The 66463-nt window shown below is 38.5% G+C and overlaps 1 protein-coding gene and 1 long non-coding RNA gene across 2 annotated transcripts; both read right to left on the reverse strand.

Annotated features, from left to right (window-relative positions):
• Positions 1-31080: 31080 nt before the first annotated feature.
• On the reverse strand, positions 31081-40980 carry LOC140504993 (uncharacterized). The gene is made up of 3 exons (XR_011967306.1): positions 40694-40980; positions 32184-32442; positions 31081-31480 (listed from the first exon to the last, which is right to left on the reverse strand). It is a non-coding gene; the product is annotated as an uncharacterized lncRNA (long non-coding RNA).
• A 3818-nt stretch (positions 40981-44798) lies between these two features.
• On the reverse strand, positions 44799-50147 carry LOC140523458 (low molecular weight phosphotyrosine protein phosphatase-like). Its single transcript, XM_072638324.1, has 2 exons — positions 50136-50147; positions 44799-45258 (listed from the first exon to the last, which is right to left on the reverse strand). Exons 1-2 carry the CDS (start codon positions 50145-50147, stop codon positions 44836-44838), a joined length of 435 nt encoding a protein of 144 aa, XP_072494425.1. The 3' UTR covers positions 44799-44835.
• Positions 50148-66463: the final 16316 nt, after the last annotated feature.

The following is a 66463-nucleotide window of genomic DNA, read 5'->3' on the forward strand; positions in this document are numbered from 1 at the left end:
TTGCTCATCTCCTCCTGTTTTTAGTGATAATATATCCGTTCAAAATGGAGAACTTATGTGAACAAATAAGGTTAACTGTGTGCTGTCTTAGAATTATAGAGAACTGGAAAGAAATCTTTCAGTTCATTTTGTCCATTCTTATTATTTTATAGATGAATAAGCTAGAATCTGGAAAGGTGAAGTGACTTGCCTAAGGTCTCTGCTTATAAGTTACATAACTAGGATTTGAACAGAGGTCTTCCATCTCTAAATGCAGCTTTCTTTCCACTGTTCTAAGTTGTTTGTTGTAATAATGGCTTATGGTACTGAGAGAGTATAAGGAAGTATAATAGTGTGCTTCAGTCTGCATTCAGACTACATAGTTCTTTCTCTGGATGTTGGGTAGCATTTACCATCATGAGTCTCTTGGAATTGTCTTAGATCATTGTATTGCTGAGAAGAGCTAAGTCTAACAAAGTTTATCATTGCACAATGTTGCTGTTTCTGTGTACAATGTTTTCATGGTTCTGTTCACTCTACTCGGCATCAGTTCATGTAAGTCTTTCCAGGTTTTTCTGAAAACATCCTGCTCATCATTTTCTTATAGCACAACGTATTCTATCACAATCGTATATTACAACTTATTCGGCCATTCCCCAATTGATGAAAATGCCCTCAATCTCCAATTCTTTGACATCACAAAGAGAGCTGCTATAAATATTTTTGTGCAAATAATTCCTTTTCTTTCAATCTCTTTGGAATATAGACTTAGTAGTGATATTACTGGGTCAATGGGTACGCATGGTTTTATGACCTTTTGAGCATAGTTCCAAATTGGTCTCCAGAATGGCTGAATCAGTTTACAACTCTGCCAACAGTGCTTTAGTGTCCCAATGTTCCATATTCTCTACGCCATTTATCATTTTCCTTTTCTGTCATATTAGCCAGTCTGATAGTTGTGAAATGGTATCTCAGAATTGTTTTAATTTGCATTTGTCTAATCAATAGTGATTTAGAATATTTTTTCATATGAGTATAGACAGCTTTGATTTTTTCATCTGAAAACTGTCTTTTCATATGTTTTGACATTTATCAATTGTGGAACGATTTGTATTCTTATAAATTTGACTCAGTTCTCTATATAGTTTGAGAAATGAGGCCTTTGTCAGAGAAACTTGCTGTAAATTTTTTTACAGTTCCTAGAGTCAGAGGGTAAAACAATTTTGACAGTTAAAATTACTGTATACTTCCCTCCATCCTATTTCTCCTCCATTTGTCCTTCTCTCTTTCTTTTTTCCCTTTCCTTCCTCAATAATGTTTTGAGTGCCACCTTCCCCAATTTTCTGTCCTTTCTGTCAGCCCTTCTCTTTTTTCTTATCCCCTTCCCATCCTATTTTCCTGTAGAGTAAGATAGATTTCTATATCCAATTGAGTGTGTATGTTATTTTCTCTTTGAGCCTCCTCTGATGAGAGTAAGGTTTGAGCATTGTCTGACACTCCCCATCTTGCCCTCCACTGTAAAGGAAGCTCTTTTGTGCCTCTTTTATGTGAAATAATTTACTTCATTCTACTTCTGCCTTTCCTTTATCCCAGGGAGTTCCTCTTTCTCACCCCTAATTTTATTTTTTAGATATCATCCCATCACAGTCAACTCACATCCATGCCCTCTGTCTATGTATACTCCTAACTTCCATAATAATGATAAAGTTCTTATTATTTATAAGTATTATCTTCCCATGTAGGAATGTAAACAATTTAACCTTATTGAATTCTTATGATTTCTGTTTCTGGTTTACCTTTTCTATGCTTCTCTTGAATCTTGTATTTGAAAATCTAATATCCTATTCGGCTTCTAGTCTTTTTATCAAGAAAGCTTGAAAGTTTTCTGTTTCATTAAATATCCATGCCCTCTGTCCCCCTACCCCCCAGCAAGGATTATACTCAATTTTTCTGACTCTAGGTTATAACCATAGCTACTTTGTCCTTCAGAATATCATATTCCATGCTCTCTGATCCTTTAATGTAAAAGCTGCTAAATCTTGTATTATTCTGACTGTGGCTCCACAATACTAGTATTGTTTCTTTCTGATTGCTTGTAATATTTTCTCCTTGACCTGGGGAGCCAAGAGCTCCAGAAGCTGCCATCACTGATTCAGTCACTCCTAAAGCCTTCTTCTGACTTGCCAGACTCAGCCTGCACTGATCTGAGCATCATTCTCAGCCTGTGAGACAGGACTTTCATGACAATTTTCTAAGTTTTCTTGGCCTGGAAGACTGTTTCACTCTGTCCTTTTGTTGGTACTGCCACTCCAGAATTCATTTTGAGGTATTATTTTAAAGTTGTTTAGAGGAAGGTTTAGGAGAGCTCAGGGGATTCCCTGCTTTTACTCCACCATCTTGACTCTGCCTGTACTGGGTCTTGAACAGCAGTTCTCAAACTTCTAGGTCTCAGAACCCCTTTACATTCTTAAACATTATTGAGAACCCCAAATAGATTTTCTTCATAAGGGTTATATCTATCAATATTCATAGTATTAGAAATAAAAACTTCTAAGATTTAAGATATTTATTTGTAAATTTAAAAATAATGATAGTAATCAATTATTAATAATAATACTATTAGTAATAAACATGTAACAAAAACATTTTTTGAAAGGGGATTATATTTAAAAAAAAATTAGTGAGAAGAGTGGCAGTGTTTTACATATGTGCAAATGTCCTTAAACTCTGGTATAATAGAAAACAACATTCATAAGTATTTCTTCATTCATAAGTATGTTCTGATGTATTTTGTTTAAAGTAGATGGAAAAATCTGGCCTCACACAATAAATAGTTGGGAAAGGGAGGAATATTTTGATAGGCAAATAACATCTTAGTATTTTTATGAAAATATTTATAGTCTTGTGGGTACCCTGAAAGGGTCTCAGGGATCCCTAGGGGTCTGAGGACCACATTTTGAGAACTGTTGGCCTTAAGGCCACAAAAACAAAAACAAGCAGGGAAGAATAAAAGCTCTCGTGTGAATCAGAGAAGGTAAGCTACCTCCTTACCAGTGGGTGCCATCATGGGTCTGTGTTGCTAAGAACGTTAGAATTCAGAGTCATTCTAGTTCAACATTTCTTGCATTGTGGAAATTCTTCCTCTAACATCCTAGGCAGATGGTCAAGGTCTTTACTTGAATATCTCTAGTGATGGGGAACTCACTGTCTTATGATGTAGCCTTTTCTAGTATTGGACAGCTATATTTTTTGAAAGAAAAGTCTTTCTTATGTTGAGAAAATCTAGTTCCTTATGACATTAGTTGATGGATCTTAGTTTTGACATCTGGTACCATGATAGATTATTTCATCTCTTGTGCAAAATAGCTCTTCAAATATCTGAAGATAGCTTCATATTTTTCTGTAGATTTCCCCTTTCCAGGTTGAATAACTTTATTTCCTTCAACTGATTTCTCATATGACATAGTCTGTAGACTCTCTACAATCTTATTCACTATGCTCTAGATACATTCTTGTTTGTTAACATAGCAATACATTGGAACTTCTTATTTCATTGATCAGGTAGTCACTCCATCAATGCAGAGTCTAACTGAACTGATAGTATAACTTATTAGATCAAGAGTTGTCTGAGTTTGCTCACTCAGCTGTAAGTAGCAGGCAGTGTATGTCAACTTAGGTCATTCTGACTCCAGTTCCAGCATTCTCCCATATGGCTTCTCTGTTTATGAATATACTTCTTAATTGAACATAGTTCTCCAGATGTAGTTTTAACAGTATGGAGTACAAAAACATACAACTTTTATATAGAAGAGGCTGTCCCTCAAAGTAGTAAGCCCCCACCATTAAGTCTTTAAGTGAAAGCTGTGTAATCATCTGTTGACACTGTTTTAGGGGGATTCCATTGTAAGTACACATTAGACTAACTAGTTACATGTATAATCTTGAGCAAGTCATTTAATCTCTTGGATCTTAGTTTCCTCAAGAGTCAAAGGAGGGGATTAGGTTAGATAGAATTCTTAACCAGAATCTGTAGACCCCAAAGGGGTCCATGTATAGATTTCAGGGTGTCTGTGATCTAGGATGGGAAAAAGAATTAAGAAAAGTGCCGAGGACTACCGTGTCCTCATTCTTCTCAGGGCTCTACTCTTGACTCTCTGGGCTTTCTCTAATATGTCACAGTAGAGCTGCTGGGAGGACACTCTGACCTTGGCCTTCTATTTCCAGGACAGGCCATCCTTATGTCTGCCCTCTCTGATTAGTCAGTTCCTCCCAGAACCTCCAGTATAAAGAAGGTTCTGAAGCCAGCCATGTCTTCATATCTTTCTATCCTGACTCTTTGGACTTTCTCCACCATGGTCCCCCTCCCCACCTGCTTCTCCCTCTACCCTCACCCACACTTTTCAGCTTCTTTTTGCACGTTTTCTTCCCCTATTAGAAAGTAAGCCCCTTGAGGCTAAGGACCTTTTATCTTTCTGCATGTATTCTGTTCCCAATGCCTGGTACATAGCAAGGCTTAATAAAAACTTATTGACTTGCCTTGAATATAATTAGTTTTCTTTATACTCCCATCTATTTTATTTTGTGCATTTAAAAGCATTATTCTTGAAGAGGTCTATAGGGTTCATCAGATTGCTAAAGGGGTACATGATACATAAAAAAAAGTTAAGAACCTCTGCAAAAGATTAAGTATAAGGTAATTTCTATCTTTAGGTACTCTTCTAATGTTGAGATTCTGTAACTTGGTGATTCTTTGAATATTATACTTTTATTAATTCAATCTATGGTTTTAAAATAATTTTTGACTAAATATATACCATTGATAGATATTGTTTGTAGGGCCATAGTAGTCAACGAAAACTTTTTTCTAAATCGTTTTTACTTGAAGGCTAATGATAATGACTTCCATTTGTTAGCATGTTAAAACTTCAAGGGTACTTTACAAAATCTCATCTGATCCTCACAACGACCCTGTGAGGTGGGTGCTACTATTGTCATCCCTTCCTATGAGAACTTTCATGATTTCCCTACCCACCCTACTGGTACCTTCCCCTACAAAAATGCCTCAGATTTGTTTTATTTACTCTTCTGTGTATACATGCTGACTCTCCTGATAGAATGTAAGTGAACTCTGAGAGGACAGGGATTGTTTCAGTTAGGGTCTTTGTATTTCCATTATGAGAGGAACAGAATTGAATTCTTTTTTATTGGAAGAGTTGTGGATGGATTTTAAAATCATTGTGTGTGTGTGTGTGTGTGTGTGTGTGTGTTTGATACAAAAAGCTTGCTGATACATTACATGTATGGAGGATATTTCCACAAAACTTCACAAAAGATCAAGTGAGAGTTTCTTCATCTTTTTGTTTTATATATAATATACGATATTTCTATATTTTAATACATCTGCATGCATATGTGTGTACATGTGTGTATATATATGTGGGTGTATGCATGTATTCAAACAATACTTCCGAGTACCTTTTGTGTTCAAGGCACCACAGAGTACGCAAAGATGAATAAGACATGTCCCAGCCCCCAAGGAACTCATGGCTTATAGAGGATATGACAAATACATTGATATCTGTACTACACAGAACAGCACGAAGGAGTCATTAGAGGGGTAATAATAATAATAATAATGGGAAAGCAAGAAATATTGTGACACTATCCTACCAAGGGTACAAGACTGAGAGAAGTCAAGTGACTTGCCTAGTGTGGCAAAGCTAGTACTTATCTGAGGGAAGATTTGAAAGAAGGTCTTTCTGATTCTTAAGTCTGGCACTCTATTTAGTATGACACCTATATAGTTTTTCCTATCTTGAACATGCACAATTGATTCTCATTGCCTAAATTCAGAATTGACATCAATTGATTCATGCAGATTTCCTTATTGTGGCTGCTGTCCATTCTGTACATCTGGGGAGGGGGGAGCATTATTCTCACTCCCAGTTCACCCCTTAGATTCTCCCACACAGTGGGAAGGTTACAGATCCATAGCAGGTAGGGCAGACTTACAATGGCTACATCTGCAATGGATACGTAACCTTCCCCCCAAGCCTGTCTCATGGCTTGCAGATCATTGTTCTGTTCTCATTGCATCCATCCATCTCTCTCTCTCTTTCTCTCTCTCTTCTTCTCTCTCTCTCCCCCCCTCCTCTCTCTCTCCTTCTCTCTCTCTCTTTTCTCTCCTCTCTCTCTCCTTCTCTCTCTCTTTTTCTCTCTCCTCTCTCTTTATCCTTTCTCTCTCTCTCTTTTCTCTCCTTTCTCTTTTCTCTCCTCTCTCTCTCCTTCTCTCCCTCTTTCTCTCTCTTCTTCTTCTCTCTCTCCCTCTCTCTCCTCTCTCTCTCTCTCTCTCTCTCTCTCTCTCTCTCTCTCTCTCTCTCTCTCTCTCTCTCTCTCTCTCTCTCTCTCTCCCCTTCCCCTCTCTGTCTTTCTCTGTCTCTTTTCTCCCTCTCTGGCACTTTAGTGTTGCTCCCTAATCTGCACGGTTCCTTTTGGACTCTTGAGCCTAAGTTGCCATAAAATGAAATTTATGGGATTCTTTTTCTGATACTTCAGATTGCAAGTACGTGGGGATTAGCTCTCAAGAGGCAGCTAGGATTAAGGGAAAGGAAAGGAATAAACATTTATGCAGCATCTACTGCCTTGTGCTAAGTGCTTTTCCAAATATCTCATCTGATCCCCACTGAGGCGTAGATGATCTATTGTCGCCATTTTAACGTTGAGGAGATTGAGGCAAATAGAGGTTTAGCGACTTACCCAGGAGTCTTAGTCACTGTGAAACACTGGGCAAGTTACTGAACTTCTCTTAACCTTAGTTTCTTCTTCTGTAAAATCTGGGTGATAATACCTGCTGAACAGGGTTGTTGTGAGGATCAAATGAGATGTAGCCAATGTAAAATACTTTACAAACTTTGTTATACAAATGCTAGCTATTATGGTTATTGTTCCCAGATCAGAGCACAAAATGCTTCCAAGGGGCTCTGTGTCTCAAGGGATTCCTCCCTTATTTCTTTTTCTTATGTGAGTACCACCCAGAGCCACTTCACATACTTTTGTAAGCCGTAACTCTTATTTCTACTACATTGAAGGAGACTTTTTGCCAGAGACATTGATATCAGTAACTGCATGAATTTTATGAACAAGATGAATTTGTGCATGTGTAGAACTGGTAAGGAAACTGGTAAGGATCTGCTGAATGATAGTGTGTGTGTTATGGGAGAGTGCTGCTAAAGTTAGGTCTGCTGATTTGGCGTCAAAGCCAGGGTTCCGTTTGCTTTCCATATACAGAGATTTACTGTCAAAACAACTTCTCATTGGACTTTTCTGGATTTGAGAAAGTGCAAAATACAATTTGCAGGACTAAGGAAAAAAACCAGGAAGTAGAATATTCTCTCTTTATAGACTTGATAATAAGATCAAAGAGTTCCATATACATTGAGGCTACATTGAGTTCTGCATCAGAGCCGTAACCAGAATAGGGCAGATGGAGTTTAACCCCACGTACTGACATTGGGGTGTAGGGTAAGAGTGGGCATTCTTCTTTCTCACACCTATCCCTGAACTTCTTGGTGGAAAAGACAATCATGTATATAGTACCAAAACTTGAAGAAGAGAAAGAGGACTGAACCATGTTATAGGGGAGCAAAAAGCCTGAACTCTACTTCTGTGAGTTATTTGTATAGCGCAGGTCAGATGGATAGTGGCTTTCCTCTTTAGCAGCCTCAAGTTCATTTCTCTTTCAAGGGCATTGCAAGCCATAGGATGTTGCTATGACTCTAGGGGACCTTATAGAGCCCTGGGGGAGGAGGTAGGACTCATCGGAAAGGGAAGAAAGTAGTAATAATTGGCTATTATGAGTCATATATACACAAACATACATACATATATACATACACAATACATTATCTATGAATAAAGACTGTCCCTACACAATATACATTGCTACCCTAAGTGCTTACGTAAGAACTGGGGACACTTTAATCTATTTCCAAGGAGACTTAAAAGTGAACTCTATTTAAGCTATATTCTGAAATTACCAGAGGAAACTGAGTGGGAGAAAACCAAGCTAATTGTGTTGCTTTCATACTTGAGCTAGTTCATGTAAGTCTAGAGCCTGGGATACTGGGCCATGGGTCATATTCACAATTATTAATCATGTGCTATATGCTAGACCCTGGGGATATAAAAGATAAAACTGGAACAGTCTCTGTTCATTACTGTTAATATTTTACCTTTCTCTGAATATGCTAGAGGAACTTGTTAAATCTCAGTAGTTCATCTCTGAATATATCCATTAATTTTGAAGTTTTATTGGTTCATTATTCTCTAAAATAGTAATATTCTATCTTTTTTTGTACTGCACTCCCCCTCGTTTGATCCTGTGCCTCCCATCCATTGGTTCTCTAAAGAATTACAAAACGTTTAATTTTGCTCCACCTGCTGGGAGATTCTTATTGTCCAGACCGGATTAAGTGTCTATGATATCTATGGTGAATCTCTCCCATGTAGCTACATTTTAATCAAGGAAACATGCCTTGGCTATTCTATAACAGGGGCTGGTGATTATTTCTTTGACCACAGTATGACAACAGCAGATGTAGTAGAGACTTCTAAAGGAAGCTCATCCCTTGTACAAAAACCCCATTTGATAGCAGCTCTTTGGTTACTACTTAAGAGCTGTGGTAGGGCAAACTATCACCGTTACTCCCCCATCAACATCTTAAGAAATTTAATAAAATGTTGTGCAACCAAAAAAATGCCATCACCCAGATTCTGAAGGATAGATAGTGCCAGTACATGAGAATCAGATAAGGAACTTGTAGGTTAAAAAAATGAACCAAACTTCCTCTTTGCCAATTTGAATAGATGTCAGAGGTTGAGTAGAATGACATCTGCAATGAGGTTCTTATAAACTTAATTCTCATGGTAAAGTCCCTTTTTTTATTTCAGTTCAATTAAAAAATTGCAAAACACCATTTTAGAAAGAATCATATATATTTATTTTTTTCAATCAACAAAAATCTTTTTCTTTTTCTTCCTCTTCTCCATTGAGAACAAAAGAAAAACAAAACCCTTGTTACAAACATGTGTAGCTAAACAAAGCAAATTTCTGCATTGGCCATGTCCAAAAGAAAACCATGTATGTGTATATGTGTTTACCTTTATATATGTGTGTTTATGTAAATACACATATACATACATATATAGCCATTCTCTCTCTCTGTATGTCTGTACGTAGTCGACATATGCATGCATATATGTCTCATTCCGTACTAAATCTTTAATCTTTCTATCGGGATGTGGATAGCACATTTTTATCATTGTTCCTCTAAAATGGTAGTTCTTTTGAAGTCATATGTCTTAATTTATCTTTGCAATATTGTTGTTATTGCATACTCCCCTCCCTATCCCCTGATTCTGTTCACTTCTTTCTGTATCTGCTCATATAAATTTTCCCAAGTTTCTCTAAACCTATCCCCTTCATTATTTCTTTTAGCACAATAGTATTCACCGCATTTATATATCATGACTTGTTTATCACTTTGCTAATTGATGGGGGTCTCTTCTAATTCAATTCTTTTCTGGTTCAAAAAGAGTTATACTTATTTTTGTTTATTCTTAGAGTTTATTTGGCTTAGTGCCAATCCCCTCCTTAATCTACTCTCCGGTTCCCTCTTCTCTCTTTTCCTTCTTAATTCCTTGTTAAATGAAATGTATTTCTTTACCCAAGACTATGTATTCTTTCCTCCTTTGAAGAGTTCATATGCGAGTTAAATGTTATCTGCTCTCCCTACTCTTTTTCCTTGTTTGCACAGATTTCTTCTCCTAACATTCCTTTCTTTTACCACCCTTGTAAATTATTCCCCTCTATTTTCATTTTTCTTTTAAGGTCATCATCATATAGCATAACCACTACTAGGTCTTTTGTCTGGTCTTAGACTATGACTGCTAATGACAATAAGGTTTAGAAGGGACACATGTTATCATTTCCTGAAATTAGAATGTAAGCAACTTATCCTTGTTCAGTCCCTTATGATTGTTTACCTGTATTTATCTTTTTAATGTTTCTCTTCATTCTTCTGTTTGAACTTCAGCTCTGGTCTTTTCATTAGGAATGCTTGGAAGTCATCTTTTCTTAAAATTGCCCCCCCCCCCCATAGGATTATACTTAATTTTGCTTAGTTATTCTTGACTATAAGCCTGTATTGTTTATTTTCTGTAGTATCATCTTCCAAGCTTTCTGGTACTTTCTGGTGGTGGCTACTAAGTTGGATGTGATTCTGACTAGTACCTTGATAACTTGCACTAAAATCTTTTCACTAATTTATTCTTTGACCTGGAAGCTCTGAATTTTGACTATGAGGTTTCTATTGGTAGAGTCTAAGAGAATCACTGGTGATTCTAAGAGATTCTAAGAGAACAATTTTCTTTTAAGATTTCTTGAAATATGATCTCTCTAAGCTTTTATTTTTGCTCATGGCTTTTAGGTAGTCTAATGATTTTTAAATATTTTCCCCCTTGATCTGTTTTCCATGTCAGTCACTTTTGCTATGAGATACCTTACATTTCATTCTAATTTTTCAGTTTTTTGACTTTGTTTTTTTAAAAAATATTTCTTGTCTCATAGAGTCATGGTTTCTATTTATTCTATTCTAATTTTCAGAGACTTTGTTACTTGGGCAAGTTTTTGTACCTCTTGTGTGAAACTGTTGATTCTCTCAACAGTTCTTTCTCCTATAGTTTTGATTTCTTTTCCATTTCCTCTAGCATTTTTATTTCATTTGTAAAAAACTTCAAAAAATTTTTTTAAACTCATGCTTCATCTTTTTCAGGAATTCTAGTTGAATTTGTGCCCAATCTGTGTTTTCCTTCGAGGTTATGCTTGTAGATGTCTTGAAACAATTCTCTTTTTCTGAGATGGTGTTTTTAGTATCCCTGTCACAATAACAGCTTTGTATGATGGGAGTCTTTTCTTGTTCGATTATTTTTCCAGTCACTTTCTTTCCTTCCTCCAAAAGAAATTGAGTCTTTTTCACAATATGGAGGAGGCACAACTAGGTCATCCCCAGCTTTTTCAGTATCACCTTTTACTTGTCTTTATGGCTTCTTCCTACTGCAGAGATTTAAAGCCATTGTTGGGGGGCAAGTTTGGTGCTTTTTCTCTTTGTTGAAACCTGACATGACAATGATGATGGTGGTCCAGTTGAGGACTGATTCACAATAAAGTGAATCATCTGTTCAAAAAAAAATCTGTCTGGAGAGAGGCTTCAAAGCTCTGTCACTACATCAGCTTGAGAAGGAGAAACTGCTTATAGTTCCAGAGCAACTCTGAGAAGTTTGGAAGTGAATTACTTGTCACTGAAAATGCATGACCTTTCCATTATGTGCTGATAAGGGTGGTTGCGTGCTAAAGAGCTTGTTACTACTTCAGAAAGCCAAGAGTAGCAGAAAATCCAATTTCTACAGCAGAATTTGTGAGGACCAGAAGAGGAACAGATAGCTGAAAAATGGTTTTTGCTCTGCAGGTAATGTATGGTGCAGGTTTTTTTTTTTTTTTTTGGAAAGAAACCAAGAACAGTTTGCCATCCAGAGTTGTGAATGGTACATGGGTTTTCCTATTTATATCCCTCCTTGGAAGGTTTCTGTGAGTGTGTGTGTCTGCTCTGCTTCATGCATACTGTCTGCATTGATGGGAGAATATGACTTGGGTTTGTGGTTGGACTGTCATATTTGATTATTCCTACCTTTACCTTCTATTGAATAAATGCTGATTATTCTGATTTTGGCCTTATTGTTTAGTAAATGTTTCATGTTTAAAACATAAAGGTGTCATTGTGATGGATTAGGTAGAAATAAGAAGCCTACCAGTGGGGGCTCAGGAAAATTAGTGGTGAGAGGAAGGAGTATAGTCTTTCTGCACAGAGTAACCTCTAGGACTCTGAAAGAATTAGAGTTGTAGTCACATGACCTTTCCTCAAGGGATGCCATTATGACTTACCAAAATGAGTTCAGGAAGGGTAAGTGAGCTAGTCCCAGCTCAGGGAAACAGAATGAGAAAGGAGAGATTTGCAGGTTGGCACCACTTCCAGGCTACATATTTTTCTTAAATCACAGGTCCAGAACATTTTCCAACCTCCCTTTCTTCTAGATAATTTTAGGATTTTGCTAGGGACAAAAATAACAGTCTCTGCTCTCAAAGAGTTCTATTCAACTGAGGTATTAGGGAAACGAGAAGGGAAAGGTATATATCTAGGCGGGTGATTTCATCAAACCCCCTTGCTTGCACAGATAGATAATTTGTTTACAACATATAGTCTTAGTTTCCCAGGGAACAGAGAAGATAAATGACTTGCTTGTGGTCTTACGTGAGAGGCCAGATATGAACACAAGTGTTCCTGGCTTCTAGTCTGGCTTGCCTTCTATTATATCTACATTGATTCTGTATTGGGAGATACAATATGTAAGAAAAAATGAACCCAATTCAGCCCATTTTCTTCTGCACGCTTTCTCTCTCCCTCTCTATAGCCTCATTTCTTTTCTAAGGTCTTGTCAGTATTCATAGCATTGTTCCGAGGTTCCAGCTGAATCCAACTGTATTCCTCAGTTTCATAAACAAGGATGAAAGACACTGCTTTTTTTCATTTTGTGAGAGATAGTATCAAACTCATAAAATTTGTCAGAGCTGGAAGGCTTAACTCTCCTTTAACAGAGAGGGAAATAGGCCTAGAGAAATTTAACTGTTTGTCGAAAGTCATGTAACCATTTAGTGGCAGAAACAGGATGAGAATCCAGCCCAAATTAGTGAGGGTGTAGCCTATGCACTTTCTCCCAGTGGTTTTCTGTTCCAATAATTACATAAAACTTGATGACACCATAACAGGGAGGAGTAGCCTGATGGTTTTTTTTTCCCCAGGATGTGATGGGCTTTTTTTTTTTTTTTGGAGGAGGGGGAGTGAATTATTTTTGTGGGTTAGTTTGTACTTTTTCCTTCTATGGCTTCAGAAGTACTAATGTTCAGTATAGAAACTCACCCTTTATAAGTGTTGTATTGGAATTGTATTGAAGTATCTATAGTGGCACAAAAAAGAATCACTGAATCAAACAGTTTTCAAGATTGTCCTACTCAGTCATCCCTTCCCTTTTATTTCCCTAGCTGACTCACATCTGTCTAGCCTTTGGATCACCTCACACACCACATCTCTTCCAGATTTTCTGGAACAAGGAGTGAGTTCATTTCACAACCCTGCCCTCTCTTCTAGAGAGTTTTGCCTTACTTTTGCTCATTCCTCCTTAGGGATGACATAGACGGGTCATTGCTGCCTTCTCTTCCCTCAATGATTCATGTCATACTCTGGATAAGATAGACAAAGAGTGGGGGAATAAGAAGTTAAAGGAGAAAAGGACAGGAGAATAGGAAGGAAAGTGAGGAAAAGAAAAAAGGAAAGGAAGAAGAACTGAAGGATTTTGAATATTTCCCTTTCCATGCCATGTATTCATTAAAGAGATCTTTGTTTTCTTTTATTAAAGAATGTTTTTATTTTTTCTTAGTTACATGTAGTAACAATTTTTAACATTCATTCAAATTTCTTTTTGAGTTTTAAATTTCCTCCATCACTTCTCTCCTCTCTCATTGAGAAGACAAGCACTTTGATATAGATTATACATGAACAGTCATACAAAACATATTTCCATATTAGTCATGTTGTGAAAGAGAACATAGACTTAAAAAAAGAAAAAGAAAATTAAAAAAGTATGCTTCGATTTACATTTAGACTCCATCAGTTCTTTGGTTGGAGGTGAATAGCATTTTTTCATCTTAAGTCCTCTGAAATTGTCTTGGATCATTTTATTGCTGAGAATAGCTGTCTTTCACAGTTGATCATTGTACAATATTGCTGTTATAGTGTACAATGCTCTCCTGGTTCTTTTCAGTTCACTTTCCATTGCTTCATTTAAGTCTTCCCAGGTTTTTCTGTAACCATCCTGCTCATCATTTCTTAGAACACATAACACAACTTGTTCATCCATTCCCCAATTGATGGGCATCCCTTCAAGTTCCAGTTCTTTGCAAAATCTTTGTTTTTAGTCAATCAACCAAGAAAGATTTAAGTGCCTACTATGTGCTGAGCACGATGATAAATGTTAAGGATACAAAGAAAAAGAGAAGTGTCCCTGTTCTCAAAAAGCAGACATTCTAATGGGGGAGACAATATATCCATACATAGATAAGTGTGAGATGCATGCAGAGTAGCAGATAACCTTAAACAGAAATGAGCTACTGTCTGGGAGAGGAGGGGAACAGAGAAACTCTTAGAGAATCTGGTGGGTGAATGGAGGGATTCTAGAGTCAGGGGTTAGGAGAGAGAGAATCTTAGGCATGGGGTGTAGTTCCAAAGGCATGGAGATGGAAGAGGGAGTGTTACATGACAGCAACAGCAAGTAAGCCAGTATAGTAGGAGCACACTCTAAGTGGAATAGGAGTAATGTATAATGGTTAAAATGGAAATATTTGCATGACTGCACATGCATAAACAATATCAGATGCTTGCCTTCTCAAGTAGGGCGGAGGGAGGGAATTGGGAACTCAAAATTTAAAACAAGAAACGTTAAAAATTGTTTTTCCATGTAATTGAGAAATTTTTAAAAAAGGAGTGATGTGTAAGAATACTGGAAAGGAGGAGAAGGCTAGGTTATGAGGAGCTTTAAATGCTAGAGGAGTCTGTATTTAGACCTAAGTAGTAGAGTGGACAGAGCATTGAACCTGGAGTCAGAAAGCTTGCATTCAGTCCCACCTCAAACACTTTCTAGCTGTCTGACCCCTGGGGAAGTCACTTGCCCTTCGTTTGTCTCAGTTCCCTCATCCTTAAAATGGGGATAGAAATAGCACCAACCTCCTGGAATTATTATGAGAAGAAATGAACTATCTTTGCCAACCTTAAAGTGCTATAAAAGTAGAAGTTACCACCACTGTTACTACCAATGACTACTTCTACTGCCGTTGTTCAGGCATATCTAACTCTTCTGGATCCCCTGGACCACATCACGTCAGACCTTTGTCCTCCATAATACCGTCCAAGAGATTTTTTTTGGCAAAGATACTGGAGTGGCTGGCCATTCCCTTCTCCAGCCTACTCACCTTTTGTCAGAACTCTCCACTATGACCTATCCATCTTGTGTAACCGTATACAGCATAGCTCATAGCTCATACACAAGCCCCTCTGCCTTGACACAGCAGGGATTCCAGAAGTGCTATTACCACTACTACCACCACCACCACCACCACCACCACCACCACCACTACTACTACTACTACTACTACTACTACTACTACTACTACTACTACTGCTGCTACTACTACTACTAATTTATTAGTAATAGAGAGACACTGGAGTTTATTGAGTGTGTGTTTGTGGGGGGTAGAATGGGTAGGATCCGATCCATGCTTCAGGAAAATCACTTTGGTAGTTGTGAAAATGGATAGAGTATGGAGGCATTTGAATCAGAGAGATCAATTAGGGTGGGGTTAGGGGGAGGAAACAGATCATTGTTTGAGTACATTGTCTGCCAAATTGGAGACAGGAGAAAGGAAGAAATACAGCTTACATTGAAAATAAAAATTGTATAATTAAAAAGACCAACTACATTTCCTTTATGTGATCATATTTTCTGGGGCATAAACAAATCAAACTGACTAAAAGCTCATGTAATTGCAATTTGACTGGAAATATTGGAAAATCCTACATTTTCTTCTTTCCCTTTCTCTTTGCTTCTCTCTCTCTCTCTCTCTCTCTCTCTCTCTCTGTCTGTCTGTCTGTCTCTCTCTGTGTCTCTATCTCTCACTGTTGTCTCTCTAGTTTTTCCCTCTTTCCCTCCTTTACTCCCAGCCTCCCTTGTTTTAGGTGTGGTGGTGCACAAATATACTGTGGTCTTTTCTATTGGGCAGGATGAGGCTTTGAGGATTTCTTGAGCTTCAGAGTTCTGAACTGCAGTAGACTAAGGGATCAAGATCCCTCACTAAGTCTGGTGCTAATATGGTTACCTCCAGGAATGTACCTCTAGGCTGCCTAAGGAGGTACAAATAGGCCATAGCTGGAAGCAGAGCAGGTAAAAGTTCTTATATAGATCAATAGTGGGATTGGACCCATAAGTTGCCTTTGTGTTTCTGGGTAAGAATAGGAGGGCCAGTCAAAAAATTAAATTATCAAATGAAATTGGACTTTTTGGTTAAGTTCTTTGTGCAGCCAAATGTACCACTTTAGGAAGCTCTTCCTTTTCTGGTACATAGTAAGCACCTAATAAGTGCTTATTGATTGATTTAATTTTCCTCTTCATCAAAGTCTTTTCCGCTTTTATCCTGAGAATTTCATTCTTGAACTCTTTTCATTCTGCATGGGCCAACTTTTTTTCAATCTCTTTGAAATCTACTTTCCCAAAATCTAGGGTGCCTGTCAAACTGTATCTCACTTTCATTTCCTTCTCTGTCACAACCTCTCTTATGGAGTAGGCACTTACCTGTGGTTTTCATCATCTCTGCTTTAGCAATCAGTTCATCTTGATTTATCAGAATGGTATCATATTTTGAAGTTCAGTCTTTTTCTTTCTTCATGTTTTGAAGGATGAAATGATCAGTAAGGCAAATCTAGTCTCTATCAACTGCTCTACTTTGGGCAGAGAATTCAGGTTAAGTGGCCAACTAGTTAAAGTTCCCAATTATTATACTGTCATACCTTCATGACATGCTTGTAATAATGTAGTGTATACCACTTTCTCCTCCCCTCCCTCTGTCTAGGTTTACTTTCTTAACTTGTGCTTATGCTAGCAGATTGAGTCTTCAGAGAGGATGTTCCTAATATTCTCAGAGTTCAAAGGATGATACTTATGGGTGGCTGTACTCCTGACATATCGTAGTTCTTGAGCCCCCGCTGGCATATCTTACATGAACTATTAGACTCAATTAACTTAACAAAAAGCATTTACGTCAAAAGCATAACACAACTGATAATTATACAGCATTCCACCCATAAACCTGGAATTCACTCTCCCTGGTCGCACACAGCATCATTAGAGACAGTGGGTACAAACTTAAAGTACTGTGTAGGATGTGGTAAAATTATTTACAACTTCAAAACTGTACACCTTGATGTGGCACAGTAAAATAAGATTATAGCCTTCAGGAAACAACTCTTCCAAGCAACTCATGGCAATTTAGATAGATTTAGCCTCTGTCTTCTCCCATACTTCTCCCTGTAAGCATCTTTTCCCTTACTTAGAGTGATCATCCAGTACATTTACGAAATCCTCCTCTCAACAATCTAGGTGATAAAATGATTATTGATCCAATAATTAGAAAAGGCTCTGGAATTGTGTTCCCTTTTTCCCCCTGCTAGTCCTATACAAATAAGCCCCTGGGAAATGAGGCATTGAGGCAATCTTGCTTCTGGAAAGTTCATTGTCTCTATTGGCTGCTTTCTTAGATTTTCAATAATTGAGTCTCATATTTGTTTTGTCTTTGCTCCTTTCCTCCAGGCAAATTGCCAAAGGCTGAAAGGAATATTCTTTCACAGTCTGTTCTCTAAACTCTTTACCCTATTCCTGTTTGTCCTATAGGTAGTCTATGGTATATAGTATATCCTCACAACAATATTGATTTGTTTTCTTGCTTTGTTTATTTTCACCCAATTGTTCTCCAATCTGTTCCCCTATCCTAGGTTCCTAGATTTTCTCATGTAAAAGGGGGTAGTCAGTCTCATGTAGGAAGGGGATGAGTGTAGCCAGGTACAGGAAATCTTACTCTATACTGTTACACCTGTTCCCTACACGAAAGAAAGATAAATGTGTGAGAACCAGTGCCCTGTGTGCCTCCCAAATGAGCCTGTCTGGACATCGCTACCCAGTGACTTGGTCCAAGTTCATTTCTTAGTTCAGTCTAGGGTTTAAAATGAAAAATCATTATTGTACAGTATTTAGTAAGTATGTCATGATTGACTTTTCCCCCCCATTTCCCATTAAAGTTCTCATTTCCTTCCCAACTTTGTATTATCCAAATGAAAAGTCATTCACATTACTGTGTAAAATACATTTACTGTATGATATTAGAATAAAAAAGATGCAGCATTGGAACTCCCAAGATGTTGAAAACCCACCGCTAGTGCTGAGGCCTGAACTCTGAACTCAGTTCACAGCTTCCCTTTTGCCAAGAGAGTGAATGCTTCCAGAGGAAGCTTTAGCAGAGGAGAGGAATCAGTTATTTTTCTGTGACATTACAGTCATAAGATAGGTACAAGGCCAGGAACTGTGATTTCACTGGTGTAAGAAACTTCCAAGTGAGGCACTGTCTTTCCTAATAAAGGCTAGCAATTTCTTTACAACTTACATATATAGAGACTTTCCTAAGACTCTAAAAATTTAAGTGACTTGTCAAGGTCCTTCCAGTTTGTGGCAAAGGCAGTACTGGTTCTTAGGCTGATCTTTTCTCTACTACTATGCCACACTGCCCCTTATATCATAGAATGTGCACAGTCTCACTCGCAGGCATGCTATATATATTTAGCAATTGGCTCCCTCCCCTTTTTTCCTCCCCCTAAATGTACCCATGACACATTTTAAATTTAGGCTACGTACTGACATTTTCACCATTACTTGAGTCTAGAAATCTAGAGTCCTGGTTTATAGTCTTTGCCAATTTCTGGGGTGTAAACGCTCATACTGAAAATTTAACAATTGGCTTTTCTGAGTCAGTACCAGCTGTCTCCAGCTTATCCTTGGTCTCACTGTACCATGAATGATGACCCCACTTTGAATTCTGTAGTTGTAGATGTTGTTTCCTGGTTGATTTTCAGGAAAACCCAGGAGCCAAAGATCATTAAAGATCCTCTTGGAAGTCTCTAACATTGATACGTATGAGGTCAAATTTGCCTCCTTTCCCATTGTCTGGAGGACCAAAAGCTCATGCTGTGAGCTTACCATCTGTGCTATGTCTCAGAAGTTTCCATATGCCCTGTTAGTCATGACTTTTATAGCTCAGACCTTGCTGGTCCCAAACTTCACTCACTAAATAGAGGGGTGCCCCAACTCCTGCCAGAATGTCTCTATAGACTTCAAGGACATAGGTTGCTAAGATAGCCTTAGTGAAAAGTCTCTACCAACTTCTCTGTCTGAGACAGTTGGTGGTACAATGGATAGAGCACTGGGCATGGAGTCAGAAAGGCCTGAGTAAAAATCTGACCTCAGATGCTTACTAGCTATATGTGACCCGGGGCAAATCACTTACTTCTGATTGTCTCAGTTTCCTCAACTGGGGACAATAATACCATCTACCTCGCAGGGTTGTTGTAAAGATTAAATGAAATAATTTTTGCAAAAGTACTTAGCACATAGCCTAGTACATGATAAGCACTATATGAACACTCATTCCCTGTCCTTTACTTTTTCTATCTCATAAGCAGAGCAATCTCCAATGCTCTGATATATGGTTCCTCTCTTATATGCCTTCTTGGTATGGCTGCCCAGAGTAGGACATAGTTATACCCTTCTAACATGGTGCTAAAAGGCAGTCCTAGCCCCTTGATTTTAAGTCTTACTAAAAATGACAATTAAAGATCTTTGTGACAGTCTGACCTGGTCATTGACTATATTCAACTCATTTTACTCCCCTCCTGAGGTGCCTTAATAAATATGGAGGGGAAAACACTTGTGGCTGTATTGCCAAAGCAATTTTCACAGCAGCGATGGCTACTATGAATATGCCGACATAGTTCTGAATTGCAAAGTATAACAGACTCTTCATATAGAAGGCAGAAGAAGAACATTTTTTCAGACAATAGAAATCAGATACCAACTCCAGAAAGCTGACTCCATCATAGTAACAAAGAAGTCCATCATTGTAATCAAGAAGTCTATACACATTATCAGGCCTTCCCACAAACATACACACTCAAGCAAAATGCCCTTCTCTTACCCACAGCTAGCTGCCTGCTTTCTTTCTCTCACACAGATCTTATTAGTCTCACTCACTTTCTGCTACAACCCCTTCCTGCTCTACCTATTCAGCAAATTCCTCCCACCATAGACTCCATGTGACTCAGACTTCCATGTGACCCAAGTCAGTCACATGGGCCTATTAAGGAATGGGAAAGATCTTCCCATTTAAATTACCAGTACAGAGGCTTGCAGCATCTTTTGAACATGGTTCTTCCTTGCAGAGTCATATTTCATTCATGAATCCACTAAAACTCATTGATACGAATGAGGTCAAATTTGCCTCCTAGCATTAGGATCTCTAGGTCCTCCTATTAAACAAAATCATACTTGGTGCATTTGTATGCAGAATCTGAGAACATGGGTATTATTTCTGACTCTCTTCTGGAATATTGTCTCCTATGTATTCCTAGTTCTTCCCTACTTGTTGTATTTGATTTATCAGATTCATAAGATGCCAGTTTTTGATTGTTATGCTTACTAATGGCCATATTTTAAGTCATGGTCTAGAATTCCCAGTCTCATTCTCAGACTCCTTAACTAGCCTTTCCCTTTGTAATACTCTTTCTTCAATGGATGGTAATCATTAAAATGCCACCTGTGTTCCTAAGGTCTTTAGGTGGTAGAGCCATAGACAAAATCTACCTCATCTACTACCCCTTTTCCTGACTCAGCAGCAGAAAAAAACATCTTGGACTCAGGCAGCATTTCCTCTCTCAGAATGTCTCTGTAGACCTTGAGGCATAGCTTGGTGATATAGCCTTGTTGGAAAATCTCTACCAATTTCAGAGTGTGCTTGTTTTCTGGTTCTGGTTCTTCTTTTTGGCCTATATATTTGCCAGCTTACTAAGTTTTCAAGGCAATGATGCCACTTCTATGATCCAGGGATTTTTTTCATCAGTCAGTCAATCAATATTAAGTGCCTACACTAGGGATACACGTAAGAAAAACAAAGACAGTCCTTGCTCCCAAGGAGTTCACAATCTAATGGAGGAAGGTAACACGTAAAAGTTGAAAAGGGCAAAGAGGGGATAACTGGTGTGGAGAGTGCATTTTGTTCACTGTTGAAACCAAGCAGAACTAAAGATGGAAAGTGAAGTCAGCTGAAATTCTATTTCTGCCCTCTTCAAAGGCTTTGGGAAGAATCTGGTACTCCACCCTCTAACTTTCCAATCAGAGAGAAGAGGAGGCTGAGGGAGGTGGGAAAGGGTTGCCTTTCCAAGTCTTGAGTTAGCAGTTTGGTGGTGAAATTAGAAGTGATCAGTTTTTGTGTATACCCTTAGATCCAACAATACCACTTCTAGATCTGTATCCCAAAGAGATCATAAAAACAGGAAAAGGACCCATATGTACAAAAATATTTACAGCAGCTCTTTTTGTGGTGGCCAAGAATTGGACATTGAAGGGATGTTCATCAATTGAGGAATGGCTGAACAAGGTGTGGTATATGAATGTATTGGAATACTGTTGCTCCATAAGAAATGATGAGCAGGCAGACTTCAGAAAAACCTGAAAAGACTTACATGAATTGATGCTGAGTGAAGTGAGCAGAACCAGGAGAATATTTTACATAGTAATAGCAACATTGTGGAATGACTAACTTTAATAGACTTATCTCTGCTTAGCAATGCAAGAGTCTAAGACAACCCCAAATGACTCATGACGGAAAATGCTATGCACATTCAGAAAAAGTTTAAATGGAGATTAAATGCAGATTGAAGAATGCTGTTTGCGCGCTCTCTCTCTCTCTCGTTTCCTATTTCTTGTGGTTTCTCCCATTGGTTCTAATTCTTCTTTACAACATGACCAATATGAAAATATGTTAAATATGAATGTATGTATAAAATCTATGTCAGATTGCACACTGTCTTGGGGTACGGGGAGAGGAGGCATGGGGAGAAAATTTGGAACTCAAAATTTTATGGAATTGTGAAAACTGAAAACTAAAAATAAATAAATGAATGAATGAGTGAATGAATAAATAAATTTTAACAAAGTGATCAGTTTATCCTGGGAGGGGCACCGTGTTCTATGAAGTCAAAACCAAGCAGAGCTGTAGATGGAAAGTGGAGAACAATTCCGAACAGTTTATTCTTTGTATCTTTCCCTAGTCATTAGTGATGGATGGGAGAGAACCTCTTAGATATTCTTTGAGGTTGAGATCAGAGTGTTTGAGTTTGAGGTTGAGGTCAGTATGTTGACCAGTGTTGTATACAGAAAGGAGACAACCCTAAGTGTAAGCTATAGAGCTCTAGGTGAGGAAGAAGGGCTCTGTCACCTGTCTAGTAGTTTCTGGGAAGGTCTACTGGTATAGAGGCTCTCTTTTGGTCAAGGACCATTCAGATTATAACAACAGTTGGTCTCCTGTTTGTGTGCCCTTCTAGATATTCCTAGGATACCCTCCAGGTTAGTCTGGTTAGCCTATGCCTCTCACTGATTGTCATCAATTATGGGAATTAAAATATGTGGAATGATCACAGCAAAAAAATCTTGAAGTGAAACCCATAATGTCTATAGAAGGGCATGTCTGGTGAATGTGTGTACCAAGTTATTATAGTACAATTCCTTGGTGAGCTCTAGGGAAGCCCAGTCATCCAGATGATAGTGGAAGGGGCAGGCTTTGAACTCAGGGGCAGCTAGGTGGTGCAGTGGACAGAATGCTGGGCCTGAGGTCAGGAAGACTCACTTTACTGAGTTCAAATCTGAGTTCAAATCTCAGAATCTTACTAGCTGTATGACCCCAAGGCAAGGCACTTGACCATTTTTGCCTCAGTTTCCTTTTCTGTAAAATGATTTGGAGAAGGAAACAGCAAACCACTACCAGTATCTCTGTCAAGAAAACCTCAGATGAGGTCATGGAGAGTCAGACATAACTGAAAATCGATTTAACAACTTCTGACTCCAGATTCAGGGCTCTTCCCACTGCATCATTCATTAACTTCCAGATTTGAGTATGGTTAGTTTTATGTCCTATGACATCCTTCTCCAAACAGTTATATTTCTTAACTGGAGGGAACATATTATAGTGGAAAGAACTTTGGACTAAGAATCAGAAAACCTGGGTGTACTTCCTGGCTCTATTACTTGCAGTGCAGCATATGGGGACAGAGAGCTGGTCTCAGAGACAGGAAGACATGACTTCAAGATCCACTTCTGATGCATAATATTCTGTCTGTGTGAACTCGAGCAAATTATTTAATCTTTCTATGCTTCCAGCAACTCCTCTAAGTTTTGGAGACTGTGCCAACTCACTTTAATGGAGAATTTCCTCATTCAGGACTTTCCCATTTTAATGAAATCATAGGTTCAATCCCTGTTCTCCCTCCCCCAATACTTAGTAATTATGTGACCTTTGGCAAATCCTTTTACATCTCTGGTTCTCATTTTCTATTCTGTAAAATGAAAGGGGTTGGGCTAGACGACTTTGTAAGGTCCCTTTCAGCTCTGACATCCTGTGAATTTTAGAAAAATCCCAATTTGTGCTTTCCTAAGCGTCTTTCTTCTGAATTTTATTTGAATGTTGCTTTGGCTCTCAATCAAGCATTGTGGGGTCTCTAAATCTGCAGGAGGGCATTTTCCTTTCCTTGGTTCAAGTGCTCCAGTGTCTTTCTTTGCTGCAACATTTAATTGCTTTCCATCTCTGCGTGTTGTGCATGTTCTGAATGCCTTCCTGGTATTTTTGGCCTCTCCAGTACTTTAAGTGGCTTTTTCCTGTTCCTTCTCTGTCACAATGGTCACAGCAGACTCACAGTAGCTTTACAGCTGTAAGAAGGTCAGAGAATGCTAATGTGACATTTAGCAACAAGCTTCATAGGCTCCCAGAATGTCAGGGCTGAGAGGGACCTTAGGAACTATCCAGCCCAATCCCCTCACTTTTATAGATGATGACCAGAAAAGTTCCCTTTGGGTCTCAGCCAGCACTTATCATGTAATAAGTGCATTATAACTATCAAATGGTTATTAATAGTTTGATGATAAATTGTAAGGAGTTGTCTCTAGCAGAATGCCCCAGGGATCTGGTTTGACCCTGTGCTATTTAACATTTTTATTTAATGACATGAACATGCTATCTCCGGTTGGACCATTATTTCCTCCTCCTTCAAACAGGAATCTTGGACCCTCCCCGTGGAAGCACCCTGGGCTCTGAAAAGCCAGCCTTGGCTTTATCTTGTCTAGGTCTTGGCTTCTATTGCATTTATAAGTCTTTTCCATGCCACCTTCTCCCCAATCCCCAGTAACTTTCTTTTCCTGCTTTCTAATTGCCCTTCATATGTTGTTTCCCTCCATTAGAATACAAGCTTCTTGAAGGAAGGGATTATTTTGCTTGAGAGTCTGCATGAATGGTTTCTAAAAGTAAAGTGGGTTTCCCTAGCAGGTAGTGGGTTTTCCCTAATTGTCAGTCTTCAGTCAAAGGCTGGATGACCATTTGTTCAGTAAGGTATGGGAGGATTCTTGTGCAGTTACTGGTTAGACCATATGGCATCTGAGCCCAAATACTGAGATTATGTCACTCTAGACTTATACCTTTATGCCTCTATTGGACTGTAAAGTGCGTGAGGGCAAGGGCTATGTCTTATCTAGACTTGGTATGTTTCCTATTGTCTTAATAGTGCTATGTATACATTAGAGATTTTAAAAGTATTTGTAGAGTAGAATAAGTTAACTCCAGTTAATTTCACCTGTAGATTTAGGACTAAAATCCAGTTCTCCTGATTTTAATTTATTTCTTTTCCCACAGCACCATTTTGTCTTTTTTTTCTGTTTGATTTTTTTTTTTTGTGAAAGCAGATCTCTTTGGTTTGGTACCAATGATTACTCAGGGATATCTTGTCTGTCATTTATAGCCAATTCGATTTGGAGCAAGCCACTTATCTGCTTGAGGCCTTGTTATTTTCATCTGTAGAATGAAGCATTTGGATCAGTGGATAAGGCATTGGATTTAGAATCAGCATGACATCATCATCATGATCATCATAGCTAGCATTTATATAATGCTTACTAAGCGCCAGGCTCTGTGCTAAGTACCTTACAATAATTATTTGATGCCCCCCTCAAATGCTGGGAGATAAGTACCATTATTATCCCCATTTTACATCTAAGAAAACTGAGGCAAAATAAGTAACTTGTCCAGGATTATACAAGTGTCTTGAGACTGAGACTGAGAACTTTGATCTCCCTGGCTCCAGTCCTGGTACTCTACCCATTGTGCTCCTGAACTTCTAAGACCAGGGTTCAAATCCTTTCTCAGGTACTTACTACCTTGTGTCCCTAAAATAGTCTTGAAGAGTCACTTAATCTCCTTCAGTCTGGGTTTCCCCATCGATTGAATTCCATGGTCTTTAAGGTTATTTCACTATAGGATCTATGATCCTGACTAGATGACCTGTAAAGCTTCTTATAGTTCTAAATGATCCCAATATCCTTTGTCCTGAACTGCTAGAAGGCACAGATTTCTGACTCCAGCACCTTCCTTTCTTGCTACTTCAGGCAGTCAATAAACAATTAATTTTTTTTCTTTTCTTTTAAAAAATAATTAATTAATTAGTTTTTAGCTGTCAGCATTGACCTCCATAAACATGAGTTTTAAATTTTCTCTACCTCCCTCCCCTCCAATGTCCCTAAGATGGCATGCAATCTAATTTAGGCTCTTATTAAATATATTTTCACATTAGTCAGGTTGTAAAGAAGAATTAGAACCAATGAGAGGAACCGCGAGAAAGAAAAAACAAAATAAAACAACAACAAAAAAAGAGAGAGCAGATAGTGTGCTTTGATTGGCATTCAGACTCCATAGTTCTTTCTCTGGGTGTGGACAGCATTGTCCATCCTGAGTCATGTGAAGCTGTCTTATGTCCGTGCATTGCTGAGAAGAGCCAAGTCTATCAAAGTTAGCCATTGAATGTGGCTGTTACCATGTACAACGTTCTCCTGGTTCTGCTCATTTCACTCAGCATCGGTTCATATAAGTTTTTCCGGGTAATAAACATTTATGAAATAGTTAGGTGGTACCATGGATATGGCACCAGACCTAGAGTCAGGAAGACTCCTTTTTCTTAGTTCAAATCTGGCCTCAGACATTTACTAGCCATGTGATCCTGGGCAAGTCACTTAACCCTGCTTGCCTCAATTTGCTCATCTGTAAAATGAACTGGAGAAGGAAATGGCAAAGAATCCCAATAACTTTGTTAAGAAAACCCCAAATAGGATCACAGAGTCAGACATGACTGAAACAACTAAAAAGCAACAATAATCCTTTTCACAGGGGTCACCTGTAATCATTTGCTTTAGGATGGTTTTCTAGAGTAGTATTGCTAATTTTACTATTAAGCTTCAGATCATATAATTTTCAAGACCCCAGAATTAAGTTGGGTTTGAACTCATCTAGTCCACCCTACCAGCTGCTCCCAGGAAAACATTGCCTCAAATATATTCCAAATATATTTGGAAAAAAAGCATTTGCTGCACCCCTGGGACTTTGCCCCTTATCACTCACTGGTGGATCTCTTTGTCTCAGTTACTTGGTACTTATATCATTGGGTTAAGTGAAACACCAGTCCTGGTGACCCTTCTGGCTATGCCTTGGGAGAATAATGTCTCTAGCTGGTATTTTCTTGATCAGTCGTAGAACTTTCTTGCCTTCCCCAGTGCTCTCTGAGTTTGTACACACTGATGCTAAAGACCTTGGTGATCAGGGTTACCCCAGACTTAGTCCTGCTGTTCCTTAGTACACTGCAGTCTCTGATTCTTCCCAAGTTACATGGTTTCAGAATCAATCCTGCTGTCTCAGTGGTTCAACGTATTCTTTCTGGCCGTGTCTAACTCCCTTTCATCTGGATGGTCATTCAGTTGCCAAATCCTATCAATCATGGGTGCCAAATCTCCAGGCATGAGATACCCTAATGAGCACTTAATTCCTTCTGAAACATTAATAAGAGATGCTCACATTTATATAATGCTGATACAACATTGTGAAGTGAATACTACAGTTATAATTACCCCCATTTTATAGATGAGGAAACTGAGGTTCAGAGAAGTTGCTTATGGTCATGCAATTAGTAAGTGTCAGAGACAGAATTTGATCCTTCTCTCTCTCCTGACTCTGTGTCCAGCAGACTTTCCACTTCCTCACCAAGTACAATCCATATTGCTTCTTTCCAGCCTACAGTGTCTCTCAGCTGTCAGAACTCATTAAGAGAAGTTAGCAATGAGCATCTTTCCTCCTTCCTCCTCCCCTAACAGCTAGAATTGCCATCTGATTTGGATGACAGCACCCCAAAATAGTCAGCAACCCTGTCACAAGTTGCAGATAGCTCTTCAGTGGACTTCTAGAATGGCACCTCCTAATTCAAAGGTCACTTGTGCCTGGTCTTTTGCAAAGACATAAGATTGCATCGTGAAAACCATTGTACCTCTGCTAAGAAAGACCAAAGCCTGCTCCCACTTTCCTTTAAAAATGGGCAGAAATCTACTGTGGGTTACGTGGAGGGATTGACTGTGACAAAAAGTGAAATATTAGTCTGGTGGTCAGGGTGCTGTTCTTAAACTTGCTCTGTAAGTCTGTGGACTACTTAGACCAGGACCTACAGAGTGCAGGAAAAGAAAGGACAATTTTTCATGCAGAACGTTTAAGACTTGATTCTTTCAGAGCCGCTTTAAGGTAATGGGATAGAGTCTCAGAACTAATGTTGTGTCAGAAGTTCACACAAAAGCTGTTTCTGGAAAACCTCATCACAGCCTTTAGATACTGAACTCTTACCATGCAGGAATGGTTTGAAGTGATGCTGTAAGGCAATAGATTTCTTTCCATAAACACACTGGCTGCTTCCCTGGTTGCTTACCTTTGCTGCTTTTCCACCGTTCAGAATGCAGGGGGGATACACAAAGACATAGCAGTACTAGAGATGCTTTTCCTAGGGAAACTCAGCTAATACCTCTCTCAGTGTCCTAGAGACTCATTCAGAGCTTACTCTCACTCTGAACCAATCACATAATCAAAAGACCTAACTATGAAGCAGTGTAATTAAGGTACTGAGACTGGTTAATAAGCCTTCTTTCTTAAATACCCTTTGTTGCGCTCCTGCATGCCCCCAGGGGCAGCTAGGTGGTGCAGTGGATAGAGCACCAGTGCAGGAGTCAGGAGGACCTGAGTTCAAATTTCACCTCAGACACGACACTCGCTAGCTGTGTGACCTTGGGCAAGTCACTTAACCCCAATTGCTTCATCCTGGGTCATCTCCAGTCATCCTGATGAATATCTGGTCACTGGATTCAGATGGCTCTGGAGGAGAAGTAAGGTTGGTGACCTGCACAGCCCTCCCTCAGTCAAAACAAAATCAAGTGCAAGTCATGTCATCATTTCTCTGATGACATGGTCCTCTTTGGCAATGAAGGACGAACACACACACACATGCCCCCAGAATTAGCAGAAGAAGGACATTTAGCTGCAAGTGACTAGGCACTGTCCTCCTCTTGGTGCCTAGTCAGTTGGGGACACTCAACTTCACTACAACCTTAGGTCTTGGGGCTGAAGTTTTGCTGATCACAATAGTGTTGTAAGGCAGTGAGATGGGAGAGGAAAGTAGTTGGAAGAATCAACAGGATTTACTTGCAAGCCTGATTTAAAAAAAAAAATTGGACATGTGATAATCACTGTATAGGAACCTCCCAATGACGAAAACTCCCTCTTCCAATGTAGATCAATGTTGTCATTTTGTTTCCACGATTTCTGATTCTTCATGACCCCATTTGGAGTTTTCTTGGCAGAGATACTGGAGTAGTTGGCCATTTCCTTCTCCAGTTCATTTTTACAGATGAGGAAACTGAGGCAAACATGGTTAAGTGACTTGCCCAGGATCACATAGCTAGTAAGAATCTAAGGCCAGATTTGAACTCAAGAAGATGAATCTTCTTGACTCTAGGCTTGGCACTCTATCCACTGTGCCACCTAGCTGCCCAGGTAGCTCAATACCCTCTCTGTGATTTAGTTTTACAAAATTGTCTGGGAACACTTAGAGGTTAAGTGACTTGCTTAGAGCCACACAGCCAGTGTGTACAAGAAGTGATTTGAACCAAAGTCTTAGGACCTGGTTCTGTATGTATTACACCATATTGCTTCTCACTGGCTAGCTATAAGTTATAAAAGATGGATGAGATTACAAAATTATGATTTTTGAGCTTGACAAAATGGAAAAAACTTGGTATCACTGACAGAACCAAAAGAACCAGTGAAATTGGTTTTTTGGGGGGGTAAGAGATGTCCTATTTTTGACATGAGTAATTGAAAAAATATTTTGAACTTGATAAATGCTTAAAAAAATGAGTATTTCCATATTAAAAAAACAAAAAAGCAAGTTATATTTAAACTCATAAGTATCCATTATGTATACTTTACCTTTTAAAGTTCATAGTAAAGTTAACATGTTAGTTTCAAAACTGTCCCACTTAGACATATTTCCTTTTGAAACTCAATTTTCCTCTGTGAATTGAAAAAAATGTTTCCTTATTTTTCTTCCCCTTCCCCTTCCTCCTGTCTCTTTCTCTTTTCACCTTTCCCATTGCCATCTCCCTTAATTCTCCACTTCCCCATCATTAAAAAACTCAATAGAAAGATATCCAAGTGAAGTTATATAGCCATTTGCAGATATAAGAATGGACAATGAGTGAGAGAGAAACCTAGGATCTCTCTCTGAGAGTCATCAGTGTAGGTGTGATGAATTAAGCCCTGAGACACTAACTGTTCATGGTGGGAAAGAACATAGAGAGAGACAGAAGAGAAGAGGGCCAAGAATTGAGCCTTGGGGAATGAACAACCCACTGCGAATGGGTAAGAGGAATATTGCACTTGGAAATTCAATAAAAACTGACAATTCAAATGGGCATCTGCTTCCAAGAGTGACTTAGGCATCCAGTGGGAATACTATACTCCAAACTCAGTATGAATATGTGGGAGGGCTGTCTAGGGCAGGAAAGTGGCACAACATTTTAGTTCACACCACAATCCTCCTAAGAGCCATTACAACACGGCTGGGATGAAGGGAGAACATTGTTTTCTTGTTAAAATACAAACCCACAATCATTCTATACATGCACAGAGAAGACAGAAAACAAGGAATTTCCCCTAGTTAAAGGCTTGCTTCCCCTTCGCCAATTTATAGGGTGAGAAGATGGTCCCTTGTAGTAAAAACCACTCCATGGGATATAGCTCTTAAATGCCTTTCTCACTTCCTCCTTGGTGTTTCAGACCAACCATCAGTGTCCTAAATCAGGGGGAAAGGGCTTTGGTGGGCACAGAGGGTACCATGTACTCTCAGGCAACAGTACATAAATGGTCCTTAAGAGACAGGCATGGAGAAGCAGAAAGAGTCTAATTAAGAGGGAAGGATGCAATTTATTTGACAAGAAAATGCTTTCAGGAGAACGGCAGTAAAAGACTAAGAAAGGAAATGAGAAACACCCTGCTTCTGGACAGATGAAAAGGAAGCAGGATCTGCTTTACTTTATGTCTCAGCTGGAAGGAAAGAGATTTAGAAAAGTGTTATCAGCACTTCTCCCCCCCCCCCCCCCCCATTAGCCTTTCTGTTCAACCCCTGAGAGGAGAAGAAAGTGAGGAGTGTCAATTAAACAGTCACCTAATTAAGGCAACCCTGGTGGACAAAGGTTTGGGATTGCTTTGGGCAGCTGTGGGCAACTTTCCCAGTGGGCACTAGAAAAATTATCTAGTCTTTTCCAGACAAACATAGGCTATGAGAAGTCAGCTCTGCCCTGGGCTGCTGAAGGAGCAAGTATACTGACTTGAACGCAGGCCTGGAGAGGGGTCTGGGACGTGTTAAAACGACATCGTGCTCCATCCAGACCACTTTCCATCTGTGAAAGGCCAGAGGTGGCTAAGACACAAGGCAGCTGCTTTTTTTTTTAATTTTAAAACAGTGCCCATCTTTCCATCATAATGACTCCTCAGGTGCAAAGAGAAGCCACAATGATTTTTTAAAAATAGATTTGGATATATTTTGTTTTTATATTACCTCGATTTCTCTTTATATCCTTCCATATAGAGTCTCATCTTCTATAACAAAGAATTTTTTAAGAAAAAAAAATAAAAGGAGAAAGAGAAAAAAGTCCAACAAAATGATGAGTTTATAAACAAATCTGACATTATCTGCAATATCCTATATCTGTGGACCCTCCGCCTCTGCAGAGGAGTTGGGGGGTGTGCAGAGGGGAGGCGTCATCTCATATCTCTGCTTGGGGCCATGCTTATTCTTGTAATTTTCGATTGCTTTGTGGTTGCTGTTTTTCCTGTTCCACTGTTGCTGCCTTCACTGTTGATATATTTTCTTGTCTCTGCTTGCTTCGCTTCTGGTAAGTTTGGCCGCGTTTCTCTGAATTCTTCATATTCATTGTGTCTTACAGCATGGTAATATTGTTATAATAATGTATGCACAATTTGCATTGCCATCCTTTGATAGCTGTGACAAGCCACTTTCAGGGGTACCACAGGTTGTCTTAGTGAAAAGTTGTTTGATTCCTTAAAGAAAAAGGGGAGAGAAGAATGTAAGAAATAATGCTGCTTTGTTAGTACAAGCACCCGGCTTTGAATTCCTGCTACTTGTGTGACTTTAGACATAGAACTTAATTTCCTTGGTTCTCAATTTCATCATCTTTAAAATGAATATTTGGATTAAATGGCTTCTAACCTCCTTTTCAGCTTGACACCTATTGAAATCCTTCCCGTGCTTCAAGGCACTGCTCAAGCACCACTCATTCTATTTCTTTTTAAATCCCTCAGCCAGAATTAATCTCTCCATCCTTGGACACATACATGACTATTATACTTTATCTTGGCAACTTTGTACGCTTATAACATAGTTGCCTGCACTAGAGGAGTTTCCTCACCTAGGCGTGCCTTACGTCAAGAAAATACCAAGTTCAATCCTCATCCCATTCATAAAAATGTCTTATCTTTGCAGACATACTCTGAGATCTTTGAACATCAGCTCTATCTGAATTTTACCCATCACTATATTCCCAGTACTCCACAGACATAAAAGGCATAGTGTATACTATATTGAATTGAACTTTCCATAGAATCCATTCTGTCTTTTTGTCTCAGCGTCTTAGAAGCACGTAGGTATTGTAGGCTGCTGTGTCCTTCCTCCACTCTCACTCTGTCCTTTCAAATTCTCTTGAAAGCTACTTGAAGGGAGGTCACCAGCTGATCTACTACTTACCATTTGCTTCCACTCCCGGGGAATTAATTTCCTTCCTTCCTGTTACTGCCACCAGTTAGTCCCCAGATGGTTTGCCAGCTTTTCAGAATCACACTCTGCTCCTCTGCTGTGATAATTTGAAGACTTGGGGATGTCTGAAATCCCATTTGGCTTCAGTGCCTTGAGGACAGAGGGAATGTGTCACAATTTGCTTTCTTGTTTTCTCTTTGGCCAATATGTTCAAATTATCATATGGGTGGCTGCCATTGTTGTGTATTTACTGTAAGGAGAATAGAAAATAAGAAATGGTCACTTATCTACTATAAAAATCCCCCTATTCCCGCCCCCCAACTTTCCCATGGCTTTGTAGTACTTTAGCCTTAGATAGAGTGTATCCTTGATAAATGGGAAAATTAAATAGCAACCATGATCTGCTCATCTGTTGATCTCACCACCATATTTCCTTGGTGTCTTTTACTGCCTCCTCAGTCTTGTGAGAAAGAGATTTTTGGTGAAGGGATTTTTAAAAAAGGAATGCACCACAATATTATCTCATCCTTTGTTATTTATCTACAGTCTTGGAACATACTCTTCTGCATCAATGCCCATCTTTTGGCATTTTTGTACAATTATTATATCCTTTTACATGCTATATATTCTAGTCAAACTAGCTTCCTTGTCTCCTCTTCCACAACATTCCAATTCCTATCTCTATGCTTGTGCTCAGGTAGATCCTCCCATGCCTGGAATTCATCCTCTCCATGCCAATACTCCTTGGACTCCTTCAAAGACTAGCTCAAGCACTCTTACATGAAGTCTTTTTTTATTCCACTCCTCCTACTGCCCCTTAAAATTACTTTGAATTTATTTAATATCTCTTTGATGTTTACTTTTAAGTGTAAGCATTCTATCCCTTGATAGAATGTAACCTCCTTCAGAATAGAGTCTGCTTCATTTTTTGTCTTTTTAACCCCTTTATCAATAAATGTAGATTGAATTGAATGTTCACAATATACTAGATACTGAGCACTGGGGATACAGAGAGAAAGAAAATGAAGCAATCTTTGCCTTCAAAATAGGTTACAGTTTATTAGTGGTGGTGGTACAGAGAATAACACATACATAGACAAACACATACAACATATATAGAGAATAATTACAAATTAATTTGGGAGTGAGCGAATTGGGAAAGATCCATCAGAAGAAGCCAGGAGAAAGAGCATTTCAAATATGATGGACAGTGGCCTCTGTCAAAGGCACAGAGATAAAAGATGAACCATCGTATAAAGGGGATGGTAAGGTGGCTGATTTGGCTGTAATGCAGGGAGTGAGGAAATATAATGGGAGATCCATCTGGAAAGACAGGTTGGGACCAAAGACTTTAAATAACATTTAAAAAATGTTTTTTTTTGTATTCTGTCTTAGAGACAATAGTTACTGCAGTTTTTTAGTGACGTGATCAGATTTGTACTTTGACAGCTGTGCAGAGGATAGATTAGTGAGGGCTTTGAGTGGGGAGGTAGAGAAGATATTCAGTTCTTCATTTTGTCGATTCTACTGCATATTACCTCTCGCACTTGTCTGCTTCTCTCCACTCACATGATCGACACCTCAGCGTCCTACCTCATTATCACCTCATTCTTCTACTATTGTTGTAGCCTAATTGACCTTCTAGCTTCCAATTTCTACCATTTCTGATCCATCCTCCACACAACTGTCAAATTGATATTTCTAAAGCTCCAGTCTGGTCATGTCCGCTTCCTTCTCAAAAACCTCGGTGACTTCCATATTACTTGTAAGATAAAATACAAAACAGGATTAAAAAAAAATCCTTTGTTAGTTAAAGTCTTCCACAAATTGGCACCAACCTCTCTTTCTTAATTGATTTCCAATTTTATTTCCTCACTCACCCTGCCTACTGGAAGTGTTAAATATATTTGGCCCACAACTCTCCAGAGTATGACCAGAACCAGATTAAAATGTAAATGGGAAATATGGAACAAAACAAATAAAAATATAGGTAATTTTATATTCTAAAATTAAGTCAATCTGCGGCCTTCAGGGAGCCTTTTGTATGGTTTAATGGCCCCTATTTCTACTTGAGTTTGATATCGCTGGTGTTCACAATAGTTCATCTCATATCTTCATGTCTTTGCAGACTCTGCTGTCCACCATATCTGGATCCTTATCTTCTTCCTTCCTGATTTTACATTACTTCCACCTTTGTTGTTGTTGTTCAGTAGTTTTAGTTATGTCTAACTCTTTGTGACCCCATTTGGGGTTTTTTGGCAAAGATACTGGAGTGGTTTCACTATTTCCTTCTCCAGGTAATTTTACAGATGTGGAAACTGAGGCAAACAGGGTTAAGTGACTTGCCCAGGATCATATGGCTAGTAAGTGTCTGAGGCCCAGCTCTCTATACACAACACCTCCTAGCTGCCCTTGCCTCCCCAGCACACTTGATATTATGACCAAACTGGCCAACTTGCTCTGTTTCTCATACACTGTATCCTATTTCCTGTCTCCTTGCCTTTATACAAGTGACCACTTGAATTGTTCTCCTCACTTCTACCTCTTAGAATTCCTATGCTAATTGAAGTCTCAGCTTGAGCCTTGCATCCAGTATAAGACCTTCCCTGATCCCTCCAAATTGTTGGTTCTTTCTCTTTCCTTCCACTTCAACTACTTTGTATATATTTTCTATTTATTTGCGTATATGGCCTTTTCCTTCCCCAGTAGAACGTCAGTTTCTTAAAGGTTAGAATGGTTTTAATTTTTTATATTTGTATCCATAGTGTCTGGCTTACAGTTGGTTGGTTGATTGTTGTCCTGCGTTCTTGAAAAGGACCAAAGTGACATCATCATGATAGAATGAAATTTCAGTGTGTCCAACTGTGGCTGATCAGACCAATACTAGCTCAGAATGCTCTACCACAGATTGGACACAGATAGTCCATGTGAATATTTGGGGTGGTTACTCCAAATTTGTGCATCCTTCATTTCCTTTGTGCTCAGTTCTGCTTTGCTCATGGAGCACAGAACCTTTTCTGATGTGGGCAAGCCATGTTGAGCAGTCCTGTGCCAGTGACTCCCATGTTGCACAGTCAAATCCAAAGCTCTTGAGAGAGGCCTTGAGAATGTCCTTGTATCGCTTCTTCTGACCACCATGTGATCACTTGCCTCATGCGAGTTCTCCATAAAATAGTCTTTTTGGCAAGCTTACATATTGCATTCAAACAACATGGCCAGTCCATCAAAGTTGTGCTCTCTGAAGCATAGTTTGAGTGCTTGGCAGTTCAGCTCGAGCAAGGACCTCAGTGTCTCATACCTAATCCTGCCAGGTAATCCTCAGAATCTTCCTAAAACAGTTCAAATGGAAGCAATTCAGTTTCTTGGCACGGTGCTGGTAGACTGTCCATGGTGTTTAATAAATGGCTTTTTGTTTGAATTGAATTAAATTGAGTCACTTACCATTTTTTTCTTTGAGCTGGAGACTGACATGGCAAGATGAAGAAGATTTATTTGGAAATTATGTAAAGGATGAAATGGATGAAACGAATCAGGGAGACTGATTATGCTATTATCAGTCAGTTCAGGTGAAAGGCAATGAAAGATGAAACTACCATAGTGGCTCTTTGAATAGACAAGAAAATGTAGATAGGAAAAAATTTTTGGAGGTATAACTGATAAGATTTGGCAACTGACTGAATGTGTATATATGTGGGGAGGAGGATAAGAGACAAGGAAGATTCAAAGATTCTTTTGCCTATCCTATTCCTTAAGTGGTAATCGATTCTCCTTCATCTCCATATCTTGTTCCTCTTCTGAAAAATGCAAATAATTTACACACATCTCTCATTTTCTTTGGCATGTAAATCTCTTCTTTGGGACTCCAATTCTAGAAATCATAGAATCTTGACTTTAGCTATAAGAGCACTTTATATTTCTTTGGTCTGTTAAGGCCTTCAGGATTGGAGGCTTCTCTTTTTCTATAAGAGCATGGAGGAAGATTGACTTACTAGTAACTATACTCCAAAATAATTCCTTCAGGATCTTTGTCATTTGAATCCTCTAAGAGGAATGGGTGTCAGCATAACATAGAGGAATAGTAGATAGGAAACTATCTACTAGGAGTTAGGAAGACCTGAGTTTCTCATCTCAGATATTTGCTAGCTGTGAGACTCATGGGAAAGATACTTAACCTTTTCGTGCCTCAGTTTACTCATCTGTAAAATGAGGGAATTTGATTCTATGGCTTCTGAAATTCTTTCCAGCTTTAGATCTATGGACTTAAGATCATCACTTCCAAGTTCACTCCAATTTAACTGAGTCTTGAAGGAAGATAATAAATCTGATGGGTAGAGATAATAATAGCTAGTATTTATATATCACTTTAAGGGTGCCAAAATGCTTTATGTATATTATCTCAATATTATGCATATTATATTACGCATATTATCTTTGATTCTCACAACAGTATGAGATAGGTGCTATTATTATTCCCATTTTACAGATGAGTAAACTGAGGCTGATTTCTACTATAATATACTTGACATGCATATCCAATCTCTGCTTAAAGACCTCCAATGAAGGAGAACACAAAATCTTTCAGGGCAGCTTGGTTGTAACTGTTAGGAAGGTTTTTTTTCCTTCCTGATAGGAAGTCTAAATTTGCATCTTTGAGACTTCCACCTATTGATCCTGTTTCTTTCCTCTGGGGTCACACAGAACAAAACTCATTTGTCCCTCTTCTATGGGACAGCCCTTGAAATACTTCAACAGGAATATACCATTTACTTCCTGACAGACACTTCAAGTCTACAGGCCAAACACCCCTGTTTGTTGCATCTCCCTCTGTCATCTACCATTTGTGTGGTCTTGGAATAGTCCCCTAGTTGGGGCTAATCATTTACAGTTTCTAGCTCCCTGATCCTTAATTAACTGCTGTCGTCTACATGTGATTCTAGGAAAAACATTCACGGCTCATTCATGCTTTGCTATCTTTGAATCTTGTCATTTTCCCTCATTCATTGGGGGCTCTCCAGCTGCTTTGGAGGAAATGTCAGAGCAGTTAGCCCTGAATTTTGTCACTTTCCTGGCTTGTCATTGAACAGCTGCTTCTTTCTGTCTGTCTGTCTGTCTGTCTGTCTCTGTCTTTGTCTCCCTCCCCTCTTGTTGTCTACCCCTCCCTCTCTCCTCCTCCTTCCCTCTTCCTCCTCCTATTTCTTGTTCTCTCCTCCTCTTCTTCCTCTTTTTCTCACCCTCTCTATTTTGAGACTGTGTCTCCCTATCTCATCCAGACTGGAAATAGAGTGGCTATTCACAGGCCCATTCCCACTGGTGACAGACTTTCACGTTTTGACTTGTTACTTCTCTGACATGAACTGGTTCTCTTCTCTTTAACTAGCCTGGTGGCTCCCCACCCTCAGAGACTTACCATGTTGGTGATAGTCTTAGTTTGGAAACTGGATTGACTTTCACCTTCCTACAGCTCAGAACTCCTGAACTCAAGTTATTAACCAGCCTTCCTGGGGTCAGAGATTATAGGACTGCACCACCATACCTAGCAACTAATGTCTTTCTGATGATTAAGTGGAAAGACCCATCGTCCGGGGCTGCCTATTAAATTAGAATGTAGAATCATAGAACCAGGAATGCTCTGGAGCCAGTTCAAACTAGTTTTTAGGAGTTGATTTTTAAATTTTCGTTGTGAACACTTACACCTTGGAAATTGATGGACTCTACAAATTAGGGCTTGATTTTTTAAAATATCTAGACTTAAGAAAGTGATGGAGTAAATGTGAATAATGCAGATAAAATTTAAAGGTGAGTTGTGCATACATTCCCCACCCCTGAGAGTCAGTTGTTTAACATTTACCATTATATCCCTACACAGAACCACAGAATGTCAGTTGGAAGGGTCCTAAGATACCATGTAATGCAATTCCCTTGTTTGAGAGAATGAGAAGACTGGCATTCTAAGGCCTGTAGAGGCTTGACCAAGAGTACATGAATTCTTAGTAGTAGAACTGGAACTATAGCTCAGGTCTTCTAATATCAATCAATAATCAATCAACAAATATCTCTTGAGTGTCTTCTATAGATGTTAAGGGGTATATAATCAATCAATCAATCCACAAACATTTATTAAAGCACTTACTATATCATAGGATCATAGGTTCAGAACTGGAATGGAATTTAGAGGCCATAGAGTTCCAACTCTTCATCTTACACAGGAGTGACCTGAGGCACATAAAAGTTAAGTGACTTTCCCAAGTCACACTGCTAATAGAATTTGAACTCAGGTCTTTCTGACTAAGTCCAGCATTCTATCCATTATATTATGCCAGTTGCTGAACTAGGTGCTGAGGATAAGTGAAAAAGTGAAAACAATCTATACCTCCTCAATGAGTTTACATTCTATAGGGAAAGACAGCATATATGTATGTACCCATACATATATGTGTATACATATATATGCATGCAAAAAATTAATAAAAATTCAAAATAAAAAAGGTAAGGGGAGAGACCACTATAAAACTAAAATTTCCTAGTCAAGCAACATGATTCAAGGCAATAAATATGAGGTGATTTTTTTGACGATTGGATTGGGGAGGCACTGGTAGCAGAGAGGAAGGTCAGGGATGGTTTTGTGTAGGGACAGGTGCATAAGTTTAACTTCAAAGGAAACTAGAGGTTCTAAGAGGTAGAAATGAGGAGAGAATGCATTCCAGGTATGAGATAAAGTCAGGACAAAGGTGGAGATTCAAGATGGATTGTCATTTGTCAGGTATAGCAAGAAGGTCATTTTGGGCAGACTGTGGAGTGCATGCTTAGAAGTACTGTGTAATAAGCCTGGAGAGATGGTTTGGAGCAGGGCGTGAGGGCTTTCAGCACCAGAGATGTTTGTAATTGATCCTGGGATTGATAGGGAGCCACTGAAATTTATAGAGCAGGAGAGTGACATGATTAGAGCCGAGCTTTAGAGATAGCTCTTTGGCAACTATATGGAAGATGAGTTGGAGAAGAGACAGATGAAAAAAGGAGTCCAATTAGGAGGCTTTCACAAGAAGAGGTGGGTAAGAACAAAGAATGCTTGAGGCCACTCTCTCTACCCTTGAAAAGCTTATACACAAGTGAGTCCATGGTCACATAATACAATTCTGCATATGCTAAGTATCCCATGAGTGGCACAACCAATGAGTATACAGTAGGAGTTGGTTCAGAGTAAGAAGAAATTATTTAAAAAAAAAAGAAATTATTTTCTTAAGTGGTCAGGGAAAGAATAGGGCACTAACTGTTGCCATCAAAAGATCAAAGAAGTGCCTATACATCTATTTTAAGAGCAGAGCCTTTATCATTTGCTGGCCACAGACAGGCAATTATCTTTCCAGTTCTCCCTGAAACATATGGTACTAGTAGAGGGTGGAAGAGTCAGAAGGAAGGGGAGAAGTCACTCTAGACTCTGAAAACTCTGTGTTGGTCCTGCCTTAAAATACCCTTTCTTTCTGGAGTCCTTTCTCTTTCAATGTATCCATGGGAGAAGAGTTGGTATGGGAGGGGCAATGAAATCAGGGAGGCTGGATTTGAAGAAGGAGGGAACAAGAATTTATGAAGCACCTACTACGTGTCAGGCACTGTGTAAGTATTTAACAAACATTATCTCATTTGAATCCTACTTTGGCCATCTTGCTATCTGTTTGAATTTGGGTAAGTGACATAGTGTCAGTTTCTTCATGTATACGATGAATAGGGTAAATTCTCTAAGGTTCCCAGAATCGCACCTTAGGGCCAAAACTAACAACTAAATCCTATTTGAATCATTCTATTCCTATGATTTTCCTCTTTTGTTGTCTTTGGTGTTACTCCAAAGGCTGCTGCCACCACCCTTCCTACTGTTCCAGTCTTCATATACTTCACTACTCTTCACAAACTCTGTGACTCAGTATTGCTATCCTGCATGCTATTCACTTTTCTTGATGTCTGTGTTAACTTTTGATACTGTTGATCACTTGTTTCTTCTTGATATTCTCCTTTCTAGGTTTTTGTGACATTACTTTCTAAGGACACAGACTCCTGTTGCTGGCTCCTCCTTACTCTCCTTTGCTGGATCTTCATTTAGGTCATGCCTGAGAGCCATGAGTATCTACCCTGTACCCTCTTCTTTTTTTTAGCTGTACTATTTTGCTTAGTAATCTCCAAAGTGACCATTGATTCAATGATCATCCCTATGCAGATAATTCTCAGGTCTATTTATCCAAATGGTGCAGTGGATAGAGCACTAGGTCCAGAGTCAGGAACACTCATTTTTCTGAGTTCAAATCTGAACTCAAGCATTGACCAGCTCTGTGACCCTAGGTAAGTCATTTAACTTTGCCTCAGTTTCCTCATCTGTAAAATAAGCTGGAGAAGTAAATGGCAAGCCACTCCATGATCTTTGCCAAGAAAACTCCAAAACTTGGGGCGGAGCCAAGATGGTGGAGTAGAAAGATGCACATACACTAGCTCTTCCCCCACAGCCCATAAAATACCTGTGAAGAAAGACTCTCAACAAATTCTAGAGTACCAGAAGCCACAGAACAATGGAGTAGAGGAGATTTTCAGCCCAGGGTGACCAGAAAGGACGACCAGAAAGGTCTGTCATGCTGGACTTGGAGCAGAGCCCAGCCCAGCCATAGCCGCCCACACAGGCCAGGAGGAGGACCAGAGCAGGCCTCTGGGGCAGAATCCCCAGCAGCAGTAGTGGCTGTTTGCAGATCCCTCAAACCACAGACACCAAAGGTCAGTGAGACTGTTTTTTCAGCTGACCAAGAAGGGAGCAGGATCTTCCCATAGCTCTGGCCTCAGGAGGGCAGCAGCTCCCACAGCAGCCCACATCCATTGTTGGATCATAAAACCCCTGGGGGAACTGAGCAGCTGATCCATACCTCAGCCCTGTGTAGCAGCTCTGCCCCCACCTAATGCTCCTGGGGGAATTGAGCAGCTTATCTGAATCTTAGCCCCCAGTGCTGGCTTGGTAGAATTGGAGGCCAGGTGGCTGTGGAGAAGAAACTCTATTACTCACAGATTCTGGGCACAAAAGTTTCATGTTGCTCCTAGACCAGTGTACATGCTTGACTGTGCCACCTTGGAGGAACTGAGATCTTACAGATCCCCATAGTAGACCCTACTCTTGACAAAGGACCCCAAAATCAAGTAACCGGTTGGGAAAATGTCCAAAAAAGGGAAAAAAAATAAGACTATAGAAGGCTACTTTCTTGGTGAACAGATATCTTCTCCCATCCTTTCTGATGAGGAAGAACAATGCTTACCATCAGGGAAAGACATAAAAGTCAAGGCTTCTGTATCCTAAGCATCCAAAATAAATATTCAATGATCTCAGGTGATGGAAGAGCTCAAAAAGGATTTTGAAAGTCAAGTAAGAGAGGTGGAAGAAAAATTGGGAAGAGAAATGAGACAGATGCAAGAAAATCATGAAAAGTGAGTCAACAACTTGCCAAAGGAGACCCCAAAAATGCTGAAGAAAATAACACCTTTAATAATAGGCTAACTCAATTGGCAAAAGAGGTTCAAAAAGTCAATGAGGAGAAGAATGCTTTAAAAAGCAGAATTAGCCAAATGGAAAAGGAGGTTCAAAAGCTCACTGAAGAAAAGAGTTCTTTCAAAATTAGAATGGAACACATGGAGGCTAATGACTTTATGAGAAGCCAAGAAATCACAAAACAAAACCAAAAGAATGAAAAAATGGAAGATAACATGAAATATCTCATTGGAAAAATAACTGACCTGGAAAACAGATCCAGGAGAGACAATTTAAAAATTGTGGGACTACCTGAAAGCCATGACAAAAAAAAGAGCCTACACATCATCTTTCATGAAATTTTCAAGGAAAACTGCCCTGATATTCTAGAACCAGGGGGCAAAATAAATATTGAAAGAATCCACTGATCACCTCCTGAAAGAGATCCAAAAAGAGAAATTCCTAGGAACATTGTGGCCAAATTCCAGAGTTCCCTGGTCAAGGAGAAAATATTGCAAGCAGTCAGAAAGAAGCAATTGTGGAAATACAATCAGGATAACACAAGATCTAGCAGCTTCTATATTAAGGGATTGAAGGGTGTGGAATATGATATTCTAGAAGTCAAAGGAACTAGGACTAAAATCAAGAATCACCTACCCAGCAAAACTGAGTATAATACTTCAGGGGAAAAAATGGTCTTTCAATGAAATAGAGGACTTTCAAGCATTCTTGATGAAAAGACCAGAGCTGAAAAGAAAATTTGACTTTCAAACACAAGAATCAAGAGAAACATGAAAAGGTAAACAGCAAAGAGAAATCATAAGGGACTTACTAAAATTGAACTGTTTACATTCCTGCCTGAAAAGACAATATTTGTAACTCTTGAAACTTTTCAATATCTGGGTAGTTGGTGGGATTATACACACACACACACACACACACACACACACACACACGCACATGCACACACGGAGAGAGACAAGAGAGCACAGGGTGAGTTGAATAGGATGGGATCATATCCAAAAAAATGAAATTAAGGGGTGAAAGAGGAATATATTGGGAGGAGAAAGGGAGAGATGGAATGGGGTAAATTATCTCATAAAAGAGGCAAGAAAATGACTTTTCAATGGAGAGAAAAAGGGGGGAGGTGAGAGAGAAAACATGAAGCTTGCTCTCATCATATTTGACTCAAGGAAGGAATAAATTACATACTCATTTTGGTATGAAAACATATCTTACAATACAGGAAAGTGAGGGAGAAGGGGATAAGCAGGGTGGGGGGGATGATGGAAGGGAATGCAATGGGAGGAAGGAACAATTAGAAGTCAACACTCTTGGGGAGGGACAAGGTCAAAAGAGAGAATAGAAGAAATGGGGGGCAGGATATAATGGAGGGAAATATAGGTAGTCTTACACAACACAACTATTATGGAAGTCATTTGAAAAACTACACAGATGTGGATTATATTGAATTGCTTGCTTTCCCAATGGGGATGGGTGGGGAGGGAGAAAGGAAGAGAAGTTGAAACTCAAAGTGTTGGAAACATCTGCTGAGTATTGTTTTTGCATACAACTGGGAAATAAGAAATACAGGTAATAGGGTATAGAAATTTATCTTGCCCTACAGGACAAAAGAGAAGATGGGGATAAGAGAAGGGAGGGATGTTAGAAAGGAGGGCAGATTGGTGGTACAGGTAATTAGAATGCTTGATGTTTTGGGGTGGGGGGAGGGGAGAGATGGGGAGAAAATTTGGAACTCGGAATTTTGTGGAAATGAATGCTGAAAACTTAAAATAAATAAATTAATTTAAAAAAAGAAAACTCCAAAACTCACAAAGAGTCAGATACAATTGAAACGATTGAACCACCACCACCACCACCACCATCACCACCACCATCACCATCACCACTACCTCTCTTTGTACCTCCTTTTTTTGTGCAAATTTCTGTTTATTTTTAAAACAATTAATTTTTAACAATTAAATTTTTTGGAAGTGTCCAAATGAATCAAAAATCACAGTTCCTTCAGTGTGATATTATACATGTCCTACAAATCTGTTAAAATCTAATGAAAGAAAATCTATTGACACTCTAAATTTCTCTAGGTACTATATTTTAATCATATTGTATTATTATAATTAATGCTTCTTTTGATCCCAAATGTTCACTTTGTTTCATTACCCATGCTTGTGTATAGTTGAAGTTTCAGGTTATTTTGAAAGCAAAATAACTTATCTGAAATTGATAAAATAAAAGAGTCTACATGATATAAAAAGTAAAATATCATTCTTCATTTGTTATTAACCTAAAATTTGAGGGAGACAATGGAAGTCAAAGGACAAATAAATGACTTTTCTTTAAAACAAAGTCCTTATATACAAAGTGTCCCAAAAACTTTAATGATTTAAAATTGTATTAACATTTTTGGGATACCCTGTATAAAGATCAAGAGATTAATCATGTCCTAAAGAATAATTACATAAGTAACTTCCCCTTAGTCCCTCACTGTAAAGTGTAACTGTGTAAAATTCACATTACAAACTCCTGTGGCAGGGGACACATTTATATTAATAGACAGCTAAAATATTAAAAATGGTAAAGATGAACAGAAGGAATATTTGTTCTTCATTAAGTTATTGCCATCAAACGACTGCTAAAACACTAAAATACATTTTTATTTAATTTTTCACAGTGATCTTAGTTATTTTCTATTGTCTTCTAGGACATAAAGGTAAATGTTTCCTTTACTTGTTAAAGATCCCAATTAGACATAAATGAAGCTGTATCAAAGAAAACTCTTCCAAACATTTTAAATACATGATTGTATTATTGAGATTTCTTAATTTTCACATGCAAATTTTAGTTTGTTCCACTATACAGTTCATTTTTAAAAATCTAAGGCATAGACTGGAAGTTCTAGCTAGTTTGATAATTATAATTGATTTAATCAAATATTCTTGCTTCAAAATTATTGACTGATTTTCATTGCCTTTTAAAATTAGAACATATGTAAACATTAAATAAATTGAAGAAACGATGATGGTCTCCAAATATAGTACATTATTACTCTTCAATAACACATCAACCGATATCATCATTTTTAAGTCATGTCAATCACTATTGTCCTTTGGCAATGATGCAGTACCTCACACATTATTCATATACAGTTTCAAAGTCAGAGTCATTTCCATAATACGAATCTTCAATAATAAGTTGTTTCTGTGGCTCATAGCTTCCAAGAAGTTCAATTTTAGCTTTGCAGTTTTTAACTTGAATAACTTTTCTATTCAAATCTCTCAAATTGCTTTCATCCATACGTAGTATATAATCAAAGGTCAGGAAATCTTTTTTGGTAATCTGCCTGGCAAAATGATTCATGGCAATGCCATGTTTCTTCATGCAGGTCTGCCCTCGATAATCATGGGAGTTTCCTATTTCATATGTAGATGTTGCTTCACTGTCTATCCTCCACTTATCTAAAATATTTTGCTCAGCTACAAATTTCCTAAAAACTGCTTTGGCTATAGGTGAACGACAAATATTACTCAGACACACAAACAACATGGACCTCGTTCCCTCTGTGCCATTTTAAATTTCCTACTCTCTACCTCCATTCTTGCATCTCCAACTGCTTATTGAACATATCTAACTGAATGTGTGGTAGACATCTTAAACTTAGCATGTATAAAATTGAGTTTGTCCTCTTTTCCTCCAAAACCCTCCAACTTCCCTATTAATGTCAAAGGTACCACCATCTTCCTAGTCATCCAGGTCAGAAATGAACATGTTGTTCTTGATCCTTCACTTCTCTCCTGCCCCCCATATCCAATCAGTTGTCCACTCCTTTATCTTCTATCTTTGCAATCTCATTCAGTCCTCTTCCTTCTTCTGACATGGCTACCAGGACTGTTCTTGAGTAACCAAATTCAAAACAAAATCTTGAGACCAGTGAGACATACCTCAGAAGCATGATTGACTCTCAAGATATAGGACAGACAGGATTCCTGGGAACAGAGAGCTGAGGAGTAGAAGAGTCTTGAGAATGGGCTGCGAAAGCTAAGCCCTGGGGTTAGGGACATAACCTATAAAAGTAAGAGCAACCTTGGCCTTTGGGAGGAAGCAGGTCTGAAAAGAACACAATTCTTGTCTGTGTTTGTCCAACTGTGGAGGACTTTTTCAATTTTCTTCAAAAAATAAGGAGAAAGGTCAACCCCCTCTTAAAAAGAAAAGCAGTTAGATTTCTAATCTAATGGCTCCTGATCAGAGCAGGAAGCAACAAGTTTATCCTGTAAAATTGCTGTGGCATCTCCTAAATACAAAGTCATAATCCTTTGTGGCATAAGCAACAATTTATTTTAGATTGCTAAGTAAATAACAGCTGTTTAATGACATCTTGGAGGGGGATGGGAGGACCAGAGTTTTACAAGCTCTTTTTCTCCCTAGGAAACAAGTCTAAAAACAAAGATGACATTATATCTATAAGTCACTGACATTTCTAAGATTCCATTCACAGCAAGGTCAGCGAATACAAAGTTGTCTTTCACTAGCTAGATTTGGAAAATTACAACATAGAGCAATAGGGAGATTGTCCCAGGACAGACATAAAGCAAAGTGATGATTTGCTTTCTTTCCCTTTGCCCAAAGCATAAAACCAGCGTGTCTCTACCTTTTCCTTCATCTCTCCTTACTTTACATTTATGATACCATTAAATCCTTTCTCTAAATATCTTATCCTTGATGTTTTCTTCTTTTTCAAAGCAGCTGAAATCACTTTGTACAGATATTCTTTGAAGGGTAACCAATCCATTTCTTGGATATTAAGGAGCATCCTGGTGTAGGGTGATAAAGTGCTTGATTTGGAGAAAGGGAGACATGGATATGGAAGCTGTCTCAAACGCTCTGTGAAGCTGGGCAAATTACTTATTACTCTTAGTCTCAGTTTCCTTATCTGTAAAACTAAGAGGTTGGACTCAATAAATCTATAAAGATGTTCAGGGTCAGAGACAATCCCCTCCTTTTTGTTGTTGAGAATATTACCTTTCTCATCAAATGTTTTATTTTCTTTGCCTTTCCTAGCATTTATGTAATATTTTTTAGATATAACAAACTTTATATCTATTCTCATTTTATCTAATTCAACCCAGTAAGCAATTTTAAAGTAGTTACTATGGGCAAAGGGAAGCTAGGTTGCGCAGTGATTAGATTTTGGGTTTGGAATCAGGAAGACTTGTCTTTCCAAGTTCAAGTTATTAGCTCTACACTCTGTTTACCTCAGTTTCCTCATCTGTAAAGTGAGCTGGAGAAGGAAATGGCAAACCATTCCGGTATCTTTGCCAACAAAACCCCAAATGAGGTCACAAAGAGTCGGACATGACTGAAATGACTCAACAGCAACAAAAATTATGTGCAAGGTATGAGAGGCAGCATGGTGTCCTGGATAGAGGTCTGGTGTCAGAGACAGAAAGGCCTGGATTCAAGTACTGGCTCTGTGACCCTAAACAAGTCACTTAACTACTTAGTGCTCTAGCAACTCTTTTAAAACTATCAGCTGCAGAGCAAATAGGGGAGTTTTCCCATCAGGAATTCACTATACCTGTGAAATCACATATTACACTTCTTCTCCCCCTCAATATACAAGGCACCATGGTAGGAATTGGGGATATGATAGCAAGCATTTACGTAGTGCTTACTGAGTGCTAGGCACATCATTATTATCTCCTTTGACCTTCACAACAACTCTGAGATGTGGATGCTATTATTATCCCTATTTTACAGATGTGGCAACTGAGGTAAATGGGGGTAAAGTGACTTGCTCAGGGTCACGTAGCTAGTATGCATGAGGCCAGATTTAAATTTGGGACTTCCTGACTCCAAGTCCAATGCTCTACCCACCCTGCCACCTGGCTGCCTCTCTCAAAGAAATCACATTCTACTGAAGGATGTAACATATGATAATTTGAGAAGAGGGAGATTTTAATGGTAATTTCTTCCTTGCTTCTCTAATCTGTTTATGATATGTTCTTTTATATCTAGTTCACACATCTATTTGCTGCTTATCTTAATATATGGTATAAATTACTGGTTGGGACTTGGCTTCAGACACTTACTAGCTGTGTGATCTTGGGCAAGTCACACTTTGCCTCAGTTTTTTCAACTACAAAGTGAGGATCATAATACATCTACTTCACTGAGTTGTTAGAATCAAATCAGATAATATTTGTAAAGCACTTACTCTAGTGTTTGACATACAGCAAGAATACGTAATAAATGTTTATCCTCTTCACACTTAACCTTTAATGCAATTTCTGTCTAATGTCTATTTTCCAGTTTTATAGGAAATTTTTGTCAAATAATGAGTCCTTATCCCAGTACCTGTGTCCTTTGGGCTTATCAAATACTAGGCTATTAGATTCATTTATTTCTGTACTTCATGTACTTAATATGTTCTAGTGATCAACCTCTCATTTTTAGAGAGTACCAAATCATTCTGATGATTGCTGCTTTATAGTATGGTTTAAGATTTGGCCCTGCAAGGTTCTTATCATTTCCACTTTTCTTTCCATTATTTCCCTTAGGATTCTTGACCTTTTATTCCATCAGATGGCTTTCATTGTTATTTTTTATCACTCTATACAGCAAGCTTTTGGTATTTGATTGGTAAGATGCTGAATAAATTAATTTAAGTCACATTGTTTTCTGTATTATATTTGGTCATCCTACCCATGATCAGGTTTCACTGGAATCATCCCTTTCATCATTTCTTTTGGAAAACGATTAATATTCCATTACATCCACATATCATTATTATGTCATTCCTTAAATGAGAGTAACTTCCTTAGTGTTCAGTTGTTTGCTACTACAGAAAGAGCTGCTATAAATTTTTTGTGTGTGTGTGTCCTCTTACTCTTTTTTAATCTCTTTGTAGTATAGGGGTAGTAGTGGTATTTCTGGGTCAAAGGAGTATATTTGCACAGTTTAATGACTTTTTGAGCTTGGTTTCAAACTGCTTTCCAAATGACTGCATTAGTTCATAGCTCCACCAACAGGGCATCGATGTGCCTGTTTTCCTGCAGCCCCTCCAGCATTTGTCATTTTCATTTCTTGCCAACCTTGCCAATCTGATCAGTATGAGGTGGATTCTTAGTGTTGCTTTTGTTTTCATGTCTTTAATCATTACTGATTTGAATCATTATTTTATGTGACTATTAATAGCTTAGATTTTTTCCTTTGAAAACTGTCTGCTTATATTCTTTGGCCATTTATCATTTGAGAAACAGAACATATTTTCTTCATATTTCAATTCAATTCAACAAACATTTATTAAATAACTATTACGTGTTTGGTGGTGGAAATAAAAAGATAAAAGACCAGCCTCTGGTCATGGAACTTATAGTTTAATAGGGTATACAACATATGCTCAGATACATATGGCATAAAGTATTATGTGATATGGACAAAGTAGAAATCCTAGCAAAGTATTATAAGGAAACTTAAAGATAAACCTCACTTTCTGCTTGGATTTCTTAAAGAAAGAAAAAAATTTTTACAGGTAGAGAAGAGAATGAAGGGTGCTCTAGGCATGGAGGGAAGGATTAGAAGCCCAAATAAGAGCAGAGAAGATGAGATTAAGGGACAGCTAGCAAGTCCAGTTTATTTTGAGATGAAGAGTGTGTACATAGGAGAAAGGTAGTAGAGGTTGGGGTAGATCAGTGAAGATTTTGAATGCGAGGCTCAAGAATTTGTATTTTATTCAACAGGTAATAGAGAGCTACTTAATATTTTTGAGTGGGAGAGTGATGTAGTGAGAGAGAAACTTCCATAGGAAGATTTAGCAGCAGTGTAGAAATTGAGATTGAAGGAAGAGACTGAAGGCCAGGGAGAGGGCTATTACAATGGGATGAAAGCTTGAGTGGCGACTGTGGGAGTGTAGAGTACAGAATCATGAGATTTATTTTTGAATAATATTTTATCCCCCAAATCATGTGTAAAAACAATTTTCAACATTTTTTTTAAATTTTGACTTCCAAATTTTCTCCCTCCCTCCCTCTACTTCCCTGTCCCTGAGATGACAAGCAATCTGACATTGGTTATACATGTGCAATCACGTAAAACATATTTCCATATTAGTTGCTCTGTGAATGAAAACTTGAACCAAAAAAAGTGAAATATAGTATGTTTCAATCTGTATTCAGACTCCACCAGTTCTTTCTCTGGAGGTGGATAGCATTTTTCATCATGAGTCCTTTGGGTTTGTACTGATCATTATATCGCTGAGAATAGCTAAGTCATTCAAAGTTCTTCATCATACAATGTTGCTATTACTGGTTCTGCTCACTTCCCTCTGCATCAGTTCATGTAAATCTTTCCAGGTTTTCCTGAGAGCATACTGCTTATCGTTTCTTGTTTCAACATTTCTTACAGCACAGTAATATTCCATCACAATCATATACAACTTCTTCAGCCATTCTCCAACTGATGTCCATCCCTTCAATTTCCAATTCTTTGCCAATACAAAAGGAGCTGCTATAGAATCATAAGATTTAAAGTTGGAAAGGACCTCAGAAACCCTCAAAGGAAACTGAGATCATGAGGAAATGGAGAGGGGTCAAGTGCCAGAGATCTTGTGGTAGTAGAAATAACAGAATTTGGCAACTAATTTGATATAGTGAGGGAGGGAGAGGGAAGAGTCAGATGACTCTAAGTTTTCCAGCTTAGATACCTGGAAGAAAGGTGTTATTGATTAAAGTAGGAAAATTAAGAGCAGGGACAAGCTTTTCCAGGGCAGATGCTGAGCACTGTTTTGAACATGTTGAGTTTGAGTTGTCTGCAGGCACTGCTGGATGCAGACTTGACCCTCAGTTGGATCAAGGTTAGGGCTGGATATTTCTATTTTGCATCTTGACAATATTTCTTAATAGAATGGATTTAATGTTGCATTAGCAATAACATGGATAGAAAGTAACACATATCTAAAAACCAACCTTCTAGACAATAGCTATGGGATAGACATACTTCTCTTAAAAAACAAAATCAAACCCACAAACTTTTGCTCCTCAGCTTTGGGCAAGTCACTTAAACTTAGTTTCCTCAACTGCCTAACTAGAGTGTTGACCTGGATATCTTGAAGTGCATTCCAGCAGTAGTTCTAAGAGCCTATGATTATATGATGTCTTCCTCTGTCTTGGCTTAATACAGAAAGCAGGCAAGAGTCTTGCTCTTGAAAAATGAGCCTTAATGGTTTACATAACTTCCCAGTGGCCCTAGTCTTTTCTTTCTAAACAACATATATATATTCTATGATAACAAACTGGTGGTCCAAGTGGCTTGTCATAGTGTAATGTCTGAATTGTTTGGGTAGTGTCTACCTGTCTCCTTGGGCTCATGGCATTTTTGACAGTCACGGAAAAATGGGGATGTTGCATTCTTTCATGGCCAACAGACTCTTAGCAACCCACAGAATTTGTACATTATGGGTTTGCTATGTCATTTTGGAATTTAACCTATAAACACTATGTAACATAAAGAATATCCCACAGACAAGATATGACAGACTAAATTGGTCTTCCTGCCCCCAAACTCTATATTAGACTCAATGATTTCTAAGATCCCTAACAAGTCTAAATATCTGTAAGTTTATAATTAAATTCAGTGCAATGTGAGCCTGAGGTGCTTTCATGGTACTGTTGCATTGCATTGAATTCAATTATGCAGTGTACCATGTAATTATGCTGTGGACTTTGAAAGACACCAGGGATCCCAAAATGAAACAGTCTCTGCCCTCAAGAAGCTTACATTCTAATCAAAGGGGTTACAGCATATATACAGATAAATAAAGAAAATACTTATATGTAACACATAGTAAATAAAGCAAGGTAATTTCAAGAGGGAGAGAATATTAACAACTGGAAAGAATCAAGAAAATCTTGTGTCAGCTAAACCTTATTTTGAGGGAAGCTAGGGGTTCTAGAGAGTAGACATTAGAGGATGGATTCCAGACGTGGGGGACCACCTGTGCACATTGTGGAAGGAGGAGATGAGAAATGTCATGTATGATTTCCTATAGTACCTTTTGTTTCTTCTCTATGAAATTGTCTCCAATTTATCCTCTATAAATATTGTTTGTACATAACTGCTTGCGTGTTGTCTCCTTTTTTAGACTGTGAGCTCCTTGAGAGCAGGGACTTTTGTTTTGAGCATTTCTTTGTGTCTTCAGTGCTTAGCACAGTCTTTCTGATTATTTATTGGGCAACCACAAGGTATTAGATACCATTGGAACATGCCCATGAGAATATAATTAATTTAGAAGCATAGACTTTTAGATTTGGAAAATGGGTATCAAGGCTCACCTAGTAAAGAGATCGTCTAACCAAGTATCTTGCATTTGAGTAGTCATTCAATAAATATTTACTGGGTGAATAGAAATGGAAGAGTGTATGAATCTAGTCCAATGCCCTCTTTTTATTGAGGAAGATACAGAGGGCCAGGGAGGTTTTGTGACTTGCCTGATATCACACTGATAATGAATAGAACTGGAAATAAAACTCAGCTCTTCTGGATGTGTGCTTTTCTTTACAATAAGCCAAGTCATCATTACTTAGCTTTGGATTTTAGGACAGTTTCAGTTTTTTTTGTTTTTTGGTAATCCAACAGGTAGGTCCTAACAGTGTGGTAGGATGGATGGGATGGCATACCTGGAGTACAAGATCTAACACTGATTAGCTTTGTTACTTTGATTCTCTGAGATTCAGTTGCTTCATTGACAAAATGAGGATAATTAGTGCATATAACTCACAGGTTTTTGGAAAGCTCAAATGAGATAATAACTATTTTTCAAATCTTAAAAGTGAACGTTAGATTATACTCAAAGAATTATAAAACTGTATACACTTTGACTCGGTAAAATCACTATTAGGTCCATTTCCCAAGGTGATCTGGGAAAAGTAAAAGAACCTCTATGTTCTGAAACCTTTATAGCAGCTCTCTTTGTGGTAGCAAAGAGCTGGAAATTGAGTGGATGGCCATCAGCTGAGGAATGGCTAAACAAGCTGTGATAAATGATTACAAAGAAGTACTACTATGCTATAAGAAATGATGAGCAGGTTGATTTTAGAAAAATATGGAAAGACTTTCGTGAAATAATGGAATGAAATGAGCAGGATCAAGAGAATGTTATATACAGTAACAGTAGTATTGTTGAAAGAATAACTGTGAATGACTAAGATATTCTATTGTAAATATACAAGTCAATTACAAAGGACTTATGAAGGAAGATGCTATCTGTCCACAGAGAAAGAACTGATAGATATATGCATAGTATGGTTTTACATCTCTTGGTCTCTCTCTATCTCTTTCTGTCAAATGGTGATCTTCTCTAGGGTGGGGTAGGGAGGAAAGAAAGGAGACAATTTGGAACATAAAATGTGACAGAAGTAAATAAAACAGTAATTGTTAACTATTTTTGTGATGTTTTATATTTCAGGAAACTTAAAAAATGTATTTTTTCCCATTTAATCAAATCACTATCACAATACCATAAAATGAAGAGTTTGTAACACTCATTGACATAGAGCTGGAAAGGACCTCAGAGACTATCTAGTTCAATCTCCCAGTCTTACAAATGAGGAAACTGAGACCCAGCAAAATTAATTAACTTGCCCAAGGTGGTAGTGATAATAACAGCAGTGGTGGGATTTGAATCTAGGTCCTTTAAGACTCCAGCATGAGTTCTCTTTCTATATACTATACTGTGTCTCAAGAAGGGAGACTTGGCTGGGGGGCTTTGTAGATTTATCAGCCACTGCTGTACTTGTTTCAGGTTTGACTTGGACTCTACTGGGAGCAGAAGAGGGGACAGGCTTAGCAAAGGAAGTGACCTTGTCCATCAGGGACTTTTGCTATCCCACATATGGTAGACACATGTTGAATTGTATTGAATTGATATTTTGAGTGATCTTAGATTTCACTGATGTTGAGACTGTCATGATGAGATGCATTAAATATCTAATTGAGTTACTGGAGGCATTGAGACATCAAATGACTTGCCCAGATTCACGTAATCACTATGTGTCAGAGTGAGACCTTGACCAGGTCTTTTTGAGTAATAGATTGGCTTTCCTTCCCCTTTGCCAAGCAACTCACTAAAATTACAAGTAATAGAGCAGTAGCTGAGCTCTGTCAGTAGAGGAAATTTCCTTACTGGGGGTTCCCTAAACTAGTATAGGTTTGGACAAAATAAGAAAGGTCTAGATTTGAAATGACCAGAGCAAAGTCTTTGGTTTTCTCATGTGCCCCCGGAAAGAGGGACACGTTTTTCTTTCATGTTATGGGTCATGTTAGGCAGTGATGTTATGTGGCAAACTAGATAACCATTAACAAAGAGAACTCTATTGAATTTCTAGCCATACCTACCTAGAATTCCACTACTTGTTTCCATTTCTTGCTTCCTTTGCTCTTTATATCTAGAATGTGACAATTTAGACATTTCCAAAGAGAAAAGAAAGGCATCACGCATGCTTCTCAAAGGAAGAGGAGGATGATTTTGGTTTGATTTGATCCAAATGACTTTGATTAGACAAGTAATTGAATAAGCAACAAATGCTGGTTGAATTAAAAATGAAGTAAACAGCAGCAACAACAGCAAAGAAATAGTTTGAATGTTTGAACTTTTTAGTTCCAGATGCAAATAACTTCTCAGCTCTTCAATGTTCTGTTAATGCTTCTGTTCATTGAGGGTTAATCAACCCTTCTGTTAACACTGTAGGATCTAACCTCTCCATCTGACAAACACTGACTCTAAGCACCTACTATGCCCATGAAACATCAGTAATGACAACATTTTCTGGTGTTAAGGGTTCAAAAAAGTTCATTTTACTATGAACAACTTCAGGAAAAATGCATCTCCAAGCATTAGAGGAAAGACTATTGGATTTGGAGTCAGGGGACTTGTTTTCAAACCCTAGCTCTGCCATTTACTATATTTGTGTGACCTTGGGTAAGTCCCTTTGGCTTCAGTTGCCCCATCAGTAAACTATGGGGTTGGACTAAATAATCTCCAAGTCCTCTTGAAACTCTAAGACTGTGACCCTATGACCTACATGACTTTGGGGTAAATCAAGTGACTTCTCTGGGACTCAGTTTCCACTTCCGTAAAATAAAGAAGTTGGACCAGATGATATTAATCCTGTGATCTGGTAATCATATTTAAGGCAAGGCACACATTTGCGAATGAAAAGAGGCATTTGAAGCTGTTTCTGAAGGGAAAAATTATAAGTCATGGGAGAGAAAGAAAATTGCCCACTATTAAGAGAGGATGCATGTTTGGACTGGAATATCTAAATGACACATCCTTCCTTTTTCTGAAGGTTTTGAATTCCTGCCAAATAGGTTTCCTAACACAACTAGAAAAAATTCAGTTTTTAGTCTAAAAGTTAGTGTGCCAAATAGGTGCTATTCTGGGCTTTTTTCAAACCCCTTTTTTGGCAGTGTGGTTGAGGAAAAATATTGCTCTTGGTTGCAAAGGTCTTCTTCAGACTACTGTCTGGGATAAACCTCTTATATTTCTCTTCCTTATTCACTCCATTTTTCTCGTTCAGTCTTTTGCAGTTGTGTCTGACTCATTGTGACCCTTTTTGGCAAAAATACTGGAGTAGTTTGCCATTTCCTTCTCCAGCTTATTTTATAGATGAGGAAACTGAGGCAAATAGAGTTAAATGACTTGCCCAGGATCACACAGCTATTAAGTGTCTGAGGCCAGATTTGAACTCAGAAGATGAGTCTTCCTGATTCCAAGCCCAGCATTCTGTGTGCTGTGCCATCTTGCTGCCCATCAGTTACTCAATATCTCATATCTAATCTTAGCAGGAAATTTGCCTTCCTTCTCTTGCCCAAATGCTCTTATCTTTCTTTTCTTATTCCCTCTCCTATTGTCTATTTTTTTAAAGGAAAGGATTTGAGGGTTATATTTTGTATGAGAAGTATTGAATCATAAAGATCATAGATGGAGAGCATGAAAGGGCCTCAGAGGTTGTCTAAGTTCAATGCTCCCTGTTTCCATTGAGTCCCATCGAGGTGAAATGATTTACTCAGAATCACATGAATAATGTCAGAGTTCACATTTGAACTCAGATCTTTGACTGTCGAGCTACTACGACAATTCTTTAATTGTAAAGCAGCCCATTTCTCCACAATGTAGCTCAGGGTCAGCTGCAGTTAATTAGCATTTATTAAGGTTCCATCATGTATCAGGCATTGTGCTAAGCACTAGGGGTATAAACAGTGGCAAAAAGTCCTTGCTTTCAAGGAGCTGACAGCTTAATGGGGAGATAATATGCAAACAACTCTATAATAAAGATGTGTACAGGCTAAAATGAGGCTAGTCTCAGAGTGAAGGTACCAAGCTTTTAAGGAGGACTGGAAAGGGTTTTTTTGCAGAAGGCAAAACTTTAGCTGAGACCTGAAGGTAGCCAGGGAAGCCTGGAAGTGAGCATGATATTCCTGGCATAAGGGAATAGCCAGTGAAAACTCTAAGATGGAGTGTCGTGTGGAAAAAACAGCAAGGAAGCTACTGTCCTTGGATTGCAGAGTACATATATGGGTCTAGTGTAAGATGTAAGAAGACTGGAAAGGTAGCATGGGACCAGGTTAAGAAGGGCTTTAAAATCCAAACAAAGACTATATTTGATCCTGAAGGTAACAGGGAAACACTGGAGTTTATTAAATAAGGGGGTGACATACTCATTTTAGATGGATTGATTTGAGAGCTAAGTGGAAGATGGAGTAGAATGAGAAGGCACTTGAGGCAGGGTGACCAACTAGTAGACTATTGTAGTAGTGCTGGTGTGAGGTGATGAAGGCTTGTGCCTGGATAGTTTAAGTGTCAGAAGGCAGGGAGGGATGGGAATAAACTGTGACCAACTGGGAAACATCTTCAATCTGTTTCCTCACTTCAACGTCAATTTCCTTCTATCCCTCAATACTGGTAAGTCATTGTCTGCCATCTTATCCTTGAGAAGCATAGTAGGGTCACTTGTTAATTTGTTGTTGTTTAGTTGATTAAGCATGTTTGATTCTTCATGACCCCATTTGGTGTTTTCTCTGCAAAGATACTGGAGTGGTTTGTCATTTCCTTCTCTGGCTTAAAACACATGAAGAAACTGAGGCCAACAGGATTAAGTAACTTGCCCAGGATGGTATATCTAATAAATGTCTGAGGCTGGGTTTGAACTCAGGTCTTCCTAAATCCAAGCCTGGTTTTCTATCCACTGTGCCACCTAGTTCCTCAATTTTTTGTCCCTTAGTGTCTCAATTTTTTCCTTAGTGTGATAACTGCCTCCAGGGTGACTCTTACCATGTCTAAGATAACAAGGTATGTAGTTTTTCCTCATTTACAGAGGGTAGCTTCAAATGTTGGTGCCTTGGGGACACACAGAATCTCTATACCATCTGCCCTTATTCCTGGAATAAAAAGTCCTCCTTGCTGCTGGCTGCTGCTCTCTCTGAAGATGTTTCTGTTCCATACCATATTGTAAACCTCAAATATTTGACCTTGCTTAGCTGTGCTATCTTTATATGAAGTCAGACTTCCTCTTTTCCATTGTGCCTACCCATCAGGGTAATACTTAATCCTAGAAGCACCTGAATTCCAATAGATCCAGTGCTGTCATAGGAATTCTAGGTGTTCCTATGTCTTCTTTTCCTTTAGCATGACCCAACTCTTCTTCTGGTCAGCTCTGTCAGAATTTCTTGAACAAAAACTCCAGGAATGTATAAGTGAAGGCATGAGACCAGTAGACTGTGATCACATGATCAGAATGATTTAAACCAGTTTTAAACCCTGCACAGCAAATTTCCTGACTGCCACACAAGTGATAGGAACCAGGAATGATATTTTGCTTATAAAACCTGGCTGCTTTTAATGCCATCTGTTGGGCAGCTTGAATTGTCTTGAGTCTTTCCTCCCTAGTAAGCACTGTTGTGATAGGAGGGCCCTCTTTCTTCCAATGAAAACGTCCATTTCTTAATGTCAAATGAAGCATCATTTGAAAAGTTATGGGATGTCACCAGAACTCTGCCAGATGGTTTCTGGGTTACGTTTGATGACAAGTGAGAGCCCGAGGCAACATCCTCTCCATGGAGCAGGGGCCAAAGTAAAAGTAGTAATGGTGACTTAGCAGTAGGACTGTGGGCCTCCATGTCTCTTGTTCAATTCGTTTCCATTCAATAAATACTGACTAAGCATATGCCACATGCAGTGTGAATACAAGGTCTAAACACACACACACACACACACACACACACACCTCTTGCCTTTGACGCATCTACTCAGGGGGAGGGGGAAATGAGACATGAATAAAATGACATAAGACTGAGTACAGTCAGTACTAAGGAGATGTCTAGGCACAAGAACAGAGGTTGAGGAGGGAGAGATCTCTGTCACTGGGAGAGGTAAAGTAGACTTCACGGATCAAGAGATTCCTGAGCTAGTCTTTGAAGGAAGAGAAAGATTTAAATAGACTAAAACATGGAGAGAATCTGCCCCAGGGATTGGAGATGTAGTTGAGTCCTTTCAGTCGTGACCCCAATTGACCCCATTTTGGAAATTCCTTGGCAGGGATAGTGAAGTGGTTTGCCATTTGCTTCTCTAGCTCGTTTTACAGATGAGGAAACTGAAGCTAACATGGTTAAGTGACTTGCCCAGGGTCACATAGTTAGTAAGTGTTTGAGGCTGGATTTGAATTCTATCATGTTCTATAACTGTAGGTGTTTTAAAATATTCTTCTTAGTTGAAGAATGATTTTCATGGAAGTAAAGGTTTTTATCTATTACATACACATATTGCAGCTATATCTCTATAGCTCTCTCTTTTTCTCTCTCTCTTTGTGTGTGTGCGTGTGTGTGTGTGTGAGAGAGAGAGAGAGAGAGAGAGAGAGAGAGAGAGAGAGAGAGAGAGAGAGAGAGAGAGAGAGCACTGTTATGCCCAATCCTTCAATATTTCAAATCTGTTCCCCATGTGAATTTAGAAGGGGCCTCTTTATTCTTTGTGAATTCCAAAATAAACATTTCCATCTCCTCATCCCCTGTGGTGCTGAGTGCTGCTTGGTGGGGTTTGTACCTCTGCAGCCACTTTGCTCACAGAGTTTCCTTGAGGAGGATTGAAATGTTCTTTATTAATAGAGTTCTTTAGGAAACTTTACTGCCAACTCATACATTGCTAATCGAATGATAACTTATTATACTATTGGATGAGTCACCAATTCTGTTTAACAACTAGCAAATTATCAGAATCCTGACCTAATTTCGTTATTTAACCTGATCACCTGTAAGAAGCGGTTTCCTGCACAATTTATCACGATCCTCACTCCCCTCTCTTCTAAACTCCTCAAAGTTAGTGTTGTGCCCTATTTCTCTGTGTTTTCCCCAGTGCCAATATCAATTGGCACTTAATCACTGCTGGCTGAATTGAATACCAGTGCTTTCTTTTAAACATCTTTGCTTCTAACCTGGGAGTCTCAGATAATAGACGCAGATACAAGTGAGCACAGGGGAACTTATTTGTGTTTATATTAGAATGTTGCTTTGCTGCATTTTCCTGGGTGTGGAGGGCTTGTGACGTGGAAGGTGGGTTCTGTTTCATGTGGGATGGAAGGACTAACATAAATTTCCCACTTTCTCTGAGTATTGCCTTTCCAATGGTTACTACTCAGCAGCAGGTTAGTGGATCAGCAGCTGAATGGGTGGGGATTGAGAAGGTTTTAAAACTGCCTTCCCAGGATCACCAAGCCCTTAAAGTAAAAAGGGTGGGAAAGATGTCCTTTTAGGCTTCTTTGGAAAATGCCTCCTGTTTTTCTTTTGCTAGTGCTAACTAGAATTTTTGCTAGAGGAGATGAAAGGACTTAAATAATACATCTTTGCTATTTTGGAAGAATGAAAGATTTAATACAAAAAAGGCCAGAAAGAATGCATTTTTTAGGAGGTGGAGGGAAATCAAGGTCAGGAGGTTGGGAGTAGGTAAACATGACACAGGAAAAGAGAGGAAATGCAGTAACTTTGAGATGACCTGACCGAGAAGGGCTTCTGACCATGGTCAGCGACTCACAGATAAGGACAGAGACTGAGTCACAAGGATATAGGAAACAAGTAGGAAATGGTGGAAGCTGAAGGTCAGTTTTGTGAGTCTTGGAATGACTTTTGTTTCCTGAATGACACTGGTTGAACTATTTTCTTTTAAAGGAAGAGAAAAAAAAAGAATGAAAGGTAAACACTGCTTAGCAAATATTTTGATAGAGGTCATAAAGAAAGAAGGCCAAGGAGAACTGGTGAAAGGGGGAGGGAAAAATCCACTCTACCTCTGGAAGACCCATCTTACAATTGACACAAGATCACAATGTCTGCAAATGTTAGCAGAAGGCTGAAGTTGTTGAGGTATGTTCCATCCTGTCTTTCACTATTGGTTAATCTCAAGTTTATTATCTCTTCTTACCTGAAATGCTCTTGTTTGATGATATTGGGTGACCTTATAGGCAAACTGAGAAGGCAAAAAATGTTAAACATCCTTATTTATGAGCCATGTGGTTATGAAAAAATGATATTCAGTGTTTCAACTGCATCAAGTTTTATTTATTTATTTGCATTGATCCAGTGAATACTCGAGCATTCGCTGTGTGTCAAATCTCCCATTTCCTCATTAAGTCTGGAGTAGTTGATGGACTGCAATTATCATTAGTATTACACTTTGCCTGATAGGAATATTTATAGAGTAAAAAAAGTCTTTTAAATATTCCCTTTTTCTAAGCTCTGTGTCATGACATAAAGTGAGGCTTAGTGTTTTAACTGCATGAAGTTTTATTTTTGTTATTTTGCATTTGCATCATAGGAACTTGAGTGGCTCCTGTACAATAGTTGAAAAGCCTGTGGTGGGTCTGCCTGCCTGAAGTCTCTCGCTATTCTCATCCAATCCCTTTTTAACTGCCTGGGTGATTTTCCTGAAGCACAGTTTGACTATGTCACACACAATTCCTCCTCCCAACTCAATAAACTACAGCGGTTTCCTATCATCTTCAGGATTAAATAAGAAAAATCTTGTGGCATTCACAGTCCTTCATAACCTACCCCCCTTCTCCCTTTCCAGTCTTCTTACACCTTATTCCCCACCACACATATTTTGAGCCAGTGCCACTGGACGACCCAAGACACTGCATCTCTCAGCTCCAGGCATTTTCTCTGGTTGTCCCCTATGCCTGGAAAGCTCTCTCATCCCTACCGCCTGGCTGCCCTGACCTTTCTGAAGTCCTATTTAAAATTTCATCTTCTAAAGGAAATCTTTCTCAACCTCTCTTAATTCTTTCTTAATTCTCTCTTCCCTTTTTTAATCATTTCCATTTTTTCCTCTTTATAGCTTGATGGGACATATTTGCTTGTCCGTTGCAATCTGTTGTGAGTTTCTTGAGATCAGGGACTATCTTTTGCCTTTTGTGTGCTTAGCACAATACTTAGCACACAATTTACATGTGTATGCATATATATATACACACAATACACAATATGATAAACAACACGATGCATATATGTATAAACACACGTATACGCACAACATACGTATATGTATATACACATGTATATACACACAACACAGTGTCTAGATGTATATGTATGTTTGCCCATGGACACATGTATATATGCACATATGTATGCCTATACACATTTATGTATATATACACATATACACATAGATATCTTTAGTAGATATCTTACTAAAGCTTCCTCAGATGGCTTATTGTGATGTGGAAGGTTCCCTGATTTCTCCTAAAGCTACCCTAGCAGAATAGCAGCTTACTATTTTCTGCAAAGTTGGAAAAGATTGAAGTAACCCAATGATATTTTATAATATGAAGAACAGTTTATCTAAGCTTGGAGATTTTAATAATCCTAGCTACTAGGTAAAGACTTTTTATCTGTTTTACCATAGCAACTCCTAAAAGTCTCTTCTGGTGTGGGAAGGTTGTGTTCCTTGTTAGTGGAGGGAATTTGTATATTAAAGAAATGCTAGCTCTTTTAAAGTATGTGTCAGAGACTAATAGAATTGGACTATATTTTTGATGACTTGGGGCTACTTAAAATTTTATTTGAATAAAGTTTGTATGAATAGTGTGGTAAAGTGTATAGACACAGTCTTTCAGGAAGGCCCATGTTCAAATTTTGACTGTCACAAGCTGGATGTAGGACCCTGGACAAGGCATTTAACATCTCAGTGTCCTACGTAACTCTAAGGTCAATTTTCAGAGCAGGTGATGCAGATCCTCACTGATACAGGGAAGCTCCTTACTGGAAGTTCCCAACACCAATGAAATCATAGGTCTGCTTTTATGAGCATGTGATACTCTTGTGATAGGTGGTATAATCAATCAATTCAATATTAGACTAAGGGTCATTACTCAAGTTTAAAAACACTCTTGGTATTTTTGGCCATTAGATTTCTGTTTTAATTCTTGGACCTGTACTCAGGTAAAAGCACTCAACTTTGCCTGTAAATAATGAATCTTCTGACTAATTGAAATGAGCTTCTTTTTGTGTCATATTATCATAGGTCTAGAGCTGGAATAGGTCTCAGAGATCATCTAGACCAGTGGTTTTAAACCCAAATAAAAAAATGAGTCCCCTAAAGTCAGGATCCCTTCAGGTGATATATGGACTTCAGAAAACCACATTTTAACATAATATATTTTATTATATTTTAATTTATTTTGTTAAATATTTGTGAATTACATTTTAATTTAGTTCAGCTGTACTTGAAGTGTAGATACCAGCAGGCATATGTAGCACTCCTGATCTAGAACAATTCCTCTCATCCAACAGAAAAGGAATCTAGACAAGTGGAAATGTCTATCCCAAGGTTCCACAGAGAGTGGTCAATGGAGCCAGGATTTCAACCCTGGTCCTCCTAACCCATATTCCATACTCTTTCCACTGTACTCATGTTGCCTCTCAGAGTCCTATGCCACCAAAATAATGGCTTCTTCCAAAATAGGAATAATTTTTAAAAAGATTAGAGACTCAATTCCACATGTCCACTAGGAACATATCCAGAAAGGGATGCAGATCATAGAAATTTAGAGCTGGCAGCGACTTCTCTAATCCTGGCTATTTAATAGAGGAAGAAAATGAAATGCAGAGAAGTGAGACAACTTTCCCTAGGGTACATAACCATCTAGTGGCAGGACTGAGCTTCCTGGACCACCAATGGAGGGCTTCTATCCCCTCTCCTTATTCCCCCCAAAACAAAGCCTCACAATGCCTCATTGGATTTAAGCCACACTCAGTTCATTGTTATTGTGTTGCTTTCCCTGACAATGTTCCATTTACAATTTTAATGTCTTGGATGATGATGAAAAAATTAGTAATTTTTTGATTATTCAATAACTTTGATGGGCTATAGAAAGCTATCAGTTTTTTCCCTCTCCTCACCGTAAAGTCTTAACATCTAAATTACAAAATGGCCCCCAAATGAAGTGGCTAATTCCATTTTTGTATAGTTACAAGTATTTGTTGATCTAGTTACCATTTTACTCTGGCATTTTTTTCTGTATTCAAAATGCTTAAGAACAAGTCAATGAGTTTAGAGAAACTCCTCTTAGGCGTATGACTTGAAAGCTAAATGTTTTGGGAGTGAATCCAGAAGCTCAAGAAGAAAACATCAACAAGAATATTATAAACATGATGGGAAACTAAAGAACTGGCAGATGGTCTTCCTGCTCACATGCTGTAATAAGAACAATGCAACTTGGGGTCAGAAGTCAGGGATACCTGAAACAATAGTGAATAGAAGGTTCTCTAGAGAACCTTCTATGGGTAGTTGCCTATTGGTTAATAGTCACCAAACAGCATGTTCTTTTTCTGTCTCTTTCCTCCTTTCTCTCTTTTTCCTTCTCTTCCACTACTGCTTACTATCTTCCTTTTCATTTTTTAAAATCTTTCCTGTCCATGAGGAAGGCTTGCTAGTGGTATTCCTAACCTGTGATGCTTAGGACTTAAACAAGATATTGAACTCTGCTCTGTGACAAGGGATTTTCTCTACCTCTGCCTTTTTGTTTCTGACACAGGTTGTCAGAGCAATTTCATACCCATTTTTTTCTGATGAAATAAGATTAGCCATATGGCACTTCATTTAAAAGTGTTTAGCTTGTGAGTTTTTAGAAATATTTAAATTCTTTATGAATTCCATCAATTCAAAACAGATAAACAGCAAGCACTCAGACACTTATTATTTAAAGTGCACAATTGAAAATGTGGATAAAATATTTTCAAGCAAACTGTAACCCAATATGATATTTCTTGGACTTCAGGGGAAGGACTTTTGACTTAGAATCAGGGAGGCAAAGAAAGAAATTTGTACTAAAAATAGTAGCTAATACCAATAACTGTAATGAGTCAGCAGTCTCTACCCCATTCTTTAGTACATAATGTGAGAAAGAGATGTACAAGGAAAGCCAGAACTTTTAGGTTAGTGGTTGTTACAGACTTGCCTATCACTCATATATGCATATTACACATACATAGCTATCTGCACACACATACACACACATTTATATGCATACACACAAAGTTTTTTGACCTGATATTATTTTTATAACTGTATTTCTGTACAATTTGTTTTGCAATCCTTTGTATTTTATGCACTTAAAGACATTATTTCAAGAATTTCCATAGTTTTTACTCCTTTAGTTTGTTAAAGGGTGTCTATGACACACAAAAAGGTCGAGTGCCTGGTTTAGTGGATTTCCCTAGATGTGTGTCTGATTTCCTCCATCTCATGGGTTCCTAAGAAAATCTTGTGTTCTGGGTGTGGTCTGATGTTTTGGGTACAGAAGATACTGAAACACTCATGATTTCTACAAGGTCAGGGATAACTATGTCCTGGATATCAATTTATGATCAACTCTGCTTTTGAAATGTATCTATATCAGAAGGAATGGTATCCTCATTGACACAGATTGAGATATTTGTTCAGAAGCAACACCTCTAATAGCCAAGAAGTAGATTAACAAAATTCATAGATACACAGAAGATTTAGGACTAAGAAGATATGCTATAGGGAACACTTGTATGTTAAAAATAAATAAGGAATGGGTTAAGTAGTCAAATGACTAATTCTTTGCTATTATTAAATGCAAAATAGTTATAAAGTCAATACTGCCTATTATAGTAATGGTTCTGGAGCTCCAGATATGCAGAAAAATGTTCTATTGACAAGTATAGCTATTCAAATATTCATTTTTGAATATGGGATGAATGAAATGGATTTAGCATGAAAGTTTATAGACATTTGAAAGGTATTTGTGGTGTAACACATAGAGAGCTGGAAGTCAGGAAGACCTGGATTTAAGTGCTACCTCTGACACATTGTGGCTATGTGACCCTGGGAAAGCCACCTAACTTCTCTGTAGCCCAGGAAATTCTAAGATTAGTTACATGATATTGATCTGTATTAGCAGAGAAAACTTCCATACTGGGAGTTCCCCATAATCCTCCCCCACCAAATAGAGATATTAATTATTCTTAGCATCAAAGAAGAGTAGTGATTAAAAAAATTTATGCAGCTATATCCTGATTTTGATTATTTTAATCCTTTTTTTTTTTGACCTGTTCATTTAACATGGATTTGGGGCTGTTTTATCTTTAATAATATACTGGAGAAGATGACAGAATAAGATAAGAAATGCCAGGCTTTCAAAAATTTTCTTACAAAGAAGGTAAAATATCACTTCAAAGTGAACTTTTGAGAGTCAGAAATAGTTAAAAGTTGGGGTGAAGCAGTTATTCTTCTAAGACAACTTCAGCAAATCTTAGGAAAGATCTGACCTCCCCTGGAAGATGTTTGGCCCAATTGAAGTGCAAACTCTTCCAGGCAGACTCTCTTGAATCAACAAACAACAAAAGGGGGTGGGGAGCAAGGGGGGAGGGAAAGGGGAGCTGGGTTGAGCAGTAGCCTTAGCTTCAGGAACTTTCACCTCAGAGGCTGGACAGCTGAGCAGGGGAAGATTGAAGGACCCTCTGCTGTCACTGGATTCCAGACCCAGATCCAAAATATGCTGAGGAGAGGTCAGTCCCAGGTTGTGGCCGAGGAGGAGACAGCTCATTCTTGGTAAGTGTGGCAGCTGAGGGGCAGAGACTCTGCTGACTGTGGGCACTCACAGGAGACTAAACTCCCTAATTTCAGTTCCAGGGCAGAGGAATGAATTGAAGTTTGTAGTCATGGGAGGGATGTCAGGGAGCAAAAACATTTGGGGTGACAGTGTATCTGGGTATCCTGGCTGTGGCTCGTGGGTGGAGAGGAGAACCCCTAGATAGAGCTCAGAAAACAACAGTAAGAAAAATCTGAAGTCTGAGGCATCATCCCCAACACCTCAGGACTAGAACCTGACTTTAATAATAAGCTGCTTAAAAAATGAGTGAGCAAAGGAGAAATAACTCAATCATAGCTACTCTGGGGATAGAGAAGAATATAGTGAAGTTAAAAAAGCCACTCCTACTTTAAAGAAAAATGTCAAATGGTCATAAGCCTAAAAAGAGCTCTTGGAAGAACTTAAACAGGACTTTAAAAATCAAATGAGAGGTTGAGGAAAATTAAGAAAATAGAGCAACCCAAGAAAATCAAGAAAAGTGTGAAAAGAATCAACAATTGAAAAAGAGATCCACAAATTTAAGGAAGAAAAGAACTCCTTAAAAACTTGGAGTGAGCAAGGGGAAGCTAATGCCAGTATAAGACACCAAGAAGTTACAAAAATCA

Source organism: Notamacropus eugenii, chromosome 1 (assembly GCF_028372415.1).
Source record: "Notamacropus eugenii isolate mMacEug1 chromosome 1, mMacEug1.pri_v2, whole genome shotgun sequence".
Lineage (NCBI taxonomy): Eukaryota > Metazoa > Chordata > Mammalia > Diprotodontia > Macropodidae > Notamacropus > Notamacropus eugenii.